At 34.1% G+C, this 72,089-nt stretch overlaps 3 protein-coding genes across 3 annotated transcripts; all 3 read left to right on the top strand.

Annotated features, from left to right (window-relative positions):
* Positions 1–16,025: 16,025 nt before the first annotated feature.
* Positions 16,026–16,677, top strand: LOC123310961. The gene is made up of 2 exons (XM_044894686.1): positions 16,026–16,299; positions 16,519–16,677. The coding sequence occupies exons 1-2, from the start codon at positions 16,084–16,086 to the stop codon at positions 16,675–16,677; spliced, it is 375 nt and encodes a 124-aa protein (XP_044750621.1). The 5' UTR covers positions 16,026–16,083.
* A 7,157-nt stretch (positions 16,678–23,834) lies between these two features.
* Positions 23,835–24,618, top strand: LOC123312302. Its single transcript, XM_044896665.1, has 2 exons — positions 23,835–24,147; positions 24,367–24,618. Exons 1-2 carry the CDS (start codon positions 23,932–23,934, stop codon positions 24,607–24,609), a joined length of 459 nt encoding a protein of 152 aa, XP_044752600.1. The 5' UTR covers positions 23,835–23,931; the 3' UTR covers positions 24,610–24,618.
* Positions 24,619–29,826: 5,208 nt separating this feature from the next.
* On the top strand, positions 29,827–31,886 carry LOC123312303. The gene is made up of 2 exons (XM_044896666.1): positions 29,827–30,077; positions 31,385–31,886. Exon 2 carries the CDS (start codon positions 31,452–31,454, stop codon positions 31,875–31,877), a length of 426 nt encoding a protein of 141 aa, XP_044752601.1. The 5' UTR covers positions 29,827–30,077; positions 31,385–31,451; the 3' UTR covers positions 31,878–31,886.
* The last annotated feature ends 40,203 nt before the right edge of the window (positions 31,887–72,089 follow it).

Below are 72,089 nucleotides of genomic sequence, written 5' to 3' on the forward strand. Positions count from 1 at the left end.
CAAATTTGGTATCTTTCGTTGAGTATTTGCAGGAGAACCTTGATTGTGGAATTCAGGTGGACTGCATATATACTGATTTCAGCAAAGCCTTTGATAGGATAACTACTCAAAAATTGTTTTCCAGACCGCTGGCGGTTGGGGTTTGCGGCTCGCTTCTTCGATGGTTTGAATCATATTTACTTAATCGGTCACAGTACGTTTCTATAGAAGGTTTTAAATCCAGGTATTTCATGTCAACTTCTGGTGTTCCTCAGGGTTCCCAATTAGGTCCCCTACTCTTCGTTATTTACATTAATAACATAATAAACTGTTTTAAAACCTGTCAAATCTTACTTTTTGCTGACGATCTAAAAATATTCTTCCGAATCACAGGTGAGCACGACTGCCGGTTTCTGCAGGATGATTTAAATGCTTTCATGCGTTTTTGTGAGACAGGAGGTCTCTACTTGAACCTAGCAAAATGTCAGGTAATTTCCTATACTAGGAATTTAAATATCTTTTCATATCAGTACATGTTGCATGATGTCATCTTGAAGCGGTCATCACACGTGAGGGATCTGGGAGTAACATTTGACTCAAAGTTGAAATTTGATATACATGTTGATTGTGTTGTCACTTCATGCAATAGAATGCTAGGATTTATACTGAGGCAGAGTAGATGCTTCTCTAACTGCAGAGCAATCATCTATTTTGCTTATGTTTTCAATAAATTGAACTTCGTATCTATTGTATGGAATCCATGTTATTTGGTGTATATTAATCGTCTTGAAAAGGTTCAACGTAGATTCTTGAGATTTTTAGGATTTAAGTGTAATATGAATTTGAAAATTACAATAGAAGATTGCGATATTTCAATATGATCAGACTTCAGGATCGCTGATGTATTGGTGACATCATATTTCTTCGGAAATTGATAAATGGGGACCTGGAAAGTATCTTCATCACCTCCAGACTGAATATTTACGCTCCAATAAGGAGGATTAGGCAATTTGACATCTTTCACAAACCGAAGAGACAAACCAATAGCGCTATGAACTCTCCTGTTCATAGAATGCTCAGTCAATGTAACAGCTTTAAAGAAGTAATTGACCCATTTTTTCTCAGCACAATTTCTGTCAAGTCGAGGCTAAAGAGTTATTTCATCACATCTTACCATTTATCGCGGTATTCTGACTTTCGGCCCACATGGATGATGTATACTGTTGTGGTGGTTTTTGCTTTTTTTTTAAGGTACTTCTATTTTTTTTTAATCCAAATTGTGACCATTTTTTGGGTATTTAATTACCTGTATGTGTCCTGATTAACAACAATAAACAATAAACAATGGCATCCACAAGCAGACGTACCTGTGTAAATCATCCCGATGTTTTTTGTTGTGTGTGTGGTGAATACACTTTGAAAGAGAGCAAAAAAACGATTTCTGACTTTGTGAAAAGAGCTTATCTTGCCTATTTTGGCGTGCATTTAGGAGATCAAGATAAATCTTGGGCCCCACATTTCATATGTAAAACATGTGTTGAACATTTGCGACAGTGGACAACTGGAAAGAGGAAGTGCCTAAAGTTTGGTGTACCAATGGTTTGTAGAGAACCGCGAAACCATCATGACGACTGCTATTTTTGTCTCGTTAATATTAAAGGCATAAATAGAAACAATAGACACAAATGGACATATCCTGATCTAGATTCTGCAAGAAGGCCTGTAGTGCATTCGGAAGAAATACCCGTTCCATCATTTAGCAGTCTACCCGAACTGACAGAAGATGATACAGAAACATCAACGTCTGACGAAGTTAAAAGAATTCAATCAGAAAACGACAGCGATTTTGAAGCAGATTTAGCAACTCCGCAGTGTTTCAATCAAGAAGAACTAAACGATCTTATAAGAGACCTGAATCTCTCAAAGGAATCCGCTGAATTACTTGCATCCAGATTAAAAGAAAAAAATCTACTTTGTCGAGGTTTTTATGTGATTAGTGACTTATGTAATTATGTAAATTAAGTTTTTGCAATAAATATTTAAATCCATGTGTCTTTGTTTTTTTTAACTGTCAATAGTAATATTATATATAATAACAGTTATAACGTAAATTATATACACAATTTTTTCAGAAAATCTCAAAAACTAGATCTGATAGACAAAATCTGAGAACTTTTTCACATTCTGCATCCAAAAATTATTCAGGAATAGTTAAAAAATCGCAGGCACCAAAATGTGTGTTGGCCTGTGTTATGATTATGGATGAGGTCAGAATATTTGAAACTTTTTGGGATTAATTATTTAATGAATATTGTAGCATCCACTCTAAGTTAATTCATACTTATAACAGATATTTATATCAACATAATTCAGGTGAACCATTTTCTTGAATGGATAAATTTAGCATTAATTTTTGAAATATTGCCTAAAGGCATTTAGGTTCAAACCGAATGAAATGACAGTCTCTTTCTGAGAGATTTTCGTGGGGAAAAAGGAGACAGTCAATGTTTTTAGTATTGGTTTCAAGTTTTTTTTTCATTCAACTGGGTATTAATGTTGATTATGCCTGAATTCCTTGGACAACAAGTACCTATATCCACCTTGAGGAATGCATCATTCCCTTAATGGTTTTGATAACGCATTTGAATGAATAACATTCAAGTATTCACTAAACTTTCATTACTTACGCAGCTACTCTGTTTATATGGAGGAACATTATTGGGTACTTTGAAAATATTATTATTTTTGTAAAAACCTGATGAAGCTTCACTGTAAGCGAAACAATTGTTGTAAAATTATTAAAATATTTTGTGGAAGATGTCGTTCAATTTCATCTTATTCAAAATGAATTTCCATCAAGTAAAGACCGAATCAATCAAACCTTTGAAACTAATCACTAACCGGAATTCCTAAATTTTGTTACAAAATTCTTTGAAGCACCTATTTACATCTAAAACTCTTTTGAACAGTTTCCATCTGGTCATTTTCAGTTATTATCATACAGAGCCTTGGAAAACATCAAATTTTGAATTATGATGTGAAAAATGAATACTTCAGTATCTATTGACACACTACTTAATTGTGCAAAAAATAATTTGTGATATAAAGGGGAACAGACATCACTTGAAAAATTTTAAAATCAATGGATTATAAATACGAAAGGTTGAGGGAACGCGAAATTTTATGTGACCAAAAGCATGTCGTTGCAGCCAAAATTACTTTCTAGCGAAATTTTTGCAATATGAATCTTTGGAATAAAATATCAGATTTGTGTTTCTTGACGATACTCGGATTTAATAGAATGATTCTTCTGTTCGTCAACGGCTTCAACATTAGGCCAAAAAAGATAACCAACATTAATTCCTCTCAAGCAACTGCATATTATTATGTGTCACTAAAGCAAATTTCACCCATTGCAAAAATGAATATATTTAAAGACTGATCTCTTGTACTTTCCATGCAAATAACTGGATAAGGAATCCCTTCAACCAGTTTGTATAAACGTTAATTATGTTAATCACATATTTTCGAATTAATTTTTTTGTAGAAAATACATGATTACTGAGACTTTTATATAGAATGTTCAAGATAGCGCTGAACTAGAACCAGAAATCTTCTGAAAAGCGTCAAAACCCCACATTTTTCTACTAAACAGAGTAGAATGTGTCAAATTTCTATGGCCAACCGAGTGATAAAATAAATGGGAATGCAGTATAGACATTTAAAATGACTCGATGAATATCAAAAATAAAGTTTCAACTTTGATTTATTGTCATCTTATTAATTTTAATATTATGTTATATATTTTATGTAGATTTTATGAGAAAAAGAGATATATTTAAGAAAAATATATTTATAAAGTCATCAATATCATAGGACAATCTATATGTACAATCAATTCAAATATATTATTTACATATTTACAATTCCAATATAACGAAAAAATCTTCGTTTGTTCTTAAAAAAAAATTATTCATGAAACCATCAATATCACAGAATAATTAAAGTATAATTCAAATGTATTATTTACATATTTACCATCCAAATATCACGAAAAAATCTCCGTTCGTCAGCATATTTTTATGTGTATTAAATAGTTTAAGTATATGTCCTTTGAATCTTCTCGATCAATTACCATTAGTTTTTCGGTGCTTTTTCTTTCCCTTTTTTCTGCGATTTGGAGTATTATTTGCGCACACAGCAAGGGGAGAAGTAGTATATATAAAATCATGATGCCTGAATCTGACTTGCCTCGTTCGTTTCCCACATAATTCAGCCAATTCATTATGTGCTATTTCTTTTTGTTTATTCCCTTGCACAGCCCCTTCTAAAATATTTTTCATATAAAATGCCTTCTCCAATTTCTCTTCGAGAAGGCCTGAAGATTTTTTCTTCTTGCTTGGTGGGCATGACAAATTCTGCAGCCCTTTCTGCAGACTCTCATTATTTTCTATGAAGTTTCCTATAATCACTATTTTCCGCAAATCTTCCGTTTTCACAGTTTCCATTTTTTCTTGGGTGGATATGACCAACCTTGTAAAATTGATGGAACTTTTTGGGTTGATGTTTCCGTTCTTTCCTGAGATTTTGATCGTCTGCAACAAAAACAAATATTAGAATATAATTATTTACAAAAATTTGATTATAACTGAACCATTACAAAAAATGTCAATATATCCAAACTATCACTATCAACAGTTCGATACTTTTTACGGAATATTTCAATAAAATTTCAAATTTCTAGAAATAAAAAACATAAGAAGAAAATTAGAATCAATGGGAATTTCCGAAATATTTCTAGAACACATTGTCACTATCAGATGAGAAATAATAGTTAAATTCTACATCTATAGTTCTAGAAAAAAAACGCAGTAGAGATTTAATTTCAAATACAGTTCCTGGAATATATGTAAAAGTAATCCAATACTTTTATTTTATAGTTATTGATTCCTAGTAGGCAGTATCGTTACCAAAGTTCTATTTTTGAGTTTTGTTACTCATAATAATTGTTTATAATAAGTTTTTGAGAATATTGTCATATTGCTAATCTTATTCCACTTGGGTTTCTGACTTTTAAAACCGATTTTACTTCAGGTATGTATTCAATATGATTTTCCATAATTTTTCAATGTTTTTAATGACATGTTTTTTATTACTTTAGGTTGAAATCTGTTAAAAGTTTCAAGTGAAAATAAAGAATCTTATAAATTGGTATTAAAACTCAGAAACTCAAGTGGAATAAGATAAGCAATATGACAATATTCTCGATAACTTATTATGAAAAACGATACTGCCCACTATAGGGCATTCCTATAGGAATTAATAATCGGTATTAAAACTCAGAAACCCAAGTGGAATAAAATAAGCAATATGACAATATTCTCGATAACTTATTATGAAAAACAAAACTCAAAATTATAACTATGGAAACGATACTGCCCACTAGGAATTAATAACTATAAAATAAATGTATTAGATTCCTTCTAAATATATTTTATCCACTTGGTTACTTTCAAATCAAAATGTTTAGTCAAACTCTAAGACTAATTTCTCAATACTATGATAACTTGAATTGAATTTAACTTACCATTTTCAGATACGCACAACACAACACAACACGCAACTTCAAATTCAACTGTTCAATCTCAATGGGACGTGCACTCTACTCTTCAAACTATCGGTATAAAATGAGAAACTTTCTTTTTTCTACCTGCCAGCTTTTTCTGAGTTACCCCTACTCTTCTATGATTGTCCGCTTAGTAGAGGAATCACTTGACAGATGCGCTTGCGTATCTTAATGTATTTGGTACCTAGTAAAACTTTACTATTATTTAGTTTCCATACTTATTGTTCCTTTGATTAAGTGCGAAGTTACTGGAGTAAAAATAACTTTTTTTCAAATTGGCGAAAAATTTATGGGTTTCTGGTTATGATTTATATATATATATATTTTTTTATTTTCGATTGTGATATTTAATATGAGGAGTTTCTGAAATAATAGAATACGATTGTTTTCAAAACGTTAGAAGCTTTTGATTTCCATCAATTGGCAAAATTGTATTAAAATTAGAACAATACCTTCTAATGAATCTGTTTTACAAGTAAATATTTGTTCTTATATTTCTTTTTGAATGAACTCATTGTATTTTAATAACTAGATTTCATATTTGTCTGTTGCATGATTACACAGGCCAACAAAATGAAAAAAAAATTTGGTGCCGGAAATCTAACATCTGATTTTAGATATTTTTAATGTGCTGATTCCAAAAATGCCACCAGATTTTTTCTATCAGCTCTATTTTATGAGATACACGTTACAGGTTAAATGGTATATTTTTTTCTGATAAAGGACAACAAATAAAGAGATAAACATGTACTTAATCGTCAAAATAGAAATTTCCCAGAATCTAATTAGCCAAATGGATACCTGGAATTGTCCCTGACCCAATGTTCCTATACTAGGAACTACTCAACACAATGCTCTTAATTACTTTTATACCTATAATTGCCTATGACCCGATCCTTCTATACCTGCTTGGCTGTACTTGATTTAGTATATTACTTAGTTTTCCCAAGTGAAGTTGTGCTATCATTTTGTGTAAATTTTGGTCGTTTTGTAGTATCAAGACACTAAACTGAAACAATGGCTCTCCTATGAGACTATTGAATTGATAAAACGTAAGAGGAAATTCCATAAAAAGTGGAAAATATATCATAATATATCCGATCAGCTTGAATTTAGGACTCTACGCTCTAGATGCAAATATTCAGTCAAACAAGATTCCGAAAACTATAAAGATTCAATTGAGTCTGATTTGTTGAATAATCCAAAAAAATTCTTTGATTTTGTCTCTTCTAAGAATAAGTTTTCCACCTATCCTAACTCTATGTCGTTGAATGATGAAACCGCAACTGGAGCTCATGAAATAAGTAATCTCTTTGCTAAATTCTTCGAAAGTGTTTATGTACAATCGAACAGCAAAATTGATGATGATAGCGACCGGTACAGTCAATTCAGTACATGTAATCTAAGTCATATTACTTTAGCAAGAGATGATGTGGAGGCTGCGCTCAGAGGATTGAATGTTCGGAAAGGTTCAGAGCCGGATTTAATTCCTGGTTGCTTTGTTCAAGCTTGCAGTGTACAATTATCGTATCCTTTGACAATCATTTTTAACAAATCGCTGGAAAGTGGAGTTTTCCCGAACCGATGGAAGGTAGCCTCCATTACCCCCATATTTAAATCCGGCAGTAGAGATCAGATTGAGAACTACAGACCAATTAGCAAGCTGTGTATCTTCGAGAGGATATTCGAAACATTGATTTATCCACATTTGTTTCATTTGGTAAAAACTCAGATCATTCCTGAACAGCACGGTTTTGTTAAGGGTCGCTCAATAGAAACAAATTTGGTATCTTTCGTTGAGTATTTGCAGGAGAACCTTGATTGTGGAATTCAGGTGGACTGCATATATACTGATTTCAGCAAAGCCTTTGATAGGATAACTACTCAAAAATTGTTTTCCAGACCGCTGGCGGTTGGGGTTTGCGGCTCGCTTCTTCGATGGTTTGAATCATATTTACTTAATCGGTCACAGTACGTTTCTATAGAAGGTTTTAAATCCAGGTATTTCATGTCAACTTCTGGTGTTCCTCAGGGTTCCCAATTAGGTCCCCTACTCTTCGTTATTTACATTAATAACATAATAAACTGTTTTAAAACCTGTCAAATCTTACTTTTTGCTGACGATCTAAAAATATTCTTCCGAATCAGAGGTGAGCACGACTGCCGGTTTCTGCAGGATGATTTAAATGCTTTCATGCGTTTTTGTGAGACAGGAGGTCTCTACTTGAACCTAGCAAAATGTCAGGTAATTTCCTATACTAGGAATTTAAATATCTTTTCATATCAGTACATGTTGCATGATGTCATCTTGAAGCGGTCATCACACGTGAGGGATCTGGGAGTAACATTTGACTCAAAGTTGAAATTTGATATACATGTTGATTATGTTGTCACTTCATGCAATAGAATGCTAGGATTTATACTGAGGCAGAGTAGATGCTTCTCTAACTGCAGAGCAATCATCTATTTTGCTTATGTTTTCAATAAATTGAACTTCGTATCTATTGTATGGAATCCATGTTATTTGGTGTATATTAATCGTCTTGAAAAGGTTCAACGTAGATTCTTGAGATTTTTAGGATTTAAGTGTAATATGAATTTGAAAATTACAATAGAAGATTGCGATATTTCAATATGATCAGACTTCAGGATCGCTGATGTATTGGTGACATCATATTTCTTCGGAAATGAATAAATGGGGACCTGGAAAGTATCTTCATCACCTCCAGACTGAATATTTACGCTCCAATAAGGAGGATTAGGCAATTTGACATCTTTCACAAACCGAAGAGACAAACCAATAGCGCTATGAACTCTCCTGTTCATAGAATGCTCAGTCAATGTAACAGCTTTAAAGAAGTAATTGACCCATTTTTTCTCAGCACAATTTCTGTCAAGTCGAGGCTAAAGAGTTATTTCATCACATCTTACCATTTATCGCGGTATTCTGACTTTCGGCCCACATGGATGATGTATACTGTTGTGGTGGTTTTTGCTTTTTTTTTAAGGTACTTCTATTTTTTTTTAATCCAAATTGTGACCATTTTTTGGGTATTCAATTACCTGTATGTGTCCTGATTAACAACAATAAACAATGGCATCCACAAGCAGACGTACCTGTGTAAATCATCCCGATGTTTTTTGTTATGTGTGTGGTGAATACACTTTGAAAGAGAGCAAAAAAACGATTTCTGACTTTGTGAAAAGAGCTTATCTTGCCTATTTTGGCGTGCATTTAGGAGATCAAGATAAATCTTGGGCCCCACATTTCATATGTAAAACATGTGTTGAACATTTGCGACAGTGGACAACTGGAAAGAGGAAGTGCCTAAAGTTTGGTGTACCAATGGTTTGTAGAGAACCGCGAAACCATCATGACGACTGCTATTTTTGTCTCGTTAATATTAAAGGCATAAATAGAAACAATAGACACAAATGGACATATCCTGATCTAGATTCTGCAAGAAGGCCTGTAGTGCATTCGGAAGAAATACCCGTTCCATCATTTAGCAGTCTACCCGAACTGACAGAAGATGATACAGAAACATCAACGTCTGACGAAGTTAAAAGAATTCAATCAGAAAACGACAGCGATTTTGAAGCAGATTTAGCAACTCCGCAGTGTTTCAATCAAGAAGAACTAAACGATCTTATAAGAGACCTGAATCTCTCAAAGGAATCCGCTGAATTACTTGCATCCAGATTAAAAGAAAAAAATCTACTTTGTCGAGGTTTTTATGTGATTAGTGACTTATGTAATTATGTAAATTAAGTTTTTGCAATAAATATTTAAATCCATGTGTCTTTGTTTTTTTTAACTGTCAATAGTAATATTATATATAATAACAGTTATAACGTAAATTATATACACAATTTTTTCAGAAAATCTCAAAAACTAGATCTGATAGACAAAATCTGAGAACTTTTTCACATTCTGCATCCAAAAATTATTCAGGAATAGTTAAAAAATCGCAGGCACCAAAATGTGTGTTGGCCTGTGTTATGATTATGGATGAGGTCAGAATATTTGAAACTTTTTGGGATTAATTATTTAATGAATATTGTAGCATCCACTCTAAGTTAATTCATACTTATAACAGATATTTATATCAACATAATTCAGGTGAACCATTTTCTTGAATGGATAAATTTAGCATTAATTTTTGAAATATTGCCTAAAGGCATTTAGGTTCAAACCGAATGAAATGACAGTCTCTTTCTGAGAGATTTTTGTGGGGAAAAAGGAGACAGTCAATGTTTTTAGTATTGGTTTTAAGTTTTTTTTTCATTCAACTGGGTATTAATGTTGATTATGCCTGAATTCCTTGGACAACAAGTACCTATATCCACCTTGAGGAATGCATCATTCCCTTAATGGTGTTGATAACGCATTTGAATGAATAACTTCCAGTATTCACTAAACTTTCATTACTTACGCAGCTACTCTGGTTATATGGAGGAACATTATTGGGTACTTTGAAAATATTATTATTTTTGTAAAAACCTGATGAAGCTTCACTGTAAGCGAAACAATTGTTGTAAAATTATTAAAATATTTTGTGGAAGATGTCGTTCAATTTCATCTTATTCAAAATGAATTTCCATCAAGTAAAGACCGAATCAATCAAACCTTTGAAACTAATCACTAACCGGAATTCCTAAATTTTGTTACAAAATTCTTTGAAGCACCTATTTACATCTAAAACTCTTTTGAACAGTTTCCATCTGGTCATTTTCAGTTATTATCATACAGAGCCTTGGAAAACATCAAATTTTGAATTATGATGTGAAAAATGAATACTTCAGTATCTATTGACACACTACTTAATTGTGCAAAAAATAATTTGTAATATAAAGGCGAACAGACATCACTTGAAAAATTTTAAAATCAATGGATTATAAATACGAAAGGTTGAGGGAACGCGAAATTTTATGTGACCAAAAGCATGTCGTTGCAGCCAAAATTACTTTCTAGCGAAATTTTTGCAATATGAATCTTTGGAATAAAATATCAGATTTGTGTTTCTTGACGATACTCGGATTTAATAGAATGATTCTTCTGTTCGTCAACGGCTTCAACATTAGGCCAAAAAAGATAACCAACATTAATTCCTCTCAAGCAACTGCATATTATTATGTGTCACTAAAGCAAATTTCACCCATTGCAAAAATGAATATATTTAAAGACTGATCTCTTGTACTTTCCATGCAAATAACTGGATAAGGAATCCCTTCAACCAGTTTGTATAAACGTTAATTATGTTAATCACATATTTTCGAATTAATTTTTTTGTAGAAAATACATGATTACTGAGACTTTTATATAGAATGTTCAAGATAGCGCTGAACTAGAACCAGAAATCTTCTGAAAAGCGTCAAAACCCCACATTTTTCTACTAAACAGAGTAGAATGTGTCAAATTTCTATGGCCAACCGAGTGATAAAATAAATGGGAATGCAGTATAGACATTTAAAATGACTCGATGAATATCAAAAATAAAGTTTCAACTTTGATTTATTGTCATCTTATTAATTTTAATATTATGTTATATATTTTATGTAGATTTTATGAGAAAAAGAGATATATTTAAGAAAAATATATTTATAAAGTCATCAATATCATAGGACAATCTATATGTACAATCAATTCAAATATATTATTTACATATTTACAATTCCAATATAACGAAAAAATCTTCGTTTGTTCTTAAAAAAAAATTATTCATGAAACCATCAATATCACAGAATAATTAAAGTATAATTCAAATGTATTATTTACATATTTACCATCCAAATATCACGAAAAAATCTCCGTTCGTCAGCATATTTTTATGTGTATTAAATAGTTTAAGTATATGTCCTTTGAATCTTCTCGATCAATTACCATTAGTTTTTCGGTGCTTTTTCTTTCCCTTTTTTCTGCGATTTGGAGTATTATTTGCGCACACAGCAAGGGGAGAAGTAGTATATATAAAATCATGATGCCTGAATCTGACTTGCCTCGTTCGTTTCCCACATAATTCAGCCAATTCATTATGTGCTATTTCTTTTTGTTTATTCCCTTGCACAGCCCCTTCTAAAATATTTTTCATATAAAATGCCTTCTCCAATTTCTCTTCGAGAAGGCCTGAAGATTTTTTCTTCTTGCTTGGTGGGCATGACAAATTCTGCAGCCCTTTCTGCAGACTCTCATTATTTTCTATGAAGTTTCCTATAATCACTATTTTCCGCAAATCTTCCGTTTTCACAGTTTCCATTTTTTCTTGGGTGGATATGACCAACCTTGTAAAATTGATGGAACTTTTTGGGTTGATGTTTCCGTTCTTTCCTGAGATTTTGATCGTCTGCAACAAAAACAAATATTAGAATATAATTATTTACAAAAATTTGATTATAACTGAACCATTACAAAAAATGTCAATATATCCAAACTATCACTATCAACAGTTCGATACTATTTACGGAATATTTCAATAAAATTTCAAATTTCTAGAAATAAAAAACATAAGAAGAAAATTAGAATCAATGGGAATTTCCGAAATATTTCTAGAACACATTGTCACTATCAGATGAGAAATAATAGTTAAATTCTACATCTATAGTTCTAGAAAAAAAACGCAGTAGAGATTTAATGTCAAATACAGTTCCTGGAATATATGTAAAAGTAATCCAATACTTTTATTTTATAGTTATTGATTCCTAGTAGGCAGTATCGTTACCAAAGTTCTATTTTTAAGTTTTGTTACTCATAATAATTGTTTATAATAAGTTTTTGAGAATATTGTCATATTGCTAATCTTATTCCACTTGGGTTTCTGACTTTTAAAACCGATTTTACTTCAGGTATGTATTCAATATGATTTTCCATAATTTTTCAATGTTTTTAATGACATGTTTTTTATTACTTTAGGTTGAAATCTGTTAAAAGTTTCAAGTGAAAATAAAGAATCTTATAAATTGGTATTAAAACTCAGAAACTCAAGTGGAATAAGATAAGCAATATGACAATATTCTCGATAACTTATTATGAAAAACGATACTGCCCACTATAGGGCATTCCTATAGGAATTAATAATCGGTATTAAAACTCAGAAACCCAAGTGGAATAAGATAAGCAATATGACAATATTCTCGATAACTTATTATGAAAAACAAAACTCAAAATTATAACTATGGAAACGATACTGCCCACTAGGAATTAATAACTATAAAATAAATGTATTAGATTCCTTCTAAATATATTTTATCCATTTGGTTACTTTCAAATCAAAATGTTTAGTCAAACTCTAAGACTAATTTCTCAATACTATGATAACTTGAATTGAATTTAACTTACCATTTTCAGATACGCACAACACAACACAACACGCAACTTCAAATTCAACTGTTCAATCTCAATGGGACGTGCACTCTACTCTTCAAACTATCGGTATAAAATGAGAAACTTTCTTTTTTCTACCTGCCAGCTTTTTCTGAGTTACCCCTACTCTTCTATGATTGTCCGCTTAGTAGAGGAATCACTTGACAGATGCGCTTGCGTATCTTAATGTATTTGGTACCTAGTAAAACTTTACTATTATTTAGTTTCCATACTTATTGTTCCTTTGATTAAGTGCGAAGTTACTGGAGTAAAAATAACTTTTTTTCAAATTGGCGAAAAATTTATGGGTTTCTGGTTATGATTTATATATATATATATTTTTTTTTATTTTCGATTGTGATATTTAATATGAGGAGTTTCTGAAATAATAGAATACGATTGTTTTCAAAACGTTAGAAGCTTTTGATTTCCATCAATTGGCAAAATTGTATTAAAATTAGAACAATACCTTCTAATGAATCTGTTTTACAAGTAAATATTTGTTCTTATATTTCTTTTTGAATGAACTCATTGTATTTTAATAACTAGATTTCATATTTGTCTGTTGCATGATTACACAGGCCAACAAAATGAAAAAAAAATTTGGTGCCGGAAATCTAACATCTGATTTTAGATATTTTTAATGTGCTGATTCCAAAAATGCCACCAGATTTTTTCTATCAGCTCTATTTTATGAGATACACGTTACAGGTTAAATGGTATATTTTTTTCTGATAAAGGACAACAAATAAAGAGATAAACATGTACTTAATCGTCAAAATAGAAATTTCCCAGAATCTAATTAGCCAAATGGATACCTGGAATTGTCCCTGACCCAATGTTCCTATACAAGGAACTACTCAATACAATGCTCTTAATTACTTTTATACCTATAATTGCCTATGACCCGATCCTTCTATACCTGCTTGGCTGTACTTGATTTAGTATATTACTTAGTTTTCCCAAGTGAAGTTGTGCTATCATTTTGTGTAAATTTTGGTCGTTTTGTAGTATCAAGACACTAAACTGAAACAATGGCTCTCCTATGAGACTATTGAATTGATAAAACGTAAGAGGAAATTCCATAAAAAGTGGAAAATATATCATAATATATCCGATCAGCTTGAATTTAGGACTCTACGCTCTAGATGCAAATATTCAGTCAAACAAGATTTCGAAAACTATAAAGATTCAATTGAGTCTGATTTGTTGAATAATCCAAAAAAATTCTTTGATTTTGTCTCTTCTAAGAATAAGTTTTCCACCTATCCTAACTCTATGTCGTTGAATGATGAAACCGCAACTGGAGCTCATGAAATAAGTAATCTCTTTGCTAAATTCTTCGAAAGTGTTTATGTACAATCGAACAGCAAAATTGATGATGATAGCGACCGGTACAGTCAATTCAGTACATGTAATCTAAGTCATATTACTTTAGCAAGAGATGATGTGGAGGCTGCGCTCAGAGGATTGAATGTTCGGAAAGGTTCAGAGCCGGATTTAATTCCTGGTTGCTTTGTTCAAGCTTGCAGTGTACAATTATCGTATCCTTTGACAATCATTTTTAACAAATCGCTGGAAAGTGGAGTTTTCCCGAACCGATGGAAGGTAGCCTCCATTACCCCCATATTTAAATCCGGCAGTAGAGATCAGATTGAGAACTACAGACCAATTAGCAAGCTGTGTATCTTCGAGAGGATATTCGAAACATTGATTTATCCACATTTGTTTCATTTGGTAAAAACTCAGATCATTCCTGAACAGCACGGTTTTGTTAAGGGTCGCTCAATAGAAACAAATTTGGTATCTTTCGTTGAGTATTTGCAGGAGAACCTTGATTGTGGAATTCAGGTGGACTGCATATATACTGATTTCAGCAAAGCCTTTGATAGGATAACTACTCAAAAATTGTTTTCCAGACCGCTGGCGGTTGGGGTTTGCGGCTCGCTTCTTCGATGGTTTGAATCATATTTACTTAATCGGTCACAGTACGTTTCTATAGAAGGTTTTAAATCCAGGTATTTCATGTCAACTTCTGGTGTTCCTCAGGGTTCCCAATTAGGTCCCCTACTCTTCGTTATTTACATTAATAACATAATAAACTGTTTTAAAACCTGTCAAATCTTACTTTTTGCTGACGATCTAAAAATATTCTTCCGAATCAGAGGTGAGCACGACTGCCGGTTTCTGCAGGATGATTTAAATGCTTTCATGCGTTTTTGTGAGACAGGAGGTCTCTACTTGAACCTAGCAAAATGTCAGGTAATTTCCTATACTAGGAATTTAAATATCTTTTCATATCAGTACATGTTGCATGATGTCATCTTGAAGCGGTCATCACACGTGAGGGATCTGGGAGTAACATTTGACTCAAAGTTGAAATTTGATATACATGTTGATTGTGTTGTCACTTCATGCAATAGAATGCTAGGATTTATACTGAGGCAGAGTAGATGCTTCTCTAACTGCAGAGCAATCATCCATTTTGCTTATGTTTTCAATAAATTGAACTTCGTATCTATTGTATGGAATCCATGTTATTTGGTGTATATTAATCGTCTTGAAAAGGTTCAACGTAGATTCTTGAGATTTTTAGGATTTAAGTGTAATATGAATTTGAAAATTACAATAGAAGATTGCGATATTTCAATATGATCAGACTTCAGGATCGCTGATGTATTGGTGACATCATATTTCTTCGGAAATTGATAAATGGGGACCTGGAAAGTATCTTCATCACCTCCAGACTGAATATTTACGCTCCAATAAGGAGGATTAGGCAATTTGACATCTTTCACAAACCGAAGAGACAAACCAATAGCGCTATGAACTCTCCTGTTCATAGAATGCTCAGTCAATGTAACAGCTTTAAAGAAGTAATTGACCCATTTTTTCTCAGCACAATTTCTGTCAAGTCGAGGCTAAAGAGTTATTTCATCACATCTTACCATTTATCGCGGTATTCTGACTTTCGGCCCACATGGATGATGTATACTGTTGTGGTGGTTTTTGCTTTTTTTTTAAGGTACTTCTATTTTTTTTTAATCCAAATTGTGACCATTTTTTGGGTATTTAATTACCTGTATGTGTCCTGATTAACAACAATAAACAATAAACAATGGCATCCACAAGCAGACGTACCTGTGTAAATCATCCCGATGTTTTTTGTTATGTGTGTGGTGAATACACTTTGAAAGAGAGCAAAAAAACGATTTCTGACTTTGTGAAAAGAGCTTATCTTGCCTATTTTGGCGTGCATTTAGGAGATCAAGATAAATCTTGGGCCCCACATTTCATATGTAAAACATGTGTTGAACATTTGCGACAGTGGACAACTGGAAAGAGGAAGTGCCTAAAGTTTGGTGTACCAATGGTTTGTAGAGAACCGCGAAACCATCATGACGACTGCTATTTTTGTCTCGTTAATATTAAAGGCATAAATAGAAATAATAGACACAAATGGACATATCCTGATCTAGATTCTGCAAGAAGGCCTGTAGCGCATTCGGAAGAAATACCCGTTCCATCATTTAGCAGTCTACCCGAACTGACAGAAGATGATACAGAAACATCAACGTCTGACGAAGTTAAAAGAATTCAATCAGAAAACGACAGCGATTTTGAAGCAGATTTAGCAACTCCGCAGTGTTTCAATCAAGAAGAACTAAACGATCTTATAAGAGACCTGAATCTCTCAAAGGAATCCGCTTAATTACTTGCATCCAGATTGAAAGAAAAAAATCTACTTTGTCGAGGTTTTAATGTGATTAGTGACTTATGTAATTATGTACATTAAGTTTTTGCAATAAATACTCAAATCCATGTGTCTTTGTTTTTTTTAACTGTCAATAGTAATATTATATATAATAACAGTTATAACGTAAATTATATACACAATTTTTTCAGAAAATCTCAAAAACTAGATCTGATAGACAAAATCTGAGAACTTTTTCACATTCTGCATCCAAAAATTATTCAGGAATAGTTAAAAAATCGCAGGCACCAAAATGTGTGTTGGCCTGTGTTATGATTATGGATGAAGTCAGAATATTTGAAACTTTTTGGGATTAATTATTTAATGAATATTGTAGCATCCACTCTAAGTTAATGGGCAAGTTTCCTAAAACTCCAAAACCGAATTTGAGATTATTTATGGAAAGACTTTTCTACTAGTTATCCAACACGTAAAAGATTCGCTTCAAAATTCAGACATTTCAGAAATACACCCTTCGAAACTTCGACTTCGAAAGCTTGTGACGTAGAATGCCTTTATTAAAGTATAGTAATTTTTGTTAATTCGACAACACTGGAACCGATCAAGAAGATATACACAGATTACAAAAAATTGTTTCTGTAATCTGTGCCTTCACCTTCTTAAAACCGATGACATTTTGTGTCATTGTGTGTTTTTCTTGTCAAATGTGAATAATGTGATCATCAAACTTGATATTTATTACATCTATGGTGATCAGAAAACTTTCATGACCATTACTGACACCAATGGGCGTTGCCGGATTGTGAAAATGACGTAGAATGTTCACAAGAGCACTTCTGAAATCAGAATTTTCGTAATCGAATACAGACAAAATGCAATATGTTAAAATTCGAAAAAAATATATTTCGAGATATTTGAGTTATAAGGATTTTTATGACATATATTTTGAAATTTAGGAAAATACCCCATTCATACTTATAACAGATATTTATATCAACATAATACAGGTGAACCATTTTCTTGAATGGATAAATTTAGCATTAATTTTTGAAATATTGCCTAAAGGCATTTAGGTTCAAACCGAATGAAATGATAGTCTCTTTCTGAGAGATTTTTGTGGGGAAAAAGGAGACAGTCAATGTTTTTAGTATTGGTTTTAAGTTTTTTTTTCATTCAACTGGGTATTAATGTTGATTATGCCTGAATTCCTTGGACAACAAGTACCTATATCCACCTTGAGGAATGCATCATTCCCTTAATGGTGTTGATAACGCATTTGAATGAATAACTTCCAGTATTCACTAAACTTTCATTACTTACGCAGCTACTCTGGTTATATGGAGGAACATTATTGGGTACTTTGAAAATATTATTATTTTTGTAAAAACCTGATGGAGCTTCACTGTAAGCGAAACAATTGTTGTAAAATTGTTGAAATATTTTGTGGAAGATGTCGTTCAATTTCATCTTATTCAAAATAAATTTCCATCAAGTAAAGACCGAATCAATCAAACCTTTGAAACTAATCACTAACCGGAATTCCTAAATTTTGTTACAAAATTCTTTGAAGCACCTATTTACATCTAAAACTCTTTTGAACAGTTTCCATCTGGTCATTTTCAGTTATTATCATACAGAGCCTTGGAAAACATCAAATTTTGAATTATGATGTGAAAAATGAATACTTCAGTATCTATTGACACACTATACTTAATTGTGCAAAAAATAATTTGTAATATAAAGGGGAACAGACATCACTTGAAAAATTTTAAAATCAATGGATTATAAATACGAAAGGTTGAGGGAACGCGAAATTTTATGTGACCAAAAGCATGTCGTTGCAGCCAAAATTACTTTCTAGCGAAATTTTTGCAATATGAATCTTTGGAATAAAATATCAGATTTGTGTTTCTTGACGATACTCGGATTTAATAGAATGATTCTTCTGTTCGTCAACGGCTTCAACATCAGGCCAAAAAAGATAACCAACATTAATTCCTCTCAAGCAACTGCATATTATTATGTGTCAATAAAGCAAATTTCACCCATTGCAAAAATGAATATATTTAAAGACTGATCTCTTGTACTTTCCATGCAAATAACTGGATAAGGAATCCCTTCAACCAGTTTGTATAAACGTTAATTATGTTAATCACATATTTTCGAATTAATTTTTTTGTAGAAAATACATGATTACTGAGACTTTTATATAGAATGTTCAAGATAGCGCTGAACTAGAACCAGAAATCTTCTGAAAAGCGTCAAAACCCCACATTTTTCTACTAAACAGAGTAGAATGTGTCAAATTTCTATGGCCAACCGAGTGATAAAATAAATGGGAATGCAGTATAGACATTTAAAATGACTCGATGAATATCAAAAATGAAGTTTCAACTTTGATTTATTGTCATCTTATTAATTTTAATATTATGTTATATATTTTATGTAGATTTTATGAGAAAAAGAGATATATTTAAGAAAAATATATTTATAAAGTCATCAATATCATAGGACAATCTATATGTACAATCAATTCAAATATATTATTTACATATTTACAATTCCAATATAACGAAAAAATCTTCGTTTGTTCTTAAAAAAAAATTATTCATGAAACCATCAATATCACAGAATAATTAAAGTATAATTCAAATGTATTATTTACATATTTACCATCCAAAATCACGAAAAAATCTCCGTTTGTCAGCATATTTTTATATGTATTAAATAGTTTAAGTATATGTCCTTTGAATCTTCTCGATCAATTACCATTAGTTTTTTGGTGCTTTTTCTTTCCCTTTTTTCTGCGATTTGGAGTATTATTTGCGCACACAGCAAGGGGAGAAGTAGTATATATAAAATCATGATGCCTGAATCTGACTTGCCTCGTTCGTTTCCCACATAATTCAGCCAATTCATTATGTGCTATTTCTTTTTGTTTATTCCCTTGCACAGCCCCTTCTAAAATATTTTTCATATAAAATGCCTTCTCCAATTTCTCTTCGAGAAGGCCTGAAGATTTTTTCTTCTTGCTTGGTGGGCTTGACAAATTCTGCAGCCCTTTCTGCAGACTCTCATTATTTTCTATGAAGTTTCCTATAATCACTATTTTCCGCAAATCTTCCGTGTTCACAGTTTCCATTTTTTCTTGGGTTGATATGACCAACCTTGTAAAATAAATGGAACTTTTTGGGTTGATGTTTCCGTTCTTTCTTGAGATTTTGATCGTCTGCAACAAAAACAAATATTAGAATATCATTATTTACAAAAATTTGATCATAACTGAACCATTACAAAAAATGTCGATACATTCAAACTATCACTATCAACAGTTCGATACTATTCACGGAATATTTCAATAAAATTTCAAATTTCTAGGAATAAAAAACATAAGAAGAAAATTAGAATCAATGGGAATTTCCGAAATATTTCTAGAACATTTTGTCACTATCAGATGGGAAATATTAGTTAAATTCTACATCTATAGTTCTAGAAAAAAAACGCAGTAGAGATTTAATGTCAAATACAGTTCCTGGAATATATGTAAAAGTAATCCAATACTTTTATTTTATAGTTATTGATTCCTAGTAGGCACTATCGTTACCAAAGTTTTATTTTTAAGTTTTGTTTCTCATAATAATCGTTCATAATAAGTTTTTGAGAATATTGTCATATTGCTAATCTTATTCCACTTGGGTTTCTGACTTCTAAAACCGATTTTACTTCAGGTATGTATTCAATATGATTTTCCATAATTTTTCAATGTTTTTAATGACATGTTTTTTATTACTTCAGGTTAAAATCTGTTAAAAGTTTCAAGTGAGAATAAAGAATCTTATAAATCGGTATTAAAACTCAGAAACCCAAGTGGAATAAGATAAGCAATATGACAATATTCTCGATAACTTATTATGAAAAACAAAACTCAAAATTATAACTATGGAAACGATACTGCCCACTAGGAATTAATAACTATAAAATAAATGTATTAGATTCCTTCTAAATATATTTTATCCACTTGGTTACTTTCAAATCAAAATGTTTAGTCAAACTCTAAGACTAATTTCTCAATACTATGATAACTTGAATTGAATTTAACTTACCATTTTCAGATACGCACAACACAACACAACACGCAACTTCAAATTCAACTGTTCAATCTCAATGGGACGTGCACTCTACTCTTCAAACTATCGGTATAAAATGAGAAACTTTCTTTTTTCTACCTGCCAGCTTTTTCTGAGTTACCCCTACTCTTCTATGATTGTCCGCTTAGTAGAGGAATCACTTGACAGATGCGCTTGCGTATCTTAATGTATTTGGTACCTAGTAAAACTTTACTATTATTTAGTTTCCATACTTATTGTTCCTTTGATTAAGTGCGAAGTTACTGGAGTAAAAATAACTTTTTTTCAAATTGGCGAAAAATTTATGGGTTTCTGGTTATGATTTATATATATATATATATATATATATTTTTATTTTCGATTGTGATATTTAATATGAGGAGTTTCTGAAATAATAGAATACGATTGTTTTCAAAACGTTAGAAGCTTTTGATTTCCATCAATTGGCAAAATTGTATTAAAATTAGAACAATACCTTCTAATGAATCTGTTTTACAAGTAAATATTTGTTCTTATATTTCTTTTTGAATGAACTCATTGTATTTTAATAACTAGATTTCATATTTGTCTGTTGCATGATTACACAGGCCAACAAAATGAAAAAAAAATTTGGTGCCGGAAATCTAACATCTGATTTTAGATATTTTTAATGTGCTGATTCCAAAAATGCCACCAGATTTTTTCTATCAGCTCTATTTTATGAGATACACGTTACAGGTTAAATGGTATATTTTTTTCTGATAAAGGACAACAAATAAAGAGATAAACATGTACTTAATCGTCAAAATAGAAATTTCCCAGAATCTAATTAGCCAAATGGATACCTGGAATTGTCCCTGACCCAATGTTCCTATACTAGGAACTACTCAATACAATGCTCTTAATTACTTTTATACCTATAATTGCCTATGACCCGATCCTTCTATACCTGCTTGGCTGTACTTGATTTGGTATATTACTTAGTTTTCCCAAGTGAAGTTGTGCTATCATTTTGTGTAAATTTTGGTCGTTTTGTAGTATCAAGACACTAAACTGAAACAATGGCTCTCCTATGAGACTATTGAATTGATAAAACGTAAGAGGAAATTCCATAAAAAGTGGAAAATATATCATAATATATCCGATCAGCTTGAATTTAGGACTCTACGCTCTAGATGCAAATATTCAGTCAAACAAGATTTCGAAAACTATAAAGATTCAATTGAGTCTGATTTGTTGAATAATCCAAAAAAATTCTTTGATTTTGTCTCTTCTAAGAATAAGTTTTCCACCTATCCTAACTCTATGTCGTTGAATGATGAAACCGCAACTGGAGCTCATGAAATAAGTAATCTCTTTGCTAAATTCTTCGAAAGTGTTTATGTACAATCGAACAGCAAAATTGATGATGATAGCGACCGGTACAGTCAATTCAGTACATGTAATCTAAGTCATATTACTTTAGCAAGAGATGATGTGGAGGCTGCGCTCAGAGGATTGAATGTTCGGAAAGGTTCAGAGCCGGATTTAATTCCTGGTTGCTTTGTTCAAGCTTGCAGTGTACAATTATCGTATCCTTTGACAATCATTTTTAACAAATCGCTGGAAAGTGGAGTTTTCCCGAACCGATGGAAGGTAGCCTCCATTACCCCCATATTTAAATCCGGCAGTAGAGATCAGATTGAGAACTACAGACCAATTAGCAAGCTGTGTATCTTCGAGAGGATATTCGAAACATTGATTTATCCACATTTGTTTCATTTGGTAAAAACTCAGATCATTCCTGAACAGCACGGTTTTGTTAAGGGTCGCTCAATAGAAACAAATTTGGTATCTTTCGTTGAGTATTTGCAGGAGAACCTTGATTGTGGAATTCAGGTGGACTGCATATATACTGATTTCAGCAAAGCCTTTGATAGGATAACTACTCAAAAATTGTTTTCCAGACCGCTGGCGGTTGGGGTTTGCGGCTCGCTTCTTCGATGGTTTGAATCATATTTACTTAATCGGTCACAGTACGTTTCTATAGAAGGTTTTAAATCCAGGTATTTCATGTCAACTTCTGGTGTTCCTCAGGGTTCCCAATTAGGTCCCCTACTCTTCGTTATTTACATTAATAACATAATAAACTGTTTTAAAACCTGTCAAATCTTACTTTTTGCTGACGATCTAAAAATATTCTTCCGAATCAGAGGTGAGCACGACTGCCGGTTTCTGCAGGATGATTTAAATGCTTTCATGCGTTTTTGTGAGACAGGAGGTCTCTACTTGAACCTAGCAAAATGTCAGGTAATTTCCTATACTAGGAATTTAAATATCTTTTCATATCAGTACATGTTGCATGATGTCATCTTGAAGCGGTCATCACACGTGAGGGATCTGGGAGTAACATTTGACTCAAAGTTGAAATTTGATATACATGTTGATTGTGTTGTCACTTCATGCAATAGAATGCTAGGATTTATACTGAGGCAGAGTAGATGCTTCTCTAACTGCAGAGCAATCATCTATTTTGCTTATGTTTTCAATAAATTGAACTTCGTATCTATTGTATGGAATCCATGTTATTTGGTGTATATTAATCGTCTTGAAAAGGTTCAACGTAGATTCTTGAGATTTTTAGGATTTAAGTGTAATATGAATTTGAAAATTACAATAGAAGATTGCGATATTTCAATATGATCAGACTTCAGGATCGCTGATGTATTGGTGACATCATATTTCTTCGGAAATTGATAAATGGGGACCTGGAAAGTATCTTCATCACCTCCAGACTGAATATTTACGCTCCAATAAGGAGGATTAGGCAATTAGACATCTTTCACAAACCGAAGAGACAAACCAATAGCGCTATGAACTCTCCTGTTCATAGAATGCTCAGTCAATGTAACAGCTTTAAAGAAGTAATTGACCCATTTTTTCTCAGCACAATTTCTGTCAAGTCGAGGCTAAAGAGTTATTTCATCACATCTTACCATTGATCGCGGTATTCTGACTTTCGGCCCACATGGATGATGTATACTGTTGTGGTGGTTTTTGCTTTTTTTTTAAGGTACTTCTATTTTTTTTTAATCTAAATTGTGACCATTTTTTGGGTATTTAATTACCTGTATGTGTCCTGATTAACAACAATAAACAATAAACAATGGCATCCACAAGCAGACGTACCTGTGTAAATCATCCCGATGTTTTTTGTTATGTGTGTGGTGAATACACTTTGAAAGAGAGCAAAAAAACGATTTCTGACTTTGTGAAAAGAGCTTATCTTGCCTATTTTGGCGTGCATTTAGGAGATCAAGATAAATCTTGGGCCCCACATTTCATATGTAAAACATGTGTTGAACATTTGCGACAGTGGACAACTGGAAAGAGGAAGTGCCTAAAGTTTGGTGTACCAATGGTTTGTAGAGAACCGCGAAACCATCATGACGACTGCTATTTTTGTCTCGTTAATATTAAAGGCATAAATAGAAACAATAGAGACAAATGGACATATACTAATCTAGATTCTGCAAGAAGGCCTGTAGTGCATTCGGAAGAAATACCCGTTCCATCATTTAGCAGTCTACCCGAACTGACAGAAGATGATACAGAAACATCAACGTCTGACGAAGTTAAAAGAATTCAATCAGAAAACGACAGCGATTTTGAAGCAGATTTAGCAACTCCGCAGTGTTTCAATCAAGAAGAACTAAACGATCTTATAAGAGACCTGAATCTCTCAAAGGAATCCGCTGAATTACTTGCATCCAGATTAAAAGAAAAAAATCTACTTTGTCGAGGTTTTTATGTGATTAGTGACTTATGTAATTATGTAAATTAAGTTTTTGCAATAAATATTTAAATCCATGTGTCTTTGTTTTTTTTAACTGTCAATAGTAATATTATATATAATAACAGTTATAACGTAAATTATATACACAATTTTTTCAGAAAATCTCAAAAACTAGATCTGATAGACAAAATCTGAGAACTTTTTCACATTCTGCATCCAAAAATTATTCAGGAATAGTTAAAAAATCGCAGGCACCAAAATGTGTGTTGGCCTGTGTTATGATTATGGATGAGGTCAGAATATTTGAAACTTTTTGGGATTAATTATTTAATGAATATTGTAGCATCCACTCTAAGTTAATTCATACTTATAACAGATATTTATATCAACATAATTCAGGTGAACCATTTTCTTGAATGGATAAATTTAGCATTAATTTTTGAAATATTGCCTAAAGGCATTTAGGTTCAAACCGAATGAAATGACAGTCTCTTTCTGAGAGATTTTTGTGGGGAAAAAGGAGACAGTCAATGTTTTTAGTATTGGTTTCAAGTTTTTTTTTCATTCAACTGGGTATTAATGTTGATTATGCCTGAATTCCTTGGACAACAAGTACCTATATCCACCTTGAGGAATGCATCATTCCCTTAATGGTGTTGATAACGCATTTGAATGAATAACTTCCAGTATTCACTAAACTTTCATTACTTACGCAGCTACTCTGGTTATATGGAGGAACATTATTGGGTACTTTGAAAATATTATTATTTTTGTAAAAACCTGATGAAGCTTCACTGTAAGCGAAACAACTGTTGTAAAATTATTAAAATATTTTGTGGAAGATGTCGTTCAATTTCATCTTATTCAAAATGAATTTCCATCAAGTAAAGACCGAATCAATCAAACCTTTGAAACTAATCACTAACCGGAATTCCTAAATTTTGTTACAAAATTCTTTGAAGCACCTATTTACATCTAAAACTCTTTTGAACAGTTTCCATCTGGTCATTTTCAGTTATTATCATACAGAGCCTTGGAAAACATCAAATTTTGAATTATGATGTGAAAAATGAATACTTCAGTATCTATTGACACACTACTTAATTGTGCAAAAAATAATTTGTAATATAAAGGGGAACAGACATCACTTGAAAAATTTTAAAATCAATGGATTATAAATACGAAAGGTTGAGGGAACGCGAAATTTTATGTGACCAAAAGCATGTCGTTGCAGCCAAAATTACTTTCTAGCGAAATTTTTGCAATATGAATCTTTGGAATAAAATATCAGATTTGTGTTTCTTGACGATACTCGGATTTAATAGAATGATTCTTCTGTTCGTCAACGGCTTCAACATTAGGCCAAAAAAGATAACCAAAATTAATTCCTCTCAAGCAACTGCATATTATTATGTGTCACTAAAGCAAATTTCACCCATTGCAAAAATGAATATATTTAAAGACTGATCTCTTGTACTTTCCATGCAAATAACTGGATAAGGAATCCCTTCAACCAGTTTGTATAAACGTTAATTATATTAATCACATATTTTCGAATTAATTTTTTTGTAGAAAATACATGATTACTGAGACTTTTATATAGAATGTTCAAGATAGCGCTGAACTAGAACCAGAAATCTTCTGAAAAGCGTCAAAACCCCACATTTTTCTACTAAACAGAGTAGAATGTGTCAAATTTCTATGGCCAACCGAGTGATAAAATAAATGGGAATGCAGTATAGACATTTAAAATGACTCGATGAATATCAAAAATAAAGTTTCAACTTTGATTTATTGTCATCTTATTAATTTTAATATTATGTTATATATTTTATGTAGATTTTATGAGAAAAAGAGATATATTTAAGAAAAATATATTTATAAAGTCATCAATATCATAGGACAATCTATATGTACAATCAATTCAAATATATTATTTACATATTTACAATTCCAATATAACGAAAAAATCTTCGTTTGTTCTTAAAAAAAAATTATTCATGAAACCATCAATATCACAGAATAATTAAAGTATAATTCAAATGTATTATTTACATATTTACCATCCAAATATCACGAAAAAATCTCCGTTCGTCAGCATATTTTTATGTGTATTAAATAGTTTAAGTATATGTCCTTTGAATCTTCTCGATCAATTACCATTAGTTTTTCGGTGCTTTTTCTTTCCCTTTTTTCTGCGATTTGGAGTATTATTTGCGCACACAGCAAGGGGAGAAGTAGTATATATAAAATCATGATGCCTGAATCTGACTTGCCTCGTTCGTTTCCCACATAATTCAGCCAATTCATTATGTGCTATTTCTTTTTGTTTATTCCCTTGCACGGCCCCTTCTAAAATATTTTTCATATAAAATGCCTTCTCCAATTTCTCTTCGAGAAGGCCTGAAGATTTTTTCTTCTTGCTTGGTGGGCATGACAAATTCTGCAGCCCTTTCTGCAGACTCTCATTATTTTCTATGAAGTTTCCTATAATCACTATTTTCCGCAAATCTTCCGTTTTCACAGTTTCCATTTTTTCTTGGGTGGATATGACCAACCTTGTAAAATTGATGGAACTTTTTGGGTTGATGTTTCCGTTCTTTCCTGAGATTTTGATCGTCTGCAACAAAAACAAATATTAGAATATAATTATTTACAAAAATTCGATTATAACTGAACCATTACAAAAAATGTCGATACATTCAAACTATCACTATCAACAGTTCGATACTATTCACGGAATATTTTAATAAAATTTCAAATTTCTAGGAATAAAAAACATAAGAAGAAAATTAGAATCAATGGGAATTTCCGAAATATTTCTAGAACATTTTGTCACTATCAGATGGGAAATATTAGTTAAATTCTACATCTATAGTTCTAGAAAAAAAACGCAGTAGAGATTTAATGTCAAATACAGTTCCTGGAATATATGTAAAAGTAATCCAATACTTTTATTTTATAGTTATTGATTCCTAGTAGGCACTATCGTTACCAAAGTTTTATTTTTAAGTTTTGTTTCTCATAATAATCGTTCATAATAAGTTTTTGAGAATATTGTCATATTGCTAATCTTATTCCACTTGGGTTTCTGACTTCTAAAACCGATTTTACTTCAGGTATGTATTCAATATGATTTTCCATAATTTTTCAATGTTTTTAATGACATGTTTTTTATTACTTCAGGTTAAAATCTGTTAAAAGTTTCAAGTGAGAATGAAGAATCTTATAAATCGGTATTAAAACTCAGAAACCCAAGTGGAATAAGATGAGCAATATGACAATATTCTCGATAACTTATTATGAAAAACAAAACTCAAAATTATAATTATGGAAACGATACTGCCCACTAGGAATTAATAACTATAAAATAAATGTATTAGATTCCTTCTAAATATATTTTATCCACTTGGTTACTTTCAAATCAAAATGTTTAGTCAAACTCTAAGACTAATTTCTCAATACTATGATAACTTGAATTGAATTTAACTTACCATTTTCAGATACGCACAACACAACACAACACGCAACTTCAAATTCAACTGTTCAATCTCAATGGGACGTGCACTCTACTCTTCAAACTATCGGTATAAAATGAGAAACTTTCTTTTTTCTACCTGCCAGCTTTTTCTGAGTTACCCCTACTCTTCTATGATTGTCCGCTTAGTAGAGGAATCACTTGACAGATGCGCTTGCGTATCTTAATGTATTTGGTACCTAGTAAAACTTTACTATTATTTAGTTTCCATACTTATTGTTCCTTTGATTAAGTGCGAAGTTACTGGAGTAAAAATAACTTTTTTTCAAATTGGCGAAAAATTTATGGGTTTCTGGTTATGATTTATATATATATATATATTTTTTTATTTTCGATTGTGATATTTAATATGAGGAGTTTCTGAAATAATAGAATACGATTGTTTTCAAAACGTTAGAAGCTTTTGATTTCCATCAATTGGCAAAATTGTATTAAAATTAGAACAATACCTTCTAATGAATCTGTTTTACAAGTAAATATTTGTTCTTATATTTCTTTTTGAATGAACTCATTGTATTTTAATAACTAGATTTCATATTTGTCTGTTGCATGATTACACAGGCCAACAAAATGAAAAAAATAAATTTGGTGCCGGAAATCTAACATCTGATTTTAGATATTTTTAATGTGCTGATTCCAAAAATGCCACCAGATTTTTTCTATCAGCTCTATTTTATGAGATACACGTTACAGGTTAAATGGTATATTTTTTTCTGATAAAGGACAACAAATAAAGAGATAAACATGTACTTAATCGTCAAAATAGAAATTTCCCAGAATCTAATTAGCCAAATGGATACCTGGAATTGTCCCTGACCCAATGTTCCTATACTAGGAACTACTCAATACAATGCTCTTAATTACTTTTATACCTATAATTGCCTATGACCCGATCCTTCTATACCTGCTTGGCTGTACTTGATTTAGTATATTACTTAGTTTTCCCAAGTGAAGTTGTGCTATCATTTTGTGTAAATTTTGGTCGTTTTGTAGTATCAAGACACTAAACTGAAACAATGGCTCTCCTATGAGACTATTGAATTGATAAAACGTAAGAGGAAATTCCATAAAAAGTGGAAAATATATCATAATATATCCGATCAGCTTGAATTTAGGACTCTACGCTCTAGATGCAAATATTCAGTCAAACAAGATTTCGAAAACTATAAAGATTCAATTGAGTCTGATTTATTGAATAATCCAAAAAAATTCTTTGATTTTGTCTCTTCTAAGAATAAGTTTTCCACCTATCCTAACTCTATGTCGTTGAATGATGAAACCGCAACTGGAGCTCATGAAATAAGTAATCTCTTTGCTAAATTCTTCGAAAGTGTTTATGTACAATCGAACAGCAAAATTGATGATGATAGCGACCGGTACAGTCAATTCAGTACATGTAATCTAAGTCATATTACTTTAGCAAGAGATGATGTGGAGGCTGCGCTCAGAGGATTGAATGTTCGGAAAGGTTCAGAGCCGGATTTAATTCCTGGTTGCTTTGTTCAAGCTTGCAGTGTACAATTATCGTATCCTTTGACAATCATTTTTAACAAATCGCTGGAAAGTGGAGTTTTCCCGAACCGATGGAAGGTAGCCTCCATTACCCCCATATTTAAATCCGGCAGTAGAGATCAGATTGAGAACTACAGACCAATTAGCAAGCTGTGTATCTTCGAGAGGATATTCGAAACATTGATTTATCCACATTTGTTTCATTTGATAAAAACTCAGATCATTCCTGAACAGCACGGTTTTGTTAAGGGTCGCTCAATAGAAACAAATTTGGTATCTTTCGTTGAGTATTTGCAGGAGAACCTTGATTGTGGAATTCAGGTGGACTGCATATATACTGATTTCAGCAAAGCCTTTGATAGGATAACTACTCAAAAATTGTTTTCCAGACCGCTGGCGGTTGGGGTTTGCGGCTCGCTTCTTCGATGGTTTGAATCATATTTACTTAATCGGTCACAGTACGTTTCTATAGAAGGTTTTAAATCCAGGTATTTCATGTCAACTTCTGGTGTTCCTCAGGGTTCCCAATTAGGTCCCCTACTCTTCGTTATTTACATTAATAACATAATAAACTGTTTTAAAACCTGTCAAATCTTACTTTTTGCTGACGATCTAAAAATATTCTTCCGAATCACAGGTGAGCACGACTGCCGGTTTCTGCAGGATGATTTAAATGCTTTCATGCGTTTTTGTGAGACAGGAGGTCTCTACTTGAACCTAGCAAAATGTCAGGTAATTTCCTATACTAGGAATTTAAATATCTTTTCATATCAGTACATGTTGCATGATGTCATCTTGAAGCGGTCATCACACGTGAGGGATCTGGGAGTAACATTTGACTCAAAGTTGAAATTTGATATACATGTTGATTGTGTTGTCACTTCATGCAATAGAATGCTAGGATTTATACTGAGGCAGAGTAGATGCTTCTCTAACTGCAGAGCAATCATCTATTTTGCTTATGTTTTCAATAAATTGAACTTCGTATCTATTGTATGGAATCCATGTTATTTGGTGTATATTAATCGTCTTGAAAAGGTTCAACGTAGATTCTTGAGATTTTTAGGATTTAAGTGTAATATGAATTTGAAAATTACAATAGAAGATTGCGATATTTCAATATGATCAGACTTCAGGATCGCTGATGTATTGGTGACATCATATTTCTTCGGAAATTGATAAATGGGGACCTGGAAAGTATCTTCATCACCTCCAGACTGAATATTTACGCTCCAATAAGGAGGATTAGGCAATTTGACATCTTTCACAAACCGAAGAGACAAACCAATAGCGCTATGAACTCTCCTGTTCATAGAATGCTCAGTCAATGTAACAGCTTTAAAGAAGTAATTGACCCATTTTTTCTCAGCACAATTTCTGTCAAGTCGAGGCTAAAGAGTTATTTTATCACATCTTACCATTGATCGCGGTATTCTGACTTTCGGCCCACATGGATGATGTATACTGTTGTGGTGGTTTTTGCTTTTTTTTTAAGGTACTTCTATTTTTTTTTAATCTAAATTGTGACCATTTTTTGGGTATTTAATTACCTGTATGTGTCCTGATTAACAACAATAAACAATAAACAATGGCATCCACAAGCAGACGTACCTGTGTAAATCATCCCGATGTTTTTTGTTGTGTGTGTGGTGAATACACTTTGAAAGAGAGCAAAAAAACGATTTCTGACTTTGTGAAAAGAGCTTATCTTGCCTATTTTGGCGTGCATTTAGGAGATCAAGATAAATCTTGGGCCCCACATTTCATATGTAAAACATGTGTTGAACATTTGCGACAGTGGACAACTGGAAAGAGGAAGTGCCTAAAGTTTGGTGTACCAATGGTTTGTAGAGAACCGCGAAACCATCATGACGACTGCTATTTTTGTCTCGTTAATATTAAAGGCATAAATAGAAACAATAGACACAAATGGACATATCCTGATCTAGATTCTGCAAGAAGGCCTGTAGTGCATTCGGAAGAAATACCCGTTCCATCATTTAGCAGTCTACCCGAACTGACAGAAGATGATACAGAAACATCAACGTCTGACGAAGTTAAAAGAATTCAATCAGAAAACGACAGCGATTTTGAAGCAGATTTAGCAACTCCGCAGTGTTTCAATCAAGAAGAACTAAACGATCTTATAAGAGACCTGAATCTCTCAAAGGAATCCGCTGAATTACTTGCATCCAGATTAAAAGAAAAAAATCTACTTTGTCGAGGTTTTTATGTGATTAGTGACTTATGTAATTATGTAAATTAAGTTTTTGCAATAAATATTTAAATCCATGTGTCTTTGTTTTTTTTAACTGTCAATAGTAATATTATATATAATAACAGTTATAACGTAAATTATATACACAATTTTTTCAGAAAATCTCAAAAACTAGATCTGATAGACAAAATCTGAGAACTTTTTCACATTCTGCATCCAAAAATTATTCAGGAATAGTTAAAAAATCGCAGGCACCAAAATGTGTGTTGGCCTGTGTTATGATTATGGATGAGGTCAGAATATTTGAAACTTTTTGGGATTAATTATTTAATGAATATTGTAGCATCCACTCTAAGTTAATTCATACTTATAACAGATATTTATATCAACATAATTCAGGTGAACCATTTTCTTGAATGGATAAATTTAGCATTAATTTTTGAAATATTGCCTAAAGGCATTTAGGTTCAAACCGAATGAAATGACAGTCTCTTTCTGAGAGATTTTCGTGGGGAAAAAGGAGACAGTCAATGTTTTTAGTATTGGTTTCAAGTTTTTTTTTCATTCAACTGGGTATTAATGTTGATTATGCCTGAATTCCTTGGACAACAAGTACCTATATCCACCTTGAGGAATGCATCATTCCCTTAATGGTTTTGATAACGCATTTGAATGAATAACATTCAAGTATTCACTAAACTTTCATTACTTACGCAGCTACTCTGTTTATATGGAGGAACATTATTGGGTACTTTGAAAATATTATTATTTTTGTAAAAACCTGATGAAGCTTCACTGTAAGCGAAACAATTGTTGTAAAATTATTAAAATATTTTGTGGAAGATGTCGTTCAATTTCATCTTATTCAAAATGAATTTCCATCAAGTAAAGACCGAATCAATCAAACCTTTGAAACTAATCACTAACCGGAATTCCTAAATTTTGTTACAAAATTCTTTGAAGCACCTATTTACATCTAAAACTCTTTTGAACAGTTTCCATCTGGTCATTTTCAGTTATTATCATACAGAGCCTTGGAAAACATCAAATTTTGAATTATGATGTGAAAAATGAATACTTCAGTATCTATTGACACACTACTTAATTGTGCAAAAAATAATTTGTGATATAAAGGGGAACAGACATCACTTGAAAAATTTTAAAATCAATGGATTATAAATACGAAAGGTTGAGGGAACGCGAAATTTTATGTGACCAAAAGCATGTCGTTGCAGCCAAAATTACTTTCTAGCGAAATTTTTGCAATATGAATCTTTGGAATAAAATATCAGATTTGTGTTTCTTGACGATACTCGGATTTAATAGAATGATTCTTCTGTTCGTCAACGGCTTCAACATTAGGCCAAAAAAGATAACCAACATTAATTCCTCTCAAGCAACTGCATATTATTATGTGTCACTAAAGCAAATTTCACCCATTGCAAAAATGAATATATTTAAAGACTGATCTCTTGTACTTTCCATGCAAATAACTGGATAAGGAATCCCTTCAACCAGTTTGTATAAACGTTAATTATGTTAATCACATATTTTCGAATTAATTTTTTTGTAGAAAATACATGATTACTGAGACTTTTATATAGAATGTTCAAGATAGCGCTGAACTAGAACCAGAAATCTTCTGAAAAGCGTCAAAACCCCACATTTTTCTACTAAACAGAGTAGAATGTGTCAAATTTCTATGGCCAACCGAGTGATAAAATAAATGGGAATGCAGTATAGACATTTAAAATGACTCGATGAATATCAAAAATAAAGTTTCAACTTTGATTTATTGTCATCTTATTAATTTTAATATTATGTTATATATTTTATGTAGATTTTATGAGAAAAAGAGATATATTTAAGAAAAATATATTTATAAAGTCATCAATATCATAGGACAATCTATATGTACAATCAATTCAAATATATTATTTACATATTTACAATTCCAATATAACGAAAAAATCTTCGTTTGTTCTTAAAAAAAAATTATTCATGAAACCATCAATATCACAGAATAATTAAAGTATAATTCAAATGTATTATTTACATATTTACCATCCAAATATCACGAAAAAATCTCCGTTCGTCAGCATATTTTTATGTGTATTAAATAGTTTAAGTATATGTCCTTTGAATCTTCTCGATCAATTACCATTAGTTTTTCGGTGCTTTTTCTTTCCCTTTTTTCTGCGATTTGGAGTATTATTTGCGCACACAGCAAGGGGAGAAGTAGTATATATAAAATCATGATGCCTGAATCTGACTTGCCTCGTTCGTTTCCCACATAATTCAGCCAATTCATTATGTGCTATTTCTTTTTGTTTATTCCCTTGCACAGCCCCTTCTAAAATATTTTTCATATAAAATGCCTTCTCCAATTTCTCTTCGAGAAGGCCTGAAGATTTTTTCTTCTTGCTTGGTGGGCATGACAAATTCTGCAGCCCTTTCTGCAGACTCTCATTATTTTCTATGAAGTTTCCTATAATCACTATTTTCCGCAAATCTTCCGTTTTCACAGTTTCCATTTTTTCTTGGGTGGATATGACCAACCTTGTAAAATTGATGGAACTTTTTGGGTTGATGTTTCCGTTCTTTCCTGAGATTTTGATCGTCTGCAACAAAAACAAATATTAGAATATAATTATTTACAAAAATTTGATTATAACTGAACCATTACAAAAAATGTCAATATATCCAAACTATCACTATCAACAGTTCGATACTTTTTACGGAATATTTCAATAAAATTTCAAATTTCTAGAAATAAAAAACATAAGAAGAAAATTAGAATCAATGGGAATTTCCGAAATATTTCTAGAACACATTGTCACTATCAGATGAGAAATAATAGTTAAATTCTACATCTATAGTTCTAGAAAAAAAACGCAGTAGAGATTTAATTTCAAATACAGTTCCTGGAATATATGTAAAAGTAATCCAATACTTTTATTTTATAGTTATTGATTCCTAGTAGGCAGTATCGTTACCAAAGTTCTATTTTTGAGTTTTGTTACTCATAATAATTGTTTATAATAAGTTTTTGAGAATATTGTCATATTGCTAATCTTATTCCACTTGGGTTTCTGACTTTTAAAACCGATTTTACTTCAGGTATGTATTCAATATGATTTTCCATAATTTTTCAATGTTTTTAATGACATGTTTTTTATTACTTTAGGTTGAAATCTGTTAAAAGTTTCAAGTGAAAATAAAGAATCTTATAAATTGGTATTAAAACTCAGAAACTCAAGTGGAATAAGATAAGCAATATGACAATATTCTCGATAACTTATTATGAAAAACGATACTGCCCACTATAGGGCATTCCTATAGGAATTAATAATCGGTATTAAAACTCAGAAACCCAAGTGGAATAAAATAAGCAATATGACAATATTCTCGATAACTTATTATGAAAAACAAAACTCAAAATTATAACTATGGAAACGATACTGCCCACTAGGAATTAATAACTATAAAATAAATGTATTAGATTCCTTCTAAATATATTTTATCCACTTGGTTACTTTCAAATCAAAATGTTTAGTCAAACTCTAAGACTAATTTCTCAATACTATGATAACTTGAATTGAATTTAACTTACCATTTTCAGATACGCACAACACAACACAACACGCAACTTCAAATTCAACTGTTCAATCTCAATGGGACGTGCACTCTACTCTTCAAACTATCGGTATAAAATGAGAAACTTTCTTTTTTCTACCTGCCAGCTTTTTCTGAGTTACCCCTACTCTTCTATGATTGTCCGCTTAGTAGAGGAATCACTTGACAGATGCGCTTGCGTATCTTAATGTATTTGGTACCTAGTAAAACTTTACTATTATTTAGTTTCCATACTTATTGTTCCTTTGATTAAGTGCGAAGTTACTGGAGTAAAAATAACTTTTTTTCAAATTGGCGAAAAATTTATGGGTTTCTGGTTATGATTTATATATATATATATTTTTTTATTTTCGATTGTGATATTTAATATGAGGAGTTTCTGAAATAATAGAATACGATTGTTTTCAAAACGTTAGAAGCTTTTGATTTCCATCAATTGGCAAAATTGTATTAAAATTAGAACAATACCTTCTAATGAATCTGTTTTACAAGTAAATATTTGTTCTTATATTTCTTTTTGAATGAACTCATTGTATTTTAATAACTAGATTTCATATTTGTCTGTTGCATGATTACACAGGCCAACAAAATGAAAAAAAAATTTGGTGCCGGAAATCTAACATCTGATTTTAGATATTTTTAATGTGCTGATTCCAAAAATGCCACCAGATTTTTTCTATCAGCTCTATTTTATGAGATACACGTTACAGGTTAAATGGTATATTTTTTTCTGATAAAGGACAACAAATAAAGAGATAAACATGTACTTAATCGTCAAAATAGAAATTTCCCAGAATCTAATTAGCCAAATGGATACCTGGAATTGTCCCTGACCCAATGTTCCTATACTAGGAACTACTCAACACAATGCTCTTAATTACTTTTATACCTATAATTGCCTATGACCCGATCCTTCTATACCTGCTTGGCTGTACTTGATTTAGTATATTACTTAGTTTTCCCAAGTGAAGTTGTGCTATCATTTTGTGTAAATTTTGGTCGTTTTGTAGTATCAAGACACTAAACTGAAACAATGGCTCTCCTATGAGACTATTGAATTGATAAAACGTAAGAGGAAATTCCATAAAAAGTGGAAAATATATCATAATATATCCGATCAGCTTGAATTTAGGACTCTACGCTCTAGATGCAAATATTCAGTCAAACAAGATTCCGAAAACTATAAAGATTCAATTGAGTCTGATTTGTTGAATAATCCAAAAAAATTCTTTGATTTTGTCTCTTCTAAGAATAAGTTTTCCACCTATCCTAACTCTATGTCGTTGAATGATGAAACCGCAACTGGAGCTCATGAAATAAGTAATCTCTTTGCTAAATTCTTCGAAAGTGTTTATGTACAATCGAACAGCAAAATTGATGATGATAGCGACCGGTACAGTCAATTCAGTACATGTAATCTAAGTCATATTACTTTAGCAAGAGATGATGTGGAGGCTGCGCTCAGAGGATTGAATGTTCGGAAAGGTTCAGAGCCGGATTTAATTCCTGGTTGCTTTGTTCAAGCTTGCAGTGTACAATTATCGTATCCTTTGACAATCATTTTTAACAAATCGCTGGAAAGTGGAGTTTTCCCGAACCGATGGAAGGTAGCCTCCATTACCCCCATATTTAAATCCGGCAGTAGAGATCAGATTGAGAACTACAGACCAATTAGCAAGCTGTGTATCTTCGAGAGGATATTCGAAACATTGATTTATCCACATTTGTTTCATTTGGTAAAAACTCAGATCATTCCTGAACAGCACGGTTTTGTTAAGGGTCGCTCAATAGAAACAAATTTGGTATCTTTCGTTGAGTATTTGCAGGAGAACCTTGATTGTGGAATTCAGGTGGACTGCATATATACTGATTTCAGCAAAGCCTTTGATAGGATAACTACTCAAAAATTGTTTTCCAGACCGCTGGCGGTTGGGGTTTGCGGCTCGCTTCTTCGATGGTTTGAATCATATTTACTTAATCGGTCACAGTACGTTTCTATAGAAGGTTTTAAATCCAGGTATTTCATGTCAACTTCTGGTGTTCCTCAGGGTTCCCAATTAGGTCCCCTACTCTTCGTTATTTACATTAATAACATAATAAACTGTTTTAAAACCTGTCAAATCTTACTTTTTGCTGACGATCTAAAAATATTCTTCCGAATCAGAGGTGAGCACGACTGCCGGTTTCTGCAGGATGATTTAAATGCTTTCATGCGTTTTTGTGAGACAGGAGGTCTCTACTTGAACCTAGCAAAATGTCAGGTAATTTCCTATACTAGGAATTTAAATATCTTTTCATATCAGTACATGTTGCATGATGTCATCTTGAAGCGGTCATCACACGTGAGGGATCTGGGAGTAACATTTGACTCAAAGTTGAAATTTGATATACATGTTGATTATGTTGTCACTTCATGCAATAGAATGCTAGGATTTATACTGAGGCAGAGTAGATGCTTCTCTAACTGCAGAGCAATCATCTATTTTGCTTATGTTTTCAATAAATTGAACTTCGTATCTATTGTATGGAATCCATGTTATTTGGTGTATATTAATCGTCTTGAAAAGGTTCAACGTAGATTCTTGAGATTTTTAGGATTTAAGTGTAATATGAATTTGAAAATTACAATAGAAGATTGCGATATTTCAATATGATCAGACTTCAGGATCGCTGATGTATTGGTGACATCATATTTCTTCGGAAATTGATAAATGGGGACCTGGAAAGTATCTTCATCACCTCCAGACTGAATATTTACGCTCCAATAAGGAGGATTAGGCAATTTGACATCTTTCACAAACCGAAGAGACAAACCAATAGCGCTATGAACTCTCCTGTTCATAGAATGCTCAGTCAATGTAACAGCTTTAAAGAAGTAATTGACCCATTTTTTCTCAGCACAATTTCTGTCAAGTCGAGGCTAAAGAGTTATTTCATCACATCTTACCATTTATCGCGGTATTCTGACTTTCGGCCCACATGGATGATGTATACTGTTGTGGTGGTTTTTGCTTTTTTTTTAAGGTACTTCTATTTTTTTTTAATCCAAATTGTGACCATTTTTTGGGTATTTAATTACCTGTATGTGTCCTGATTAACAACAATAAACAATGGCATCCACAAGCAGACGTACCTGTGTAAATCATCCCGATGTTTTTTGTTATGTGTGTGGTGAATACACTTTGAAAGAGAGCAAAAAAACGATTTCTGACTTTGTGAAAAGAGCTTATCTTGCCTATTTTGGCGTGCATTTAGGAGATCAAGATAAATCTTGGGCCCCACATTTCATATGTAAAACATGTGTTGAACATTTGCGACAGTGGACAACTGGAAAGAGGAAGTGCCTAAAGTTTGGTGTACCAATGGTTTGTAGAGAACCGCGAAACCATCATGACGACTGCTATTTTTGTCTCGTTAATATTAAAGGCATAAATAGAAACAATAGACACAAATGGACATATCCTGATCTAGATTCTGCAAGAAGGCCTGTAGTGCATTCGGAAGAAATACCCGTTCCATCATTTAGCAGTCTACCCGAACTGACAGAAGATGATACAGAAACATCAACGTCTGACGAAGTTAAAAGAATTCAATCAGAAAACGACAGCGATTTTGAAGCAGATTTAGCAACTCCGCAGTGTTTCAATCAAGAAGAACTAAACGATCTTATAAGAGACCTGAATCTCTCAAAGGAATCCGCTGAATTACTTGCATCCAGATTAAAAGAAAAAAATCTACTTTGTCGAGGTTTTTATGTGATTAGTGACTTATGTAATTATGTAAATTAAGTTTTTGCAATAAATATTTAAATCCATGTGTCTTTGTTTTTTTTAACTGTCAATAGTAATATTATATATAATAACAGTTATAACGTAAATTATATACACAATTTTTTCAGAAAATCTCAAAAACTAGATCTGATAGACAAAATCTGAGAACTTTTTCACATTCTGCATCCAAAAATTATTCAGGAATAGTTAAAAAATCGCAGGCACCAAAATGTGTGTTGGCCTGTGTTATGATTATGGATGAGGTCAGAATATTTGAAACTTTTTGGGATTAATTATTTAATGAATATTGTAGCATCCACTCTAAGTTAATTCATACTTATAACAGATATTTATATCAACATAATTCAGGTGAACCATTTTCTTGAATGGATAAATTTAGCATTAATTTTTGAAATATTGCCTAAAGGCATTTAGGTTCAAACCGAATGAAATGACAGTCTCTTTCTGAGAGATTTTTGTGGGGAAAAAGGAGACAGTCAATGTTTTTAGTATTGGTTTCAAGTTTTTTTTTCATTCAACTGGGTATTAATGTTGATTATGCCTGAATTCCTTGGACAACAAGTACCTATATCCACCTTGAGGAATGCATCATTCCCTTAATGGTTTTGATAACGCATTTGAATGAATAACATTCAAGTATTCACTAAACTTTCATTACTTACGCAGCTACTCTGGTTATATGGAGGAACATTATTGGGTACTTTGAAAATATTATTATTTTTGTAAAAACCTGATGAAGCTTCACTGTAAGCGAAACAATTGTTGTAAAATTATTAAAATATTTTGTGGAAGATGTCGTTCAATTTCATCTTATTCAAAATGAATTTCCATCAAGTAAAGACCGAATCAATCAAACCTTTGAAACTAATCACTAACCGGAATTCCTAAATTTTGTTACAAAATTCTTTGAAGCACCTATTTACATCTAAAACTCTTTTGAACAGTTTCCATCTGGTCATTTTCAGTTATTATCATACAGAGCCTTGGAAAACATCAAATTTTGAATTATGATGTGAAAAATGAATACTTCAGTATCTATTGACACACTACTTAATTGTGCAAAAAATAATTTGTAATATAAAGGGGAACAGACATCACTTGAAAAATTTTAAAATCAATGGATTATAAATACGAAAGGTTGAGGGAACGCGAAATTTTATGTGACCAAAAGCATGTCGTTGCAGCCAAAATTACTTTCTAGCGAAATTTTTGCAATATGAATCTTTGGAATAAAATATCAGATTTGTGTTTCTTGACGATACTCGGATTTAATAGAATGATTCTTCTGTTCGTCAACGGCTTCAACATTAGGCCAAAAAAGATAACCAACATTAATTCCTCTCAAGCAACTGCATATTATTATGTGTCACTAAAGCAAATTTCACCCATTGCAAAAATGAATATATTTAAAGACTGATCTCTTGTACTTTCCATGCAAATAACTGGATAAGGAATCCCTTCAACCAGTTTGTATAAACGTTAATTATGTTAATCACATATTTTCGAATTAATTTTTTTGTAGAAAATACATGATTACTGAGACTTTTATATAGAATGTTCAAGATAGCGCTGAACTAGAACCAGAAATCTTCTGAAAAGCGTCAAAACCCCACATTTTTCTACTAAACAGAGTAGAATGTGTCAAATTTCTATGGCCAACCGAGTGATAAAATAAATGGGAATGCAGTATAGACATTTAAAATGACTCGATGAATATCAAAAATAAAGTTTCAACTTTGATTTATTGTCATCTTATTAATTTTAATATTATGTTATATATTTTATGTAGATTTTATGAGAAAAAGAGATATATTTAAGAAAAATATATTTATAAAGTCATCAATATCATAGGACAATCTATATGTACAATCAATTCAAATATATTATTTACATATTTACAATTCCAATATAACGAAAAAATCTTCGTTTGTTCTTAAAAAAAAATTATTCATGAAACCATCAATATCACAGAATAATTAAAGTATAATTCAAATGTATTATTTACATATTTACCATCCAAATATCACGAAAAAATCTCCGTTCGTCAGCATATTTTTATGTGTATTAAATAGTTTAAGTATATGTCCTTTGAATCTTCTCGATCAATTACCATTAGTTTTTCGGTGCTTTTTCTTTCCCTTTTTTCTGCGATTTGGAGTATTATTTGCGCACACAGCAAGGGGAGAAGTAGTATATATAAAATCATGATGCCTGAATCTGACTTGCCTCGTTCGTTTCCCACATAATTCAGCCAATTCATTATGTGCTATTTCTTTTTGTTTATTCCCTTGCACAGCCCCTTCTAAAATATTTTTCATATAAAATACCTTCTCCAATTTCTCTTCGAGAAGGCCTGAAGATTTTTTCTTCTTGCTTGGTGGGCATGACAAATTCTGCAGCCCTTTCTGCAGACTCTCATTATTTTCTATGAAGTTTCCTATAATCACTATTTTCCGCAAATCTTCCGTTTTCACAGTTTCCATTTTTTCTTGGGTGGATATGACCAACCTTGTAAAATTGATGGAACTTTTTGGGTTGATGTTTCCGTTCTTTCCTGAGATTTTGATCGTCTGCAACAAAAACAAATATTAGAATATAATTATTTACAAAAATTTGATTATAACTGAACCATTACAAAAAATGTCAATATATCCAAACTATCACTATCAACAGTTCGATACTTTTTACGGAATATTTCAATAAAATTTCAAATTTCTAGAAATAAAAAACATAAGAAGAAAATTAGAATCAATGGGAATTTCCGAAATATTTCTAGAACACATTGTCACTATCAGATGAGAAATAATAGTTAAATTCTACATCTATAGTTCTAGAAAAAAAACGCAGTAGAGATTTAATTTCAAATACAGTTCCTGGAATATATGTAAAAGTAATCCAATACTTTTATTTTATAGTTATTGATTCCTAGTAGGCAGTATCGTTACCAAAGTTCTATTTTTGAGTTTTGTTACTCATAATAATTGTTTATAATAAGTTTTTGAGAATATTGTCATATTGCTAATCTTATTCCACTTGGGTTTCTGACTTTTAAAACCGATTTTACTTCAGGTATGTATTCAATATGATTTTCCATAATTTTTCAATGTTTTTAATGACATGTTTTTTATTACTTTAGGTTGAAATCTGTTAAAAGTTTCAAGTGAAAATAAAGAATCTTATAAATTGGTATTAAAACTCAGAAACTCAAGTGGAATAAGATAAGCAATATGACAATATTCTCGATAACTTATTATGAAAAACGATACTGCCCACTATAGGGCATTCCTATAGGAATTAATAATCGGTATTAAAACTCAGAAACCCAAGTGGAATAAAATAAGCAATATGACAATATTCTCGATAACTTATTATGAAAAACAAAACTCAAAATTATAACTATGGAAACGATACTGCCCACTAGGAATTAATAACTATAAAATAAATGTATTAGATTCCTTCTAAATATATTTTATCCACTTGGTTACTTTCAAATCAAAATGTTTAGTCAAACTCTAAGACTAATTTCTCAATACTATGATAACTTGAATTGAATTTAACTTACCATTTTCAGATACGCACAACACAACACAACACGCAACTTCAAATTCAACTGTTCAATCTCAATGGGACGTGCACTCTACTCTTCAAACTATCGGTATAAAATGAGAAACTTTCTTTTTTCTACCTGCCAGCTTTTTCTGAGTTACCCCTACTCTTCTATGATTGTCCGCTTAGTAGAGGAATCACTTGACAGATGCGCTTGCGTATCTTAATGTATTTGGTACCTAGTAAAACTTTACTATTATTTAGTTTCCATACTTATTGTTCCTTTGATTAAGTGCGAAGTTACTGGAGTAAAAATAACTTTTTTTCAAATTGGCGAAAAATTTATGGGTTTCTGGTTATGATTTATATATATATATATTTTTTTATTTTCGATTGTGATATTTAATATGAGGAGTTTCTGAAATAATAGAATACGATTGTTTTCAAAACGTTAGAAGCTTTTGATTTCCATCAATTGGCAAAATTGTATTAAAATTAGAACAATACCTTCTAATGAATCTGTTTTACAAGTAAATATTTGTTCTTATATTTCTTTTTGAATGAACTCATTGTATTTTAATAACTAGATTTCATATTTGTCTGTTGCATGATTACACAGGCCAACAAAATGAAAAAAAAATTTGGTGCCGGAAATCTAACATCTGATTTTAGATATTTTTAATGTGCTGATTCCAAAAATGCCACCAGATTTTTTCTATCAGCTCTATTTTATGAGATACACGTTACAGGTTAAATGGTATATTTTTTTCTGATAAAGGACAACAAATAAAGAGATAAACATGTACTTAATCGTCAAAATAGAAATTTCCCAGAATCTAATTAGCCAAATGGATACCTGGAATTGTCCCTGACCCAATGTTCCTATACTAGGAACTACTCAACACAATGCTCTTAATTACTTTTATACCTATAATTGCCTATGACCCGATCCTTCTATACCTGCTTGGCTGTACTTGATTTAGTATATTACTTAGTTTTCCCAAGTGAAGTTGTGCTATCATTTTGTGTAAATTTTGGTCGTTTTGTAGTATCAAGACACTAAACTGAAACAATGGCTCTCCTATGAGACTATTGAATTGATAAAACGTAAGAGGAAATTCCATAAAAAGTGGAAAATATATCATAATATATCCGATCAGCTTGAATTTAGGACTCTACGCTCTAGATGCAAATATTCAGTCAAACAAGATTCCGAAAACTATAAAGATTCAATTGAGTCTGATTTGTTGAATAATCCAAAAAAATTCTTTGATTTTGTCTCTTCTAAGAATAAGTTTTCCACCTATCCTAACTCTATGTCGTTGAATGATGAAACCGCAACTGGAGCTCATGAAATAAGTAATCTCTTTGCTAAATTCTTCGAAAGTGTTTATGTACAATCGAACAGCAAAATTGATGATGATAGCGACCGGTACAGTCAATTCAGTACATGTAATCTAAGTCATATTACTTTAGCAAGAGATGATGTGGAGGCTGCGCTCAGAGGATTGAATGTTCGGAAAGGTTCAGAGCCGGATTTAATTCCTGGTTGCTTTGTTCAAGCTTGCAGTGTACAATTATCGTATCCTTTGACAATCATTTTTAACAAATCGCTGGAAAGTGGAGTTTTCCCGAACCGATGGAAGGTAGCCTCCATTACCCCCATATTTAAATCCGGCAGTAGAGATCAGATTGAGAACTACAGACCAATTAGCAAGCTGTGTATCTTCGAGAGGATATTCGAAACATTGATTTATCCACATTTGTTTCATTTGGTAAAAACTCAGATCATTCCTGAACAGCACGGTTTTGTTAAGGGTCGCTCAATAGAAACAAATTTGGTATCTTTCGTTGAGTATTTGCAGGAGAACCTTGATTGTGGAATTCAGGTGGACTGCATATATACTGATTTCAGCAAAGCCTTTGATAGGATAACTACTCAAAAATTGTTTTCCAGACCGCTGGCGGTTGGGGTTTGCGGCTCGCTTCTTCGATGGTTTGAATCATATTTACTTAATCGGTCACAGTACGTTTCTATAGAAGGTTTTAAATCCAGGTATTTCATGTCAACTTCTGGTGTTCCTCAGGGTTCCCAATTAGGTCCCCTACTCTTCGTTATTTACATTAATAACATAATAAACTGTTTTAAAACCTGTCAAATCTTACTTTTTGCTGACGATCTAAAAATATTCTTCCGAATCAGAGGTGAGCACGACTGCCGGTTTCTGCAGGATGATTTAAATGCTTTCATGCGTTTTTGTGAGACAGGAGGTCTCTACTTGAACCTAGCAAAATGTCAGGTAATTTCCTATACTAGGAATTTAAATATCTTTTCATATCAGTACATGTTGCATGATGTCATCTTGAAGCGGTCATCACACGTGAGGGATCTGGAAGTAACATTTGACTCAAAGTTGAAATTTGATATACATGTTGATTATGTTGTCACTTCATGCAATAGAATGCTAGGATTTATACTGAGGCAGAGTAGATGCTTCTCTAACTGCAGAGCAATCATCTATTTTGCTTATGTTTTCAATAAATTGAACTTCGTATCTATTGTATGGAATCCATGTTATTTGGTGTATATTAATCGTCTTGAAAAGGTTCAACGTAGATTCTTGAGATTTTTAGGATTTAAGTGTAATATGAATTTGAAAATTACAATAGAAGATTGCGATATTTCAATATGATCAGACTTCAGGATCGCTGATGTATTGGTGACATCATATTTCTTCGGAAATGAATAAATGGGGACCTGGAAAGTATCTTCATCACCTCCAGACTGAATATTTACGCTCCAATAAGGAGGATTAGGCAATTTGACATCTTTCACAAACCGAAGAGACAAACCAATAGCGCTATGAACTCTCCTGTTCATAGAATGCTCAGTCAATGTAACAGCTTTAAAGAAGTAATTGACCCATTTTTTCTCAGCACAATTTCTGTCAAGTCGAGGCTAAAGAGTTATTTCATCACATCTTACCATTTATCGCGGTATTCTGACTTTCGGCCCACATGGATGATGTATACTGTTGTGGTGGTTTTTGCTTTTTTTTTAAGGTACTTCTATTTTTTTTTAATCCAAATTGTGACCATTTTTTGGGTATTCAATTACCTGTATGTGTCCTGATTAACAACAATAAACAATAAACAATGGCATCCACAAGCAGACGTACCTGTGTAAATCATCCCGATGTTTTTTGTTATGTGTGTGGTGAATACACTTTGAAAGAGAGCAAAAAAACGATTTCTGACTTTGTGAAAAGAGCTTATCTTGCCTATTTTGGCGTGCATTTAGGAGATCAAGATAAATCTTGGGCCCCACATTTCATATGTAAAACATGTGTTGAACATTTGCGACAGTGGACAACTGGAAAGATGAAGTGCCTAAAGTTTGGTGTACCAATGGTTTGTAGAGAACCGCGAAACCATCATGACGACTGCTATTTTTGTCTCGTTAATATTAAAGGCATAAATAGAAACAATAGACACAAATGGACATATCCTGATCTAGATTCTGCAAGAAGGCCTGTAGTGCATTCGGAAGAAATACCCGTTCCATCATTTAGCAGTCTACCCGAACTGACAGAAGATGATACAGAAACATCAACGTCTGACGAAGTTAAAAGAATTCAATCAGAAAACGACAGCGATTTTGAAGCAGATTTAGCAACTCCGCAGTGTTTCAATCAAGAAGAACTAAACGATCTTATAAGAGACCTGAATCTCTCAAAGGAATCCGCTTAATTACTTGCATCCAGATTGAAAGAAAAAAATCTACTTTGTCGAGGTTTTAATGTGATTAGTGACTTATGTAATTATGTACATTAAGTTTTTGCAATAAATACTCAAATCCATGTGTCTTTGTTTTTTTTAACTGTCAATAGTAATATTATATATAATAACAGTTATAACGTAAATTATATACACAATTTTTTCAGAAAATCTCAAAAACTAGATCTGATAGACAAAATCTGAGAACTTTTTCACATTCTGCATCCAAAAATTATTCAGGAATAGTTAAAAAATCGCAGGCACCAAAATGTGTGTTGGCCTGTGTTATGATTATGGATGAAGTCAGAATATTTGAAACTTTTTGGGATTAATTATTTAATGAATATTGTAGCATCCACTCTAAGTTAATGGGCAAGTTTCCTAAAACTCCAAAACCGAATTTGAGATTATTTATGGAAAGACTTTTCTACTAGTTATCCAACACGTAAAAGATTCGCTTCAAAATTCAGACATTTCAGAAATACACCCTTCGAAACTTCGACTTCGAAAGCTTGTGACGTAGAATGCCTTTATTAAAGTATAGTAATTTTTGTTAATTCGACAACACTGGAACCGATCAAGAAGATATACACAGATTACAAAAAATTGTTTCTGTAATCTGTGCCTTCACCTTCTTAAAACCGATGACATTTTGTGTCATTGTGTGTTTTTCTTGTCAAATGTGAATAATGTGATCATCAAACTTGATATTTATTACATCTATGGTGATCAGAAAACTTTCATGACCATTACTGACACCAATGGGCGTTGCCGGATTGTGAAAATGACGTAGAATGTTCACAAGAGCACTTCTGAAATCAGAATTTTCGTAATCGAATACAGACAAAATGCAATATGTTAAAATTCGAAAAAAATATATTTCGAGATATTTGAGTTATAAGGATTTTTATGACATATATTTTGAAATTTAGGAAAATACCCCATTCATACTTATAACAGATATTTATATCAACATAATTCAGGTGAACCATTTTCTTGAATGGATAAATTTAGCATTAATTTTTGAAATATTGCCTAAAGGCATTTAGGTTCAAACCGAATGAAATGATAGTCTCTTTCTGAGAGATTTTTGTGGGGAAAAAGGAGACAGTCAATGTTTTTAGTATTGGTTTTAAGTTTTTTTTTCATTCAACTGGGTATTAATGTTGATTATGCCTGAATTCCTTGGACAACAAGTACCTATATCCACCTTGAGGAATGCATCATTCCCTTAATGGTGTTGATAACGCATTTGAATGAATAACTTCCAGTATTCACTAAACTTTCATTACTTACGCAGCTACTCTGGTTATATGGAGGAACATTATTGGGTACTTTGAAAATATTATTATTTTTGTAAAAACCTGATGGAGCTTCACTGTAAGCGAAACAATTGTTGTAAAATTGTTAAAATATTTTGTGGAAGATGTCGTTCAATTTCATCTTATTCAAAATAAATTTCCATCAAGTAAAGACCGAATCAATCAAACCTTTGAAACTAATCACTAACCGGAATTCCTAAATTTTGTTACAAAATTCTTTGAAGCACCTATTTACATCTAAAACTCTTTTGAACAGTTTCCATCTGGTCATTTTCAGTTATTATCATACAGAGCCTTGGAAAACATCAAATTTTGAATTATGATGTGAAAAATGAATACTTCAGTATCTATTGACACACTATACTTAATTGTGCAAAAAATAATTTGTAATATAAAGGGGAACAGACATCACTTGAAAAATTTTAAAATCAATGGATTATAAATACGAAAGGTTGAGGGAACGCGAAATTTTATGTGACCAAAAGCATGTCGTTGCAGCCAAAATTACTTTCTAGCGAAATTTTTGCAATATGAATCTTTGGAATAAAATATCAGATTTGTGTTTCTTGACGATACTCGGATTTAATAGAATGATTCTTCTGTTCGTCAACGGCTTCAACATCAGGCCAAAAAAGATAACCAACATTAATTCCTCTCAAGCAACTGCATATTATTATGTGTCAATAAAGCAAATTTCACCCATTGCAAAAATGAATATATTTAAAGACTGATCTCTTGTACTTTCCATGCAAATAACTGGATAAGGAATCCCTTCAACCAGTTTGTATAAACGTTAATTATGTTAATCACATATTTTCGAATTAATTTTTTTGTAGAAAATACATGATTACTGAGACTTTTATATAGAATGTTCAAGATAGCGCTGAACTAGAACCAGAAATCTTCTGAAAAGCGTCAAAACCCCACATTTTTCTACTAAACAGAGTAGAATGTGTCAAATTTCTATGGCCAACCGAGTGATAAAATAAATGGGAATGCAGTATAGACATTTAAAATGACTCGATGAATATCAAAAATGAAGTTTCAACTTTGATTTATTGTCATCTTATTAATTTTAATATTATGTTATATATTTTATGTAGATTTTATGAGAAAAAGAGATATATTTAAGAAAAATATATTTATAAAGTCATCAATATCATAGGACAATCTATATGTACAATCAATTCAAATATATTATTTACATATTTACAATTCCAATATAACGAAAAAATCTTCGTTTGTTCTTAAAAAAAAATTATTCATGAAACCATCAATATCACAGAATAATTAAAGTATAATTCAAATGTATTATTTACATATTTACCATCCAAAATCACGAAAAAATCTCCGTTTGTCAGCATATTTTTATATGTATTAAATAGTTTAAGTATATGTCCTTTGAATCTTCTCGATCAATTACCATTAGTTTTTTGGTGCTTTTTCTTTCCCTTTTTTCTGCGATTTGGAGTATTATTTGCGCACACAGCAAGGGGAGAAGTAGTATATATAAAATCATGATGCCTGAATCTGACTTGCCTCGTTCGTTTCCCACATAATTCAGCCAATTCATTATGTGCTATTTCTTTTTGTTTATTCCCTTGCACAGCCCCTTCTAAAATATTTTTCATATAAAATGCCTTCTCCAATTTCTCTTCGAGAAGGCCTGAAGATTTTTTCTTCTTGCTTGGTGGGCTTGACAAATTCTGCAGCCCTTTCTGCAGACTCTCATTATTTTCTATGAAGTTTCCTATAATCACTATTTTCCGCAAATCTTCCGTGTTCACAGTTTCCATTTTTTCTTGGGTTGATATGACCAACCTTGTAAAATAAATGGAACTTTTTGGGTTGATGTTTCCGTTCTTTCTTGAGATTTTGATCGTCTGCAACAAAAACAAATATTAGAATATCATTATTTACAAAAATTTGATCATAACTGAACCATTACAAAAAATGTCGATACATTCAAACTATCACTATCAACAGTTCGATACTATTCACGGAATATTTCAATAAAATTTCAAATTTCTAGGAATAAAAAACATAAGAAGAAAATTAGAATCAATGGGAATTTCCGAAATATTTCTAGAACATTTTGTCACTATCAGATGGGAAATATTAGTTAAATTCTACATCTATAGTTCTAGAAAAAAAACGCAGTAGAGATTTAATGTCAAATACAGTTCCTGGAATATATGTAAAAGTAATCCAATACTTTTATTTTATAGTTATTGATTCCTAGTAGGCACTATCGTTACCAAAGTTTTATTTTTAAGTTTTGTTTCTCATAATAATCGTTCATAATAAGTTTTTGAGAATATTGTCATATTGCTAATCTTATTCCACTTGGGTTTCTGACTTCTAAAACCGATTTTACTTCAGGTATGTATTCAATATGATTTTCCATAATTTTTCAATGTTTTTAATGACATGTTTTTTATTACTTCAGGTTAAAATCTGTTAAAAGTTTCAAGTGAGAATAAAGAATCTTATAAATCGGTATTAAAACTCAGAAACCCAAGTGGAATAAGATAAGCAATATGACAATATTCTCGATAACTTATTATGAAAAACAAAACTCAAAATTATAACTATGGAAACGATACTGCCCACTAGGAATTAATAACTATAAAATAAATGTATTAGATTCCTTCTAAATATATTTTATCCACTTGGTTACTTTCAAATCAAAATGTTTAGTCAAACTCTAAGACTAATTTCTCAATACTATGATAACTTGAATTGAATTTAACTTACCATTTTCAGATACGCACAACACAACACAACACGCAACTTCAAATTCAACTGTTCAATCTCAATGGGACGTGCACTCTACTCTTCAAACTATCGGTATAAAATGAGAAACTTTCTTTTTTCTACCTGCCAGCTTTTTCTGAGTTACCCCTACTCTTCTATGATTGTCCGCTTAGTAGAGGAATCACTTGACAGATGCGCTTGCGTATCTTAATGTATTTGGTACCTAGTAAAACTTTACTATTATTTAGTTTCCATACTTATTGTTCCTTTGATTAAGTGCGAAGTTACTGGAGTAAAAATAACTTTTTTTCAAATTGGCGAAAAATTTATGGGTTTCTGGTTATGATTTATATATATATATATATATATTTATTTTCGATTGTGATATTTAATATGAGGAGTTTCTGAAATAATAGAATACGATTGTTTTCAAAACGTTAGAAGCTTTTGATTTCCATCAATTGGCAAAATTGTATTAAAATTAGAACAATACCTTCTAATGAATCTGTTTTACAAGTAAATATTTGTTCTTATATTTCTTTTTGAATGAACTCATTGTATTTTAATAACTAGATTTCATATTTGTCTGTTGCATGATTACACAGGCCAACAAAATGAAAAAAAAATTTGGTGCCGGAAATCTAACATCTGATTTTAGATATTTTTAATGTGCTGATTCCAAAAATGCCACCAGATTTTTTCTATCAGCTCTATTTTATGAGATACACGTTACAGGTTAAATGGTATATTTTTTTCTGATAAAGGACAACAAATAAAGAGATAAACATGTACTTAATCGTCAAAATAGAAATTTCCCAGAATCTAATTAGCCAAATGGATACCTGGAATTGTCCCTGACCCAATGTTCCTATACTAGGAACTACTCAATACAATGCTCTTAATTACTTTTATACCTATAATTGCCTATGACCCGATCCTTCTATACCTGCTTGGCTGTACTTGATTTGGTATATTACTTAGTTTTCCCAAGTGAAGTTGTGCTATCATTTTGTGTAAATTTTGGTCGTTTTGTAGTATCAAGACACTAAACTGAAACAATGGCTCTCCTATGAGACTATTGAATTGATAAAACGTAAGAGGAAATTCCATAAAAAGTGGAAAATATATCATAATATATCCGATCAGCTTGAATTTAGGACTCTACGCTCTAGATGCAAATATTCAGTCAAACAAGATTTCGAAAACTATAAAGATTCAATTGAGTCTGATTTGTTGAATAATCCAAAAAAATTCTTTGATTTTGTCTCTTCTAAGAATAAGTTTTCCACCTATCCTAACTCTATGTCGTTGAATGATGAAACCGCAACTGGAGCTCATGAAATAAGTAATCTCTTTGCTAAATTCTTCGAAAGTGTTTATGTACAATCGAACAGCAAAATTGATGATGATAGCGACCGGTACAGTCAATTCAGTACATGTAATCTAAGTCATATTACTTTAGCAAGAGATGATGTGGAGGCTGCGCTCAGAGGATTGAATGTTCGGAAAGGTTCAGAGCCGGATTTAATTCCTGGTTGCTTTGTTCAAGCTTGCAGTGTACAATTATCGTATCCTTTGACAATCATTTTTAACAAATCGCTGGAAAGTGGAGTTTTCCCGAACCGATGGAAGGTAGCCTCCATTACCCCCATATTTAAATCCGGCAGTAGAGATCAGATTGAGAACTACAGACCAATTAGCAAGCTGTGTATCTTCGAGAGGATATTCGAAACATTGATTTATCCACATTTGTTTCATTTGGTAAAAACTCAGATCATTCCTGAACAGCACGGTTTTGTTAAGGGTCGCTCAATAGAAACAAATTTGGTATCTTTCGTTGAGTATTTGCAGGAGAACCTTGATTGTGGAATTCAGGTGGACTGCATATATACTGATTTCAGCAAAGCCTTTGATAGGATAACTACTCAAAAATTGTTTTCCAGACCGCTGGCGGTTGGGGTTTGCGGCTCGCTTCTTCGATGGTTTGAATCATATTTACTTAATCGGTCACAGTACGTTTCTATAGAAGGTTTTAAATCCAGGTATTTCATGTCAACTTCTGGTGTTCCTCAGGGTTCCCAATTAGGTCCCCTACTCTTCGTTATTTACATTAATAACATAATAAACTGTTTTAAAACCTGTCAAATCTTACTTTTTGCTGACGATCTAAAAATATTCTTCCGAATCAGAGGTGAGCACGACTGCCGGTTTCTGCAGGATGATTTAAATGCTTTCATGCGTTTTTGTGAGACAGGAGGTCTCTACTTGAACCTAGCAAAATGTCAGGTAATTTCCTATACTAGGAATTTAAATATCTTTTCATATCAGTACATGTTGCATGATGTCATCTTGAAGCGGTCATCACACGTGAGGGATCTGGGAGTAACATTTGACTCAAAGTTGAAATTTGATATACATGTTGATTATGTTGTCACTTCATGCAATAGAATGCTAGGATTTATACTGAGGCAGAGTAGATGCTTCTCTAACTGCAGAGCAATCATCTATTTTGCTTATGTTTTCAATAAATTGAACTTCGTATCTATTGTATGGAATCCATGTTATTTGGTGTATATTAATCGTCTTGAAAAGGTTCAACGTAGATTCTTGAGATTTTTAGGATTTAAGTGTAATATGAATTTGAAAATTACAATAGAAGATTGCGATATTTCAATATGATCAGACTTCAGGATCGCTGATGTATTGGTGACATCATATTTCTTCGGAAATGAATAAATGGGGACCTGGAAAGTATCTTCATCACCTCCAGACTGAATATTTACGCTCCAATAAGGAGGATTAGGCAATTTGACATCTTTCACAAACCGAAGAGACAAACCAATAGCGCTATGAACTCTCCTGTTCATAGAATGCTCAGTCAATGTAACAGCTTTAAAGAAGTAATTGACCCATTTTTTCTCAGCACAATTTCTGTCAAGTCGAGGCTAAAGAGTTATTTCATCACATCTTACCATTTATCGCGGTATTCTGACTTTCGGCCCACATGGATGATGTATACTGTTGTGGTGGTTTTTGCTTTTTTTTTAAGGTACTTCTATTTTTTTTTAATCCAAATTGTGACCATTTTTTGGGTATTCAATTACCTGTATGTGTCCTGATTAACAACAATAAACAATGGCATCCACAAGCAGACGTACCTGTGTAAATCATCCCGATGTTTTTTGTTATGTGTGTGGTGAATACACTTTGAAAGAGAGCAAAAAAACGATTTCTGACTTTGTGAAAAGAGCTTATCTTGCCTATTTTGGCGTGCATTTAGGAGATCAAGATAAATCTTGGGCCCCACATTTCATATGTAAAACATGTGTTGAACATTTGCGACAGTGGACAACTGGAAAGATGAAGTGCCTAAAGTTTGGTGTACCAATGGTTTGTAGAGAACCGCGAAACCATCATGACGACTGCTATTTTTGTCTCGTTAATATTAAAGGCATAAATAGAAACAATAGACACAAATGGACATATCCTGATCTAGATTCTGCAAGAAGGCCTGTAGTGCATTCGGAAGAAATACCCGTTCCATCATTTAGCAGTCTACCCGAACTGACAGAAGATGATACAGAAACATCAACGTCTGACGAAGTTAAAAGAATTCAATCAGAAAACGACAGCGATTTTGAAGCAGATTTAGCAACTCCGCAGTGTTTCAATCAAGAAGAACTAAACGATCTTATAAGAGACCTGAATCTCTCAAAGGAATCCGCTTAATTACTTGCATCCAGATTGAAAGAAAAAAATCTACTTTGTCGAGGTTTTAATGTGATTAGTGACTTATGTAATTATGTACATTAAGTTTTTGCAATAAATACTCAAATCCATGTGTCTTTGTTTTTTTTAACTGTCAATAGTAATATTATATATAATAACAGTTATAACGTAAATTATATACACAATTTTTTCAGAAAATCTCAAAAACTAGATCTGATAGACAAAATCTGAGAACTTTTTCACATTCTGCATCCAAAAATTATTCAGGAATAGTTAAAAAATCGCAGGCACCAAAATGTGTGTTGGCCTGTGTTATGATTATGGATGAAGTCAGAATATTTGAAACTTTTTGGGATTAATTATTTAATGAATATTGTAGCATCCACTCTAAGTTAATGGGCAAGTTTCCTAAAACTCCAAAACCGAATTTGAGATTATTTATGGAAAGACTTTTCTACTAGTTATCCAACACGTAAAAGATTCGCTTCAAAATTCAGACATTTCAGAAATACACCCTTCGAAACTTCGACTTCGAAAGCTTGTGACGTAGAATGCCTTTATTAAAGTATAGTAATTTTTGTTAATTCGACAACACTGGAACCGATCAAGAAGATATACACAGATTACAAAAAATTGTTTCTGTAATCTGTGCCTTCACCTTCTTAAAACCGATGACATTTTGTGTCATTGTGTGTTTTTCTTGTCAAATGTGAATAATGTGATCATCAAACTTGATATTTATTACATCTATGGTGATCAGAAAACTTTCATGACCATTACTGACACCAATGGGCGTTGCCGGATTGTGAAAATGACGTAGAATGTTCACAAGAGCACTTCTGAAATCAGAATTTTCGTAATCGAATACAGACAAAATGCAATATGTTAAAATTCGAAAAAAATATATTTCGAGATATTTGAGTTATAAGGATTTTTATGACATATATTTTGAAATTTAGGAAAATACCCCATTCATACTTATAACAGATATTTATATCAACATAATTCAGGTGAACCATTTTCTTGAATGGATAAATTTAGCATTAATTTTTGAAATATTGCCTAAAGGCATTTAGGTTCAAACCGAATGAAATGATAGTCTCTTTCTGAGAGATTTTTGTGGGGAAAAAGGAGACAGTCAATGTTTTTAGTATTGGTTTTAAGTTTTTTTTTCATTCAACTGGGTATTAATGTTGATTATGCCTGAATTCCTTGGACAACAAGTACCTATATCCACCTTGAGGAATGCATCATTCCCTTAATGGTGTTGATAACGTATTTGAATGAATAACTTCCAGTATTCACTAAACTTTCATTACTTACGCAGCTACTCTGGTTATATGGAGGAACATTATTGGGTACTTTGAAAATATTATTATTTTTGTAAAAACCTGATGGAGCTTCACTGTAAGCGAAACAATTGTTGTAAAATTATTAAAATATTTTGTGGAAGATGTCGTTCAATTTCATCTTATTCAAAATAAATTTCCATCAAGTAAAGACCGAATCAATCAAACCTTTGAAACTAATCACTAACCGGAATTCCTAAATTTTGTTACAAAATTCTTTGAAGCACCTATTTACATCTAAAACTCTTTTGAACAGTTTCCATCTGGTCATTTTCAGTTATTATCATACAGAGCCTTGGAAAACATCAAATTTTGAATTATGATGTGAAAAATGAATACTTCAGTATCTATTGACACACTACTTAATTGTGCAAAAAATAATTTGTAATATAAAGGGGAACAGACATCACTTGAAAAATTTTAAAATCAATGGATTATAAATACGAAAGGTTGAGGGAACGCGAAATTTTATGTGACCAAAAGCATGTCGTTGCAGCCAAAATTACTTTCTAGCGAAATTTTTGCAATATGAATCTTTGGAATAAAATATCAGATTTGTGTTTCTTGACGATACTCGGATTTAATAGAATGATTCTTCTGTTCTTCAACGGCTTCAACATTAGGCCAAAAAAGATAACCAACACAAATTCCTCTCAAGCAACTGCATATTATTATGTGTCACTAAAGCAAATTTCACCCATTGCAAAAATGAATATATTTAAAGACTGATCTCTTGTACTTTCCATGCAAATAACTGGATAAGGAATCCCTTCAACCACTTTGTATAAACGTTAATTATGTTAATCACATATTTTCGAATTAATTTTTTTGTAGAAAATACATGATTACTGAGACTTTTATATAGAATGTTCAAGATAGCGCTGAACTAGAACCAGAAATCTTCTGAAAAGCGTCAAAACCCCACATTTTTCTACTAAACAGAGTAGAATGTGTCAAATTTCTATGGCCAACCGAGTGATAAAATAAATGGGAATGCAGTATAGACATTTAAAATGACTCGATGAATATCAAAAATAAAGTTTCAACTTTGATTTATTGTCATCTTATTAATTTTAATATTATGTTATATATTTTATGTAGATTTTATGAGAAAAAGAGATATATTTAAGAAAAATATATTTATAAAGTCATCAATATCATAGGACAATCTATATGTACAATCAATTCAAATATATTATTTACATATTTACAATTCCAATATAACGAAAAAATCTTCGTTTGTTCTTAAAAAAAATTATTCATGAAAACATCAATATCACAGAATAATTAAAGTATAATTCAAATGTATTATTTACATATTTACCATCCAAATATCACGAAAAAATCTTCGTTTGTCAGCATATTTTTATGTGTATTAAATAGTTTAAGTGTATGTCCTTTGAATCTTCTCGATCAATTACCATTAGTTTTTCGGTGCTTTTTCTTTCCCTTTTTTCTGCGATTTGGAGTATTATTTGCGCACACAGCAAGGGGAGAAGTAGTATATATAAAATCATGATGCCTGAATCTGACTTGCCTCGTTCGTTTCCCACATAATTCAGCCAATTCATTATGTGCTATTTCTTTTTGTTTATTCCCTTGCACAGCCCCTTCTAAAATATTTTTCATATAAAATGCCTTCTCCAATTTTTCTTCGAGAAGGCCTGAAGATTTTTTCTTCTTGCTTGGTGGGCATGACAAATTCTGCAGCCCTTTCTGCAGACTCTCATTATTTTCTATGAAGTTTCCTATAATCACTATTTTCCGCAAATCTTCCGTTTTCACAGTTTCCATTTTTTCTTGGGTGGATATGACCAACCTTGTAAAATTGATGGAACTTTTTGGGTTGATGTTTCCGTTCTTTCTTGAGATTTTGATCGTCTGCAACAAAAACAAATATTAGAATATCATTATTTACAAAAATTTGATTATAACTGAACCATTACAAAAAATGTCAATATATTCAAACTATCACTATCAACAGTTCGATCCTATTTACGGAATATTTCAATAAAATTTCAAATTTCTAGAAATAAAAAACATAAGAAGAAAATAAGAATCAATGGGAATTTCCGAAACATTTTGTCACTATCAGATGGGAAATATTAGTTAAATTCTACATCTATAGTTCTAGAAAAAAAACGCAGTAGAGATTTAATGTCAAATACAGTTCCTGGAATATATGTAAAAGTAATCCAATACTTTTATTTTATAGTTATTGATTCCTAGTAGGCACTATCGTTATCAAAGTTCTATTTTTAAGTTTTGTTTCTCATAATAAGTTTTTGAGAATATTGTCATATTGCTAATCTTATTCCACTTGGGTTTCTGACTTCTAAAACCGATTTTACTTCAGGTATGTATTCAATATGATTTTCCATAATTTTTCAATGTTTTTAATGACATGTTTTTTATTACTTCAGGTTAAAATCTGTTAAAAGTTTCAAGTGAGAATAAAGAATCTTATAAATCGGTATTAAAACTCAGAAACCTAAGTGGAATAAGATAAGCAATATGACAATATTCTCGATAACTTATTATGAAAAACAAAACTCAAAATTATAACTATGGAAACGATACTGCCCACTAGGAATTAATAACTATAAAATAAATGTATTAGATTCCTTCTAAATATATTTTATTCACTTGGTTACTTTCAAATCAAAATGTTTAGTCAAACTCTAAGACTAATTTCTCAATACTATGATAACTTGAATTGAATTTAACTTACCATTTTCAGATACGCACAACACAACACAACACGCAACTTCAAATTCAACTGTTCAATCTCAATGGGACGTGCACTCTACTCTTCAAACTATCGGTATAAAATGAGAAACTTTCTTTTTTCTAGCTGCCAGCTTTTTCTGAGTTACCCCTACTCTTCTATGATTGTCCGCTTAGTAGAGGAATCACTTGACAAATGCGCTTGCGTATCTTAATGTATTTGGTACCTAGTAAAACTTTACTATTATTTAGTTTCCATACTTATTGTTCCTTTGATTAAGTGCGAAGTTACTGGAGTAAAAATAACTTTTTTTCAAATTGGCGAAAAATTTATGGGTTTCTGGTTATGATTTATATATATATATATATTTTTTTTTATTTTCGATTGTGATATTTAATATGAGGAGTTTCTGAAATAATAGAATACGATTGTTTTCAAAACGTTAGAAGCTTTTGATTTCCATCAATTGGCAAAATTGTATTAAAATTAGAACAATACCTTCTAATGAATCTGTTTTACAAGTAAATATTTGTTCTTATATTTCTTTTTGAATGAACTCATTGTATTTTAATAACTAGATTTCATATTTGTCTGTTGCATGATTACACAGGCCAACAAAATGAAAAAAAAAATTTGGTGCCGGAAATCTAACATCTGATTTTAGATATTTTTAATGTGCTGATTCCAAAAATGCCACCAGATTTTTTCTATCAGCTCTATTTTATGAGATACACGTTACAGGTTAAATGGTATATTTTTTTCTGATAAAGGACAACAAATAAAGAGATAAACATGTACTTAATCGTCAAAATAGAAATTTCCCAGAATCTAATTAGCCAAATGGATACCTGGAATTGTCCCTGACCCAATGTTCCTATACTAGGAACTACTCAATACAATGCTCTTAATTACTTTTATACCTATAATTGCCTATGACCCGATCCTTCTATACCTGCTTGGCTGTACTTGATTTAGTATATTACTTAGTTTTCCCAAGTGAAGTTATGCTATCATTTTGTGTAAATTTTGGTCGTTTTGTAGTATCAAGACACTAAACTGAAACAATGGCTCTCCTATGAGACTATTGAATTGATAAAACGTAAGAGGAAATTCCATAAAAAGTGGAAAATATATCATAATATATCCGATCAGCTTGAATTTAGGACTCTACGCTCTAGATGCAAATATTCAGTCAAACAAGATTTCGAAAACTATAAAGATTCAATTGAGTCTGATTTGTTGAATAATCCAAAAAAATTCTTTGATTTTGTCTCTTCTAAGAATAAGTTTTCCACCTATCCTAACTCTATGTCGTTGAATGATGAAACCGCAACTGGAGCTCATGAAATAAGTAATCTCTTTGCTAAATTCTTCGAAAGTGTTGTAATGAGAAAATGGGTTTTCAAACCTATTCCCTCATTTTAGAATAATTATTTTAGTTTTCATTTTTAAATAATTTTGTTTCGAATTAATTTCCGAAAAATCTTTTCGAATTTCCAATTCAGGATTCCGACATCGTTCGGAATTGTAAACATACCGTACCGTTTTTATTCCGTTTTTATTTCCTAAAAACGATGTCGCACCGTATAAAACATCCTGAATTGGAAGATAACCGCGTTTTTTGTTTGATAGCACAGATAAGTCGAAATTAAAACGTCTTCATCGACGCAAATTTACCGAATTTCGACTGACGGGCACATCTGATTTCCGCACCCCCCCTGTGGGTATAAAATCAGATGTTCCCCCGCAGGCCACTTCACTTACGAATTATAGCCGGATTGTCACTGTGATCATTTTACGATTTTTTCGCTTGATTCAGATTATTAGCGCCGTCCGCCGAGTCATTTTAGGAAAATTGTTTTTTTTTTTTTTTGGGTTTTCATTTCCTGAGAGTTTAAATTTTTTTTTGCCTTTTCTCCGTCAACAGAGTTGGGGCGAGTCTTGTTATCGAGTTTTGAGTGTGAGTGGCCGAATATAGAACCAGAGGTAAGACGACACGCCGTTATATTTTTTTTTAATATTGGAACTTCAGTTTTCCGTCTGCATCCCTCTCATACCCGAGTCTGAGGTCCGCCCCTACTGTCATTAACGTACCCTGCTGGTGTGGATACCCAGGGGGTAGGCGAAGGCACTTTGGGGTGGCTCACCCTTTCCTGAAATTTCCCGTCGTATCTAGTTCCACCCCTACTGTCGTTAAAGTACCCTGCTGGTGCGGACGCCCGGGGGGTACCGAGGACACTTTGGGGTGGCGCACCCTTTCCCTCAGTTCCCGTCTTTTTAACCCGTTCCGGTGTTCACCTTTACGGTTAGGGAGGCATTCTGCTGGTGCGGATGCCCGGGGAGTGCCGAACGAGCCTAAGGGTGAGCCGTCGTATTTCTGTGCTGTCTTTCATCCCCTAACCTGGCTGAAGTCCAATATCTGTCCGTCAAGTGTACGTCTCAGGTTCTGGCTGGCGAACAAGTCCGTTAACCCCCGTATACCGTTTGAGATCGGATCCAGTGTTATTCCGTCAGTTTTGCCCTGTAAATCTCACTGATTTCGAGTCACCGAATTTTGTAATAGTGCTATTTGTGTTCCCCTTTTTCGAATCGACAAATAAAAGTTGTATACGTTGATTCTGCCTATCATTGTGCGTCGCTAACACCCTAGACACAAGGGAACCCTGTCTCCGGCTGGTAGCTGCCAGGGCAGGTTTGCTATTCTCCCTTAAAGAATTGCTGGCGCTCGAGTCCACTGTGGAAAACCCCGTTACAAAAATGGCACCCGAGCAGGGACCGTTCAGAATCTACCAGGAAACAACTGAGGTGAGAGATATTAACCGGACAGTGAGTGAATTCCCGAAACAGTGAGTAAAACCTCAGAACAGTGAGTAACTATTCCTTGAACGGAAAACGGTGAAAAATAAACTTGAACTGTGTTTTATTCCCTGCCACCTCATATTGAACTGTTATACTGTGAATTGAATTGGACTATATTTTGGAAATTTTCCTACTGTTGAACCCCGTTGAAAATAATTTGTTGAAAACTGAACTGTTATTACACCGTTATATCAGTGAAAATTATTTCCGATTTCTAATTGCATATTTCTGATTTATTGAATTGAACTGTTTTAATTTCACATTGAAGGTGAGTGAATTTCCGGACTTTGAAAAATTGAAAATTTATTGTCGCAATTGGTAAAATTTAATAGGTGTGATTTACCTATCGGTTCAATAGGGAATCACCTATTACCTGTTGATAACCTATCTACCTGTTTTCTATTTTCTTTTGACCTGTACTGCTGAAACTTACCGATTATTTCTGATTTTTCTGAAAACTGAAAGTCAATTATTGTGATTTATTTTCTGGCTATTGAACTTGAAAGACTGTTTGGAATTTAACCTGTGCGTTTTGGTGCTATTCGAATTTCGGAAAATTTTTCGGACTATACGAAGTGACTTGCGATTGTGTGCGGCATTTCTCGAATATTTTCGGACTTTAGTGGGACTGATTGAAATTTTTTTTTCGAGTAACGTTGGACATACCGAGTGTGAAATATTGGTGCGTTCTGAATCGGACTTAGTTGAAATAATATGTCGAACATGGATGTGAACCGGTTACTCAGTGATGAACTTACATTCGAATTACAACTGAGAGGACAATCGATACCCGGTACTGTGATGACTAAACGGAGTCTGCTACGACAGGTGCTTCAGTCTAATGAACCTCTACTACCCCCAACATCATAGAATCCCGCCTCCGAGATTGAGATCTGTCAAAATAAACTCACCGATTTGGTGGAATCCCTTCAGAACTTCAATCATAATAATGCGGCTAACGAATTTTCGCGAATTTACACCAGATTAATACACATTCAAGGCAGGCTGAACTTTATTGTCACCGCAGACACAGCACAGTTACAATTGATTGAACAAATGAAGGCGACTACAGATAAAGCATTGGAGACACTGGAGGAGCTGCGTAGGAGGAGTGATCGTGAACGGCCGCAGACATCCAACCGAGGTCAGGGGTCTCTTTTGGATGAGGAGGTGCCCAGTTCACCTGGGATGTCACCGATCCAACCGGAGAGGTTATCAAAGGTTGAGACATCACTTATCGACTTGGGAGATGGTGTCGATCCTCCTGCTGTAGTTAATGTCTCACGTGCCGGTACACCTGTAAGAAATCCATCATTAGAACGGGTCATGAATGAGACAAGACAGACATGTAGAGCATTACTACAACAATTACCAGCGATACCTCTCACACAGTCACAGGACTGTGGGACAACAACACCTGAGGGTCCGACACAAAGTAGATGGGTTAATTCCACACGAAGGGTGTCTTTTCCATACTTACCTGCACCGTGGATGAATTCTGACCGGCCAATTATCACAACACCTGCCAGATCGGAACCGGAGTCTCGATCAACAGTACCAACTGTCCCGGTACACAAATGGAACATCTCCTTTGATGGCACTGGTAGTGTGACTGGATTCCTTGAAGAGGTGGAGAGGCTGGCTGAATCCCGTAGGGTATCCCTGGAGCAAGTTTTTGAATCAGTTTATGAATTACTATGAAAGGATGCTAGGGATTGGTTCATTCCCCGGAGAGGTACTTTCGAGGACTGGGAGGATTTTAGCAACCAACTGAAAGAAGCATTTCTGCCAGTTAACTACGAGGAGAATCTGTTGGAGGAAATAAAAAGGCGAACACAAGGCCCTGAAGAAAAGTTGCTTCTATATGTTACCCGGATGCAGAACTTATTCCAGAAACTCACCTATGCAAAACCATCCGAGGTGGAGCAGATCCGGCTTATCCGACAGAGGTTGATCCCGCCCTTACAGCAAGCCTTGGCCTTCCAGGAGACCAAGACTTATGATGAACTTCTCCGTAAGGGAAAAGTTTTTGAACTGGTCCAGTGGCAGATGAGCCAGTACACCCGGCCACCCTCCAAACCAGGTTTCGTGGAAGAATCTCACCTGACGTACAATCCCCGTCAACTGAGCCGATACCAAGCGAGCTTTTCTATGGATACCGGGGAACAGGTTCGCCAAACAGCTGATCACAGGGAATCAGTCCCGCCGACACAAGCCAACCAGACACGACTTTCTCCGCCGAGGGAAAGCCGTCCAGAGCCACCCAAGTCCAGAGAGTCAATAGCCCAGCGACAGGAATCTCACCGTCCGACTTCTGGAGACGGGTCCGAAGGTCGATCCAGACCTGCAACACCGCCACCCCGCCGTCCAGCCGAAAATAGCCCCGCTGACCGGACCGAACCACCATCAGGGAGGAGAGTGTCCTTTCAGACACAGTGCTTCCGATGTGGTGGATATGGCCACATGCGTCGAGAATGTCGCAGGCCACCGAAAATCTTCTGTTCTCGATGCCAGAGGGAGAACATTCTCTCACGAGACTGTCCGTGTTCGGGAAACTGAAGGGGAGATTGGAGGCGGAGTCGACCACATCTCCCGGAATCTTGACTCCACTGGCACCGACTACCTGTAATGATAACCGTCCGTTAGTAGAGGTCAGAATAGCCGGCAAACACTTCCGAGCACTGATAGATACCGGAGCGACCAGGAGTTTCTGCAGTCAGGCCGTATCCGATCAGTGTGAAAGTAAAGGAATCACAGGACAAACAATGCACAACAGTTTCGCAGTAATAGCGAACGGACAAACCACCGTCACACCGAAACTGTACACCACCACCGTGCAAATTTCCGATTACACACTGCCTGATTTGAAATTCTTACTGGTACCAAACTTACCGGTTGACATTATTCTGGGGATGGATGTTCTGTCGACTTTCAAGTTTTCCGTAAATCTCAGTACCGCCGAGTGCTTTCTGGAAGGCCGTCTGATCTCGAAACCGATGACTCCTGTCGAAACCGCCGCAGAAGTTCACACCGCCGAAGAACACCTGTTGGAGCTGACGGAGTCGCAGAAACAGGAGCTGGAGGCATTTCTGAAAGAAGAGTTAAAGAAGTTTGAAGACCTATATGGTACAACCGACCTGATTGAACATAAGATCAAACTGAAACCGGGCACCGAACCGATCAAACAACGATACCGACCCCTAAACCCGAAAATGCAGGAGATCTTCAATCAGGAAGTAGACCGTATGCTGGCTGAGGGAGTGATTGAACCCTCCAAGTCACCGTGGAGTTCACCGGTAGTGTTGGTCAGGAAGAAAGACGGAAAGTACCGTTTTTGCATCGACTTCCGTGCCGTCAACCAAGTGTCTGTAAAAGATGCATACCCGTTGCCGTACATTTCTGGGATTCTGGATAAACTGCGTAAGGCCAAGTACATCTCCACACTGGATCTGAAAAAAGGATACTGGCAGATACCGTTAGCAAAGGAGAGCCGTCCGATTACTGCCTTCACAGTTCCAGGAAGGGGATTGTTTCAGTTCACCGTCATGCCGTTTGGTCTTCACGCTAGTCCAGCCACGTTTCAGAGATTCTTAGACACCGTTATTGGCCCAGAAATGGAACCGGAGGCGTTTGCTTACCTGGACGATATAGTTGTCCTGGGGGAAACTTTCGAGGAGCACCTGGAGAACTTAAGAGAAGTATTCCGGCGGTTGAGAGAAGCCAATATTCGTCTCAATCCCGAAAAGTGTGACTTTGTTCGAAAATCCCTAAAATATCTAGGACATGTCGTTACCTCCGAAGGAATCCGTACCGACCCGGATAAAGTTTCCTCTATCGTAGCATTCCCAGCGCCGAAAACCATCCGTGAATTGCGCCGTTTTCTGGGAGTTGCTAGCTGGTACCGCCGTTTTATAGAGAACTTTTCCGATGTCGTTTCACCGTTAACCCACCTGCTAAAGAAGAAACCACGTTGGAAGTGGGGTGAGGAACAACAAAAAGCGTTCGACCTCCTGAAACAAAAACTGACCGAATCACCGATACTGGCCTGTCCGGATTTCAATCAACCGTTCGTCCTGCAAACAGACGCCAGTGACGTAGGCCTTGGAGGAGCCCTGACCCAAGTTCTTGATGGAGAGGAAAGGGTGATCGCCTATGTCAGCCGTACCTTGAACACCGCCGAAAGAAATTACTCCGTGTCCGAAAAGGAATGTCTCGCCATTGTTTTCTCGATAGAGAAACTGCGACCATACCTGGAAGGATTTCATTTCACCGTAATTTCCGACCACATGAGTCCGAAATGGCTGAATTCCATCAAGTCACCGTCCGGAAGAATTGCTCGATGGGCCGTTTTCCTTCAGCAATTCGACTTTGAAGTCCAATACCGGAAAGGTGCCCTGAACAAAGTCGCCGACAGTCTGTCCCGAAACCCGTTACCGTCTGTAGATTCCGTATGCCTGGCCGACGTCGAAGTTCGCTGCAGTTGGTACAACAAAAAGCTCCAAGAGGTACAAAGAGACCCAGAAGATTTCCCTGACTTCGCCGTTGAGGATGGGAAACTGTATCGTCTGAAGTTGGATCCGGACAACCATGGAAGCTCTGTGTACCCACCGAACAACGACTGGAGGTCCTGAAAGAAAATCACGATTCGGAATTAGCTGGTCACCTGGGAATCTCCAAAACCATCTCTCGGCTAGCCCGGAATTATTACTGGCCAGGGATGTTCAGAGATGTCGCAAAATACGTAAGAAACTGCCCATCCTGTCAAAGGTATAAAGTACCACAACAGAAGACGCCTGGAAAAATGCAACCACATAGAATGACTGATGCACCGTTCCAAGAGGTCTGTACAGATGTGGTCGGGCCACTTCCTCGTTCCAAGAAGGGAAATTTTTACGTAGTGGTGATGCAGGACCGTTTCACGAAGTGGGTTGAATGCCGTCTGTTGCGGAAAGCCACCGCTAAAACCGTTTATTCAGCCCTATATGAACAGGTTACACTCCGATATGGCTGTCCGAAACTGGTGATATCTGACAATGGGGTACAGTATGACAGTAGACTGTTCAAAAACAGTCTCCGAGAGCTAAACATTGCTCACCGTTTCACCCCTCCGTATACACCACAGTGCAACGCCGTAGAACGAGCCAATCGTACGTTGAAAACTATGATAGGTCAGTTCTGTGAAGCCGACCACCGTACTTGGGATGAGAAGTTAGGTGAACTAACTTTCGCCCTGAATACCCCAAAACAAGAATCTACAGGATTCACACCGGCATTTCTGAACTATGGAAGGGAATTAGCAGTCCCAAAGGCAATCTACTCGTCAAACACCCAAGACGAAGACACCGAGGAGACAAACAGAAGCCCAGAAGAAAGTAGAGTAAATCTTACTCACCGTACACAACAAATCCGTCATCTTCAGGAGGCCTATGAGTTTGTCAATACCAGGTTGTACCGTGCATTTGAGCAGCAAGCTCACCATTACAACCTCCGTCGAAGAGAAGTTCGTTTTCATGTCGGTGATAGAGTTCTGCGCCGTGCTAATCCGCTGTCGTCTGACGTTAATAGCTTTGCAGCCAAGTTAGCTCCGAAGTTCTCTGGTCCGTATACCGTTGTGAAAGTGATTTCACCCGTTGTTTATGACCTGAAAGATAACAGTGGTAGGAAAATCACCAATATTCATGTGAAGGATTTAAAACCGTTCCATCCGTCTGATCATTAGTAAGTACACTGTATAGCAACCGAAATAAAAACCAACCGTACCGTTATATTATAGCATGCACCGATAATAAATGGGATACATCCGTTCGGTCTGACTCTATTTCACTCCTCTATTACCGTTAAAAATAATATCACCGCAAATAGGTTAGGGGTACTACCGCTGCTTTCACTGAATAAGTGCCCAGATGAGTGAAATAGAGCCTTATACTTGTATCTCCTTATTAACTGACAAAATGTACATACCTATATTTCCACGATTCCACCATAACCGATAGATCTAACCTGGTCTGCCAGTGTTGGAAGATTCTGATCCGTACAGTTTTGTTTGTTCTGTGCAGCTTTATTGCCACCAAACAGGACCGTCTGACTGTCATCCAGTGGGTAAGTGGTATCCCACACACCTACAACAGAAAATTCCGTTAATTCAATGGGAAAACAGGAACCGTTACAGTTAATTCAATTTTTCTGTATTAATTGTGGGACCGATAATAACAAGTGAGATACACCCGTCCTGTCTGTCTCTATTTCACCCCTGTGTCACTGTTAAATACAATAACCGAATAGAAAAAAAAAAGCAATAGAAGGCTGACACCGCTTACACCGATATTACAAACTGGCCTGAACGGTAAGTGAAATAGAACAGTATATTTGTATCTCCTTATTAAAATTACCGACCGTACTTACCGTTTCTTCCGAAATTCCACCGTACACCCTGTTATCCCTTTGCTCCAGGATATCAGTATACTAAATGCTTTTCTCTCATTTTTATGCAACCTACAACTGCTGCTGACTCCAACACCATCGGAGAATCGCACCACCGTCCCAGGGGGAGCCAACGACGCTGTCTGGTATTCCAAACTACCCTGGTTCGATGATATTGGTAACTGTTAACCCCCATGACATGTGCCCGGAGCCGGCTTTGCGAAGTCCACCCTAAAATGGTTCAGAAATAACACAACGAATGACAAATCGAAATGATACTCACTTTGAAGATTCCGTCCTGCACTGTTTCCACTATTTTCCGGCATTTCTTTCACCGATGGAAATGGAAATCGAAATTTGGAACCACCCGGCGAAATTTGACAATTGGACTTTGGAGGTTAGCCGATAGAACACAGAACTTCGACATCCAAGCGCGCCGTCAACGCGGACCATAGAGTGGGAGTAACCGAGATAGCATTAGCCGAGTATACGCCACCTGGAGTAGATTAGGTGAACTTGTTTATTGTAAATCCGATCTCAATCGTCTTGCCGTGAATAGTCAAACCGTTAACCGGACTTAGTAGATTTCACCGTGAAAAATTTAATCCCCTATTTCATCGTGGATTCAATTTTTCAACCGGAGCCGAGGGGATGTAATGAGAAAATGGGTTTTCAAACCTATTCCCTCATTTTAGAATAATTATTTTAGTTTTAATTTTTAAATAATTTTGTTTCGAATTAATTTCCGAAAAATCTTTTCTCGAATTTCCAATTCAGGATTCCGACATCGTTCGGAATTGTAAACATACCGTACCGTTTTCATTCCGTTTTTATTTCCTAAAAACGATGTCGCACCGTATAAAACATCCTGAATTGGAAGATAACCGAGTTTTTTGTTTGCTAGCACAGATGAGTCGAAATTAAAACGTCTTCATCGACGCAAATTTACCGAATTTCGACTGACGGGCACATCTGATTTCCGCACCCCCCCTGTGGGAATAAAATCAGATGTTCCCCCGCAGGCCACTTCAATTACGAATTATAGCCGGATTGTCACTGTGATCATTTTACGATTTTTTCGCTTGATTCAGATTATTAGCGCCGTCCGCCGAGTCATTTTAGGAAAATTGTTTTTTTTTTTTTTTGGGTTTTCATTTCCTGAGAGTTTAAATTTTTTTTTTGCCTTTTCTCCGTCAACAGAGTTGGGGCGAGTCTTGTTATCGAGTTTTGAGTGTGAGTGGCCGAATATAGAACCAGAGGTAAGACGACACGCCGTTATATTTTTTTTTAATATTGGAACTTCAGTTTTCCGTCTGCATCCCTCTCATACCCGAGTCTGAGGTCCGCCCCTACTGTCATTAACGTACCCTGCTGGTGTGGATACCCGGGGGGTAGGCGAAGGCACTTTGGGGTGGCTCACCCTTTCCTGAAATTTCCCGTCGTATCTAGTTCCACCCCTACTGTCGTTAAAGTACCCTGCTGGTGCGGACGCCCGGGGGGTACCGAGGACACTTTGGGGTGGCGCACCCTTTCCCTCAGTTCCCGTCTTTTTAACCCGTTCCGGTGTTCACCTTTACGGTTAGGGAGGCATTCTGCTGGTGCGGATGCCCGGGGAGTGCCGAACGAGCCTAAGGGTGAGCCGTCGTATTTCTGTGCTGTCTTTCATCCCCTAACCTGGCTGAAGTCCAATATCTGTCCGTCAAGTGTACGTCTCAGGTTCTGGCTGGCGAACAAGTCCGTTAACCCCCGTATACCGTTTGAGATCGGATCCAGTGTTATTCCGTCAGTTTTGCCCTGTAAATCTCACTGATTTCGAGTCACCGAATTTTGTAATAGTGCTATTTGTGTTCCCCTTTTTCGAATCGACAAATAAAAGTTGTATACGTTGATTCTGCCTATCATTGTGCGTCGCTAACACCCTAGACACAAGGGAACCCTGTCTCCGGCTGGTAGCTGCCAGGGCAGGTTTGCTATTCTCCCTTAAAGAATAGCTGGCGCTCGAGTCCACTGTGGAAAACCCCGTTACAAAAATGGCGCCCGAGCAGGGACCGTTCAGAATCTACCAGGAAACAACTGAGGTGAGAGATATTAACCGGACAGTGAGTGAATTCCCGAAACAGTGAGTAAAACCTCAGAACAGTGAGTAACTATTCCTTGAACGGAAAACGGTGAAAAATAAACTTGAACTGTGTTTTATTCCCTGCCACCTCATATTGAACTGTTATACTGTGAATTGAATTGGACTATATTTTGGAAATTTTCCTACTGTTGAACCCCGTTGAAAATAATTTGTTGAAAACTGAACTGTTATTACACCGTTATATCAGTGAAAATTATTTCCGATTTCTAATTGCATATTTCTGATTTATTGAATTGAACTGTTTTAATTTCACATTGAAGGTGAGTGAATTTCCGGACTTTGAAAAATTGAAAATTTATTGTCGCAATTGGTAAAATTTAATAGGTGTGATTTACCTATCGGTTTAATAGGGAATCACCTATTACCTGTTGATAACCTATCTACCTGTTTTCTATTTTCTTTTGACCTGTACTGCTGAAACTTACCGATTATTTCTGATTTTTCTGAAAAGTCAATTATTGTGATTTATTTTCTGGCTATTGAACTTGAAAGACTGTTTGGAATTTAACCTGTGCGTTTTGGTGCTATTCGAATTTCGGAAAATTTTTCGGACTATACGAAGTGACTTGCGATTGTGTGCGGCATTCCTCGAATATTTTCGGACTTTAGTGGGACTGATTGAAATTTTTTTTTCGAGTAACGTTGGACATACCGAGTGTGAAATATTGGTGCGTTCTGAATCGGACTTAGTTGAAATAATATGTCGAACATGGATGTGAACCGGTTACTCAGTGATGAACTTACATTCGAATTACAACTGAGAGGACAATCGATACCCGGTACTGTGATGACTAAACGGAGTCTGCTACGACAGGTGCTTCAGTCTAATGAACCTCTACTACCCCCAACATCATTGAATCCCGCCTCCGAGATTGAGATCTGTCAAAATAAACTCACCGATTTGGTGGAATCCCTTCAGAACTTCAATCATAATAATGCGGCTAACGAATTTTCGCGAATTTACACCAGATTAATACACATTCAAGGCAGGCTGAACTTTATTGTCACCGCAGACACAGCACAGTTACAATTGATTGAACAAATGAAGGCGACTACAGATAAAGCATTGGAGACACTGGAGGAGCTGCGTAGGAGGAGTGATCGTGAACGGCCGCAGACATCCAACCGAGGTCAGGGGTCTCTTTTGGATGAGGAGGTGCCCAGTTCACCTGGGATGTCACCGATCCAACCGGAGAGGTTATCAAAGGTTGAGACATCACTTATCGACTTGGGAGATGGTGTCGATCCTCCTGCTGTAGTTAATGTCTCACGTGCCGGTACACCTGTAAGAAATCCATCATTAGAACGGGTCATGAATGAGACAAGACAGACATGTAGAGCATTACTACAACAATTACCAGCGATACCTCTCACACAGTCACAGGACTGTGGGACAACAACACCTGAGGGTCCGACACAAAGTAGATGGGTTAATTCCACACGAAGGGTGTCTTTTCCATACTTACCTGCACCGTGGATGAATTCTGACCGGCCAATTATCACAACACCTGCCAGATCGGAACCGGAGTCTCGATCAACAGTACCAACTGTCCCGGTACACAAATGGAACATCTCCTTTGATGGCACTGGTAGTGTGACTGGATTCCTTGAAGAGGTGGAGAGGCTGGCTGAATCCCGTAGGGTATCCCTGGAGCAAGTTTTTGAATCAGTTTATGAATTACTACGAAAGGATGCTAGGGATTGGTTCATTCCCCGGAGAGGTACTTTCGAGGACTGGGAGGATTTTAGCAACCAACTGAAAGAAGCATTTCTGCCAGTTAACTACGAGGAGAATCTGTTGGAGGAAATAAAAAGGCGAACACAAGGCCCTGAAGAAAAGTTGCTTCTATATGTTACCCGGATGCAGAACTTATTCCAGAAACTCACCTATGCAAAACCATCCGAGGTGGAGCAGATCCGGCTTATCCGACAGAGGTTGATCCCGCCCTTACAGCAAGCCTTGGCCTTCCAGGAGACCAAGACTTATGATGAACTTCTCCGTAAGGGAAAAGTTTTTGAACTGGTCCAGTGGCAGATGAGCCAGTACACCCGGCCACCCTCCAAACCAGGTTTCGTGGAAGAATCTCACCTGACGTACAATCCCCGTCAACTGAGCCGATACCAAGCGAGCTTTTCTATGGATACCGGGGAACAGGTTCGCCAAACAGCTGATCACAGGGAATCAGTCCCGCCGACACAAGCCAAC

Source organism: Coccinella septempunctata, chromosome 4 (assembly GCF_907165205.1).
Source record: "Coccinella septempunctata chromosome 4, icCocSept1.1, whole genome shotgun sequence".
Classification (NCBI taxonomy): domain Eukaryota; kingdom Metazoa; phylum Arthropoda; class Insecta; order Coleoptera; family Coccinellidae; genus Coccinella; species Coccinella septempunctata.

Excerpts from the sequence above, each read along its gene's own strand:
- LOC123312302 (XM_044896665.1), top strand. The coding sequence starts at position 23,932 with ATGGCATCCACAAGCAGACGTACCTGTGTAAATCATCCCGATGTTTTT. Across the intron at positions 24,148-24,366 it reads AACATTTGCGACAGTGGACA|GAAGATGATACAGAAACATC; the intron begins ACTGGAAAGAGG and ends CCCGAACTGACA.
- LOC123312303 (XM_044896666.1), top strand. The coding sequence starts at position 31,452 with ATGGTTTGTAGAGAACCGCGAAACCATCATGACGACTGCTATTTTTGT.
- LOC123310961 (XM_044894686.1), top strand. The coding sequence starts at position 16,084 with ATGGCATCCACAAGCAGACGTACCTGTGTAAATCATCCCGATGTTTTT. Across the intron at positions 16,300-16,518 it reads AACATTTGCGACAGTGGACA|GAAGATGATACAGAAACATC; the intron begins ACTGGAAAGAGG and ends CCCGAACTGACA.